General features: G+C 48.2%; 2 long non-coding RNA genes across 4 annotated transcripts; both read left to right on the top strand.

Annotated features, from left to right (window-relative positions):
• Window positions 1-217: 217 nt before the first annotated feature.
• LOC112423900 (uncharacterized) lies at window positions 218-22,529 on the top strand. 2 transcript variants are annotated; one of them, XR_011607814.1, is made up of 4 exons: window positions 698-725; window positions 3,219-3,321; window positions 21,573-21,702; window positions 22,494-22,529. It is a non-coding gene; the product is annotated as an uncharacterized lncRNA (long non-coding RNA). The 2 variants fall into 2 exon arrangements; XR_011607815.1 differs by lacking the exons at window positions 3,219-3,321; window positions 22,494-22,529 and adding an exon at window positions 218-411 and having other exon boundaries at window positions 549-725; window positions 21,593-21,696.
• An 18-nt stretch (window positions 22,530-22,547) lies between these two features.
• On the top strand, window positions 22,548-33,892 carry LOC105466086 (uncharacterized). Of its 2 annotated transcripts, none has more exons than XR_011607816.1 (4): window positions 22,548-22,648; window positions 24,047-24,168; window positions 27,381-27,735; window positions 33,078-33,892. It is a non-coding gene; the product is annotated as an uncharacterized lncRNA (long non-coding RNA). The 2 variants fall into 2 exon arrangements; XR_011607817.1 differs by lacking the exon at window positions 22,548-22,648 and adding an exon at window positions 22,986-23,366.
• The last annotated feature ends 37,800 nt before the right edge of the window (window positions 33,893-71,692 follow it).

Here is a 71,692-nt window from a genome sequence, read left to right on the forward strand (position 1 = left end):
CTCAATGGTGACCAAGTGGACTCACGACACTGAGGTCTCACTCAGTACCTTGTCACTCTGACAACCTCATGCCTACCCACAGAAACTCAGACAGCCTCCTGGGGAAAATGGCTTTAAGTTGAGTGGTCTGAGCTCAAGATTCGCCCACTACTGGCAGGGAATTCAAAATGAAAATAAGGCTGAGTCACAGAGAATGAAGACCGTCCTGTGTCTTGCACACTTGAATTTATGAACTGAGAGTTGTGCTGCTTACACATTCATGCAAAGGAGTTCGCACAGTGCTGGGCACCACCAGGTTCTGGCTGCTGTGTCCCATGTGGTTGGGATGCTGTGGTGGGCCCAGAGCTGGATGGGATGCTGAGCTGGGACTCTCTATCAGGTCCCGGTCACCTTCCCTGCTGAGGGCATCAGGTGGGTGGCTGTCCTTCCGAAAGGGTGTGTGAGCGGCCACTCGGCTTCTGGTGCTTCCCAAGCTGCCTGAGATCTGAATATGACCATCCTCTCCTTCTCCCAACCACCTCCACAAGCATCTCTCTCCTTCTCCCTAGACCCTGAGACCTGGAGCTTTCAGCCTGACATCTGGCACAGCCTCAGACGCAGTGATCATGGAGCATTCTCTGGGAAGATGGGCCTCAATTTTGTCCTGCCCTAGCCTGGAAAACACAGAGAACTCTGAAGATAGCCTAGCCTGAGTTCACCAGAGCCATGGGGAGGAGCCAGCCCAGGTGAGTGCCATTTCTGCTTCTGGAAGGGGCCTCAGCTCACCCTGCTCTCACTCTGGAGTCCTGGGAGGCCACGGCCACAGCCAGCAGGCATCCATCTTATCTGGGAAGGGGTAGCTCAATCGGGTCAACAGATAATCTCCCAGAACAGGACTCTGCCAAAGCCTCTAAAAAAAGCTGCTGGGGGGTTGAATATGGAGTTTTCTGTACCCACCTGGACCCCACCTGAGCGTCCTCACCTGAGAATCCAGGCTTCATTCTCATTCATGGGGCTGATCTGCCTGAAATGTCGTCATATTAGTCAGGGCTTTCCGGAGACACAGAGCCAACAGGATGTGTGCATATACAGAAGGAGGTTTCTTTTAAGGAAGTGGCACCTGTGATTACCTGTGATTATGGAGGCTGGCAAGTCCAAAACCTATGTGGGGAGTGGTCAGGAAAGGGTTGCTGCTGCTGCTGCTGCAGTTCACGTCCAAAGGCTGCCAGGGGAGAGTCGGCATTGCAGCTTCAGTTTGAAAGCCGACTGCTGCAGAATTCTCTCTTGCTCTGAGAGATCAGTCTTTGCCTGACGGAATGAGGCCACCCCCATTAGGGAGGGCAATTTGCTGTATTCAAAGTCTATCAATTTAAATATTCAAACACACCCATTCAAATACACTCTCAGAGAAACATCCAGAAGAATGTTTGACCATATATCTGGGCACTGTGGCCCAGCCAAGTCGACACATACAATAACCATCACTGTCATGCATTCATCCAGTTTGGTTGAGATGGCTTGGGTGAGCCACCCAAGCCATCTCAAATAAGGGAAATTTATTGTAAAGACATGCAGAAATTTCATGAGAACCCAAAGATGGGCACCAAAGTGTCACCAGACATCACGGAACCATGAAGAGCACAGACCTTTATTTAATGGGTATGGGAAGCAGTGATAGGTGGGGAAAGCATGGGGTGGAACGGGGGATCTTTGATTTTGTCCCACCATCTCCCCGAGGCGAGGAGGAGTGGGTCAGCCCTTTGGACATCTCTTCAGCACACTCCGGAGCCGTAGAGCAGCAGCAGCGTGGGGAAGGCCATAAGAGCAGCTGATTTGATACCCATGACTTGTGAGGGCATGGGGAGAGGAGAGGGCCCTTGCTGCGGGGTTGAGCATCAGAGACAGAGTGGAAAAAACCCAGCAGGAACTAGTCTGAGTCATCTCAGAGGAACGGTGAGGGAAAGGGATGGGAGAGTGAGAAGCACATGCTGTTCTCCACTTCCCCTACCAGGCTGTCTCCAGAGCTTCTAACAGACATTCACGTGTCCTTTCACATGACCTTGACAACTGCTCTACCATTTCACTAGGGAGGAAACTGAGGCTGGCGATGGGGGTGGGGGCAAGAGGGGAACTTGCCCAAAGGCGAACAGAAAGGTCAAAATAGGAATCTTTGCGCAAGCATTTGATTTCCAATTTCAGAGCTTTCCTGAGCCATACTCGGGGCTCTCTCTGCACAGTGGTGACCAGTGGTGAGTCAGGCTAATTTGGTTGGAATTATAGACAGCAGAGTTCACAACCAGCACCGGAGACACTTGCCAGCTGCATGTTCCAGGTCACCCCCAGCCTACCTGGTGTGCTCCATCTAGACGCTCTCTCACCAAGACTCATGCCAAACTCTCCTAACTTCCTTCACTCCTGGCCCCATAATCCACTCCCGGCAGAGCAGCCAGCATGGACTTTCTGCCCTTGCTTCATCTTTTTCCACTGGTTTCCAAAACTTTTTTTAGCATGGAGTTTACACACATCAGCCTGGCCCAAGTGACCTGGTCCTGGCTTCTGCTCTCATCTTTAACACTCCCCCTCACTCACCACATCACTCAGCATATTTGAGGCTGCAAGTGACAGAGAAGTGGATTCAACTAGCGTTATCACAAAGGAGACCATGTCATCTCCTGGAGCAAGACGTCTGGGGCAGGGCAGTGCCAGGGTTGCTTAGCTTAGACTCCACAGCATCAAAGATCCCGATATTGCGACTCTTTCCCCTGTCATCCTCAGCCCATCAAGATGGCCTCTTAGGCTGCCACAGTCCCAAGGCCACCTGTGGATGACAACATCCAGAGGCAGAAGAAAGCATTTCCTCCACGGTCTCTCTCCATCAGTCATGAAACCTCTTCCAGAAGCCTCCCTCAGAGTACTGCTCTGGCTCATTGGTCTGAATTGCAGCATGTGCCCAAGCCAGGAGGGAAGCTCTGTGATTAGCCTAGACCACTGAAGTTCATCCATGGGACTGCACAGGGGCTATGTGCCCACCATGGAAGAACATGGCTACCCAATAACTCAGTGAAACAGAGGCTGTGCTAGCAAGAAGTGTTTGTGTTGGAGTAAGGAAGGGGACGGGTATTGGATGGGCAAATAATGGCACCTGTCACTCTCACTGTGATTCTGCCTCACCAACCTTTTCCCTCCCATCTGGAACATTCTTCCCTAACTTGATGCCTTGCTGGCTCCCTCTCTTTTAGGTATCAAAGAGGCCCTCCAGAGTCCTCAATCTGTGATAGCCCTCCACCTAGCTATTCTCTCACAAAGCACCTGGCTCTTCTCCTTCTGAGCACTCATCCCAAGGTAAAGTTACATTTTTATTTGTCCCCTGCACCAGATAGGAGCTCCCTGAGGTAGGATCGGGTCTACTTTTGCTCCTTCGGAATCCCAGGTTCCACCAGGGCATATGGTGCAAAGTAGTGCCTACATCTATATTTTGAGTGAATGGTTGCATGAATGAATGTCAGATGCTGTTTAGGCTTTTCAGAGAGTTTCTTTTAAAATTTTATTGATAACCCTTTGCCCTAGTTATTTTTATCCTCATTTCACAGATGGGACCACTGAGGCAGAGTGTCTTAGTTCATTTGAGCTGCTATAAGAAAATGCCCTCAAAAATAATGCTACACGTCTACAACCATCTGATTGTTGACAAACCTGACCATCTCACACCAGTTAGAATGGTGATCATTAAAAAGTCAGGAAACAACAAATGCTGGAGAGGATGTGGAGAAATAGGAACACTTTTATACTATTGATGGGAGTGTGAAGTAGTTCAATCATTGTGGATGACAGTGTGGCAATTCCTCAAGGACCTAGAACCAGAAATATCATTTGATCCAGCAACACCATTACTGGCTATATACCCAAAGGATTATAAATCAATCTACTATAAAGACACATGCACACCTATGTTTATTGCAGCACTGTTCACAATAGCAAAGACTTGGAACCAACCCAAATGCCCATCAATGATAGACTGGATAAAGAAAATGTGGCACATATACACCACGGAATAGTATGCAGCCATAAAAAAGTGTCCTTTGCAGGGACATGGATGAAGCTGAAAACCATCATTCTCAGCAAACTAACTCAGGAACAGAAATCCAAACACTACACGTTCTCACTCATAAGTGGGAGTTGAGCAATGAGAACATATGGGCACAGGGAGGGGAACATCACACACTGCAGTCTGTCAGGGGGTGGGGGGCTAGGGGACGGATAGCGTTAGGAGAAATACCTAATGTAGATGATGGGTTGATGGGTGCAGTAAACCACCATGGCATGTGTATACCTATGTAACAAACCTGCACGTTCTGCACATGTATCCCAGAACTTAAAGAATAATAATAATAATAAAAAGAGAATGCCATAGACCAGGTGGATGATACACAACAGAAATTTACTTCTCACAGTGCTGGAGGGTGGGAATTCCAAGATAAGGCAGTGGTATATTCGGTGTTTGGTGAGGACCTGCTTCCTCACAGATGGCCGTCTTCTCGCTGCGCCTTCACAAGGTAGAAGGGGCAGGGCAGCTTTCTCGAGTCCCTTTTATGAAGGTACTAATTCCATTCCTGAGGGCTCCACCCTCATGACCTAATCACCAAAAACCCCATCTCCCAATACCATCACACTGGGTGCTAGGATTTCAATACGTGAATTTTCAGGGATACATAGCACCGAGAGACACCGAAAGACTTATCTCAGGTGGCATGGATGGTAAGGAGCAGAATTAAAATTCACATTACTTCTTCTGATTTCAATTTCTGTGCCCATTTAACCAAAAACACTTAGGTTAAATGACCGATGACTTGACCCAGAGTGTATTAAGCTGGTTTACTGCAAACCAACACATTTAAAATTGGTTTCCCTCAGTATAATATACAGAGAAATGGATGAAGAATAAATTCTTGAGACTCAGCCCTGCTAGTAGGATGACCCTCCTGTACTTCCATGTGCTTCAACCCATGGTGACAATGACACACCCTGGTATCACACTTGCCCAACCAACATGGCTGCAGATGTTGGTTTAGCATTGTCTGCATTGTTCTAGAGTGAAACGGGTATCAGGCTGTCACTATTCTCACACATTGTTAATAAGAAGCCTTTATCAAGGGGGCATCTTCGGACTCTGTTTTTAACACCTTCTGAACCATGACTTGGAGCCAGCAGAGGAGGCCGTGGCTGCAAACTTCGGCACAACCATGAATGCTGCTGTTCAAGAAATTACGATTTACGTCCATCCCAAGTTGTAAATGCTAGTCTTTTTTTCCATGAACCTCAAACAATTTTATCCATGAAGCTCCTTCCTCATAAAATCTGTGGAAGCCCAATGTATGCCTGGAGAAAGAGGGTGCCCTGGATCTGGAGGCTGGAGCAGTGGAGGGTAGGTGTGCTGAATAACTCCCCCTGGCCTCCCCTTTCTCTGTCCCCAGGGCTCTTCTAGGGTGATTCTAGGCTTCCTCAGAGCACGGTTGAAAACCCTTGCTCTCCTCCAACCCCTTCACTATAGAGACTGAAACAGAGCACCAAGAGAGTTAATGTCTTCCTTTGTCACATGGCTAGTACGTGGCAGAGAAGGCTTTGACTCTTGCTCCAGTGCTCCTTTGAAAGGAACCTGCAGACAACTCTTCAGGCAAAGGGCAGTCAAGACACATTTAAGAAGCAATGCTGGCCTGGCGCAATGGCTTACACCTGTAATTCTAGCACTTTGGGAGGCCGAGGCAGGCAGGTCACTTGAGCCAAGGAGTTCAAGACCAGCCTGGGCAACATGGCAAAACCGTGTCCCTACAAAATATACAAAAATTAGCTGGGCATGGTGGTGCACACCTGTAATCCCAGCTACTAGGGAGGCTTACATGGGAGGATTGCTTGAGCCCAGGAGGCAAAATTTGCAGTGAGCTGAGATCACACCACTGCATGTTAGCCTGGGTGACAGAGTGAGACCCTGTCTCAAACAAACAAAAACAAACAAACAAAAAACAAAACAAAAACAAAGAAGCAGCAGTGTTAACCCCACTTCCGTTACTTTCCTGCTTTCCACTCATGAGCTCTTTGTAGCTTACTTTCGTAGGACTCAAAGGTGTTGGGCTGAGCCTGACATAGCAGAATGACTAGCAGATGATCACATTTGTTATATGGGTTCAGAGAAATTGAAAAAGACACCCAGTTCTCATTAAATGTGATCAGGCATATGAAGAGCTTAGCACAGAGGATGAAATCAGCAGACGTCAGCCAGCATTGGTATTGTCATTGTCCTGCTCTAAGCTTGCCTCTGTCATCTGTTCACATTGTGACTCTGAACATTCTCATCTCAGTTTCCTTGCCTGTAAAAGGATGACAATGACACCATCTTCTTGGGGCTATTTCAAGGACCAAAATAATGGATATACAACCCTTTTGAAAAATATGAGTAAGCTAGCATTATTATTACTTGGCAAATAATTGTTTTCTTCCAATTACACATCAAGTCAAGCGCAATTCACCTATCAGGTTTATGACTGTGATCATTCTTGATGGGAACTTGCATGTGAATTTCACGGCTCACACTTCAACCCAAGGGAGAACACTTTATTGACTTGCAAGCTAACACCAGTGATCAGGGCAGAAAACTGAATTTCAAAAAAACCGAAGCTTGAATTTGGAAATTGGGGCATAAATAGGAGAATGTACCAAGCTGTGATTTCTTTAAAAGCTCACCAGAACCATAACTGAAATACAGGATTCTAGTTTTGTTTTGTTTTGTTTTTGAGACAGAGTCTTACTTTGTTGCCCAGGCTGGAGTGCAGTGGCACGATCTTGGCTCACTGCAACTTCTGCCTACCGTCTTCAAGTGATTCTCATGCCTCAACCTCCAGAGTAGCTGAGACTACAGGTGCACATCACCACACCCAGCTAATTTTTGAATTTTCAGTGGAGATGGGGTTTCACCATGTTGGCTAGGCTGGTCTGGAACTCCTGGCCTCAAGTGATCTGCCTGCCTTGGCCTCCCAAAGGATTCTAGTTTTTAATATCAATTTTGTCTTTGTGTTAAAGACAGGTTTGTGGCAAATCAATGAAAAAAATCAATATTGTCTTCTGATACCACACTATCCTCCTCATACTTTATTTTGTTTTCAATTTTAAGTTGCAGTTGAAGTCACTTGTTTACTTAAGAATCAGCCTCTCTGACTAAAAGTTAAAAGGCTTGAGTTCTAGTTTAATTACACCACCAACTAAGTGTCCTACCCTTTGTAAATTACATGTCTCCCTGGGCATCATATACTTCTCTCCTACACAATGGTGGTGTGTGGTGTAGTAGTGGTGGTAGTGGTCATGATAGTGGTTGGTTTGGTGCAGTGATGATGGTGTTGGTGTTGGCTTGTGTTGTGGTGGAGGTGTTGTTGCTGGTGGTGTAGGATGTAATGTAGGATGTAATGTAATAGGATGTAGTGGTGGTAAGCATGGTTCTGATGGCTGTGATGGTGGTGGACATGGTGATGATGGTTGTGGAATGAAATGGTGGTGGTGATGGTGGTCATGGTGGTGATGGTAGTGGTGGTAGAGGGGATGGAAATGGACAGAGAGCTAGTGGTCAAGGAGGGTTGGCCTAGGTGGTCTCTAGGTTCCTCTCAGGTCCACTATTCTATGTTCTTTGATTTCTGCTGCCATTTGTGTGGTCAGTGGGTTGTCCACTGGGGCGATCAGTGAAACAGAGGGGAAAGGAAAAGATTCAAAATTGGCATTGTTGAGAGTTTTCACCCACTTGAATTCTCTTTGTAAGATCTGTGTTTGGGGCACTAGGAGTCTTGTTCTCTAGTATTTGTGGAGTAGGAAAAAAGATTTGATCAGGGAGGTTATGTTTGGCCAAGAGTCCATCAGACTTTGATGGCTTCTACCAGCTCCCAGAATTGACATGAAAAGGATAGCGCTGTATTAGAATTTTGCTGTAAGAACATTTGAAATTGGGGAATATGTAAATCAGAGTCCCAAAAAGAAACAGATGGTGCACTAAATTAGGATAATTCAAGGAGGTTTAATTTGCAAAGGAATATTTATAGAGTGTGGCCAGGGTAGAGGGGAACCATAATGGAAGGTACAGAAGCCTGGGCTAAAAAACAAGGGTTACCATCCTAGGCTTGCTTACAAGAGGGAGAGTGTATTAGGGTTCTCTAGCGAAACAGAGCCAATAGGATGTATATATAGGAAGAGATTTATATGAGGAATTTACTTACTCAAGGCTGAGAAGTCGGAGTTGCTGTCTGTGAGCTGGAGACCCAGGAAAACCAATGGTGTAATTCAGTCCGGAGTGCAAAGGCCTAAGAACCAGGGTTGCTGATGGTACTAATCCCCGTCCAAGGGCAGGAACTGATGTCCCAGCTCCAGCAGGCAAGTAGGAAGAAAAAAAGGGGCCAATTAATTCCTTCTTCCTCTACCTTTTGTTCTATTCAAGCTATCTGCAGATTGGATGGTGCCCACTCATGCTGGGGAGGACAGTCTACTGAGTCCACATATTCAAATGCTAATCTCATCTGGAAACCCTCTCATGGACACACCCAGAAACAATGCTTAGTCTGGGCACTTCCTGGCCTACTCAGGTTGATACATAAAATTGACCATCACGGATCCGTTACAAGCACTCAGGAGAGACGATATTTGTGTAGCAGAGGCTGCCTCAGGAGGAGACTCCTGTGGAGGGTCCCGGCCAGCAGAGGCAATGCTGCAGGGAGGGAGCCAGGTACCTGGGTCTCACTCTCTTCCCTTCTTTCGGTCTCCTGCCTGGGCTCACAATTGGCCAAACCCAAGCACAGTCAGGGCAGGGGAGTCTACTGAGGTGGTTCACACCCATTTGTCTCCTGGGCAGAGAGCAAGGTGGAGTGGGAAGGAGAGTGGACCTGGAAGGAGAACAGAAGGCACAGGATCCCATTGCCATTAATTCATCCACACAGCACATGGTTTTGAGCATCGATGTCCTGCTAACTAATGTTCTTGCATGCCAGCCCTCATGCAGTGTACGTGTGATGCATTTCTGTTGAATGTGTTGGGATGGCCTTTGAGTTTGGAGTAAATACCCAGCCTAGCCTCCCTCTGTCCCCAGTGAACATTCTCATCACCAACGGGGCCAGTACAAAAGGCTGCCCCCAACCTCCATGCCCCCTTTTCCTGACCAGCCCATTGTGCATCCCACCCTCTGCATAGCCAAGCTTTGTTCGAGGCTGACTTATTGAGGTGACTGTGCTGTAGCTTCCTGTGCATGGGAGCCAGGACCATTGGAGCTCTGTGTCCCATGCCTTGAAGTCTGCCTGGCACTTAATAAGTGCCAGTAACAGGAGACACTCGGTAGGTATTTGAGGAACGGATAGCAAATGCTTTTATTCTCCCACAAAAACATCATGCTTTCTTGTCTTCCTGTTTTTGGCCATATCCCCCTTTATCCTTCTCCTGTCTTCTTGCTATGTCTTTTGTCCAAGTACTGCTTTCCCAGGAAGACCTCACGGACACCAGCCCACAGCAACCAGCCCTTCCGTGGTGACAACAGTGGGTTCCAGTCCAGTGCCAGATCGTTTCCTAATTGTCCCCCATGTGTGCCACTCACCTCCTCGGCCAGTCATGAGCTGGGCTTGAAACCCAGGGCCATGAATTTAGGGGCCTCATCTTTTATTTCATTTGTTCCCAACACCCCACTGCCTGCCCTCAGAGTAGATGATGTGAGAACAATGATAATAATAATAGTGATCGTAATAATGAACCATCTGAGCCCACACAGAACCCTTTCCATTCCATGACTTATTCCTTTCTTTCTCTTTGTTTGTTTTTTGAGATGGAGTCTTGCTCTGTCTCCCAGGCTGGAGTACAGTGGCACAATCTCAGTTCACTGCAACCTCTGCCATCTTCCTGCCTTATCCTGCTGAGCACCTGGGATTACAGGTGTGCCTCACCATGCCGGTCTACCGTTTGCATTTTTTGTAGAGATGGAGTTTCACCATGTTGGCCAGGCTGGTCTCAAACTCCTGGGTTCAAGCAGTCCACCCACTTTGACCTCCCAGAATGCTGGGATTACAGGTGTGAGCCACTGCACCCGGCCTACATGAATTATTTATTTTAATTCTCACAACAACCCCATGAGGAGGGCCATATGTTGGCATCCCCACTTCAGGGATGTGTAAATTGAGGTTCAAAGAGGTTTTCAGTTGCATCTCACAGCTGGTAGGCAGAGAAGTCTGGTTTAACCCTAAAACCCGCTCTTGTTACCATGACATCAACTATTTCCACACCTCTGCTCTTTAGTATTCTCTCACTCTTCATCCCTCCCCTCCCCAACTCAGCATCTAGAACAGGCCTGGGCACCTAGAAGGTGCTTAAATAATGCCTGTAGATTCATTGCTAGGTGAGGTATCCCGTGATTGATCAATGACCCTAGCCTTTCTGTTAACACCGAGAGGTACAGGAAAACCTTTGCAGCCAGGCCTCATCTCCAGAAGTCAAGCAAGTTACCCTCCAATAGCCTGGCAGCCCCTCTGTCTTCCCAGATTGGGGCTCTGGCTGGCTCTTTCCAGCCATCCCAGGACATTGCTCCGGACAATCGCCTTTTGCTTCCAGCGCAGGAATAGCCTGCAGAAAACCCTCCTTCGAGCCCTCCGAATCAGAGCGACAGGGGCCCATAAAGTCCAGGTTATGAAGTGTCACAGTGTCTGAAACAACTGCTTCTTTATTGCGTAAGCACACACCAGGAATCCGTTCATTTCTGGGCAGCGGCTGACGGAAAAAGAGAAAGATTTTCCATGTATTTATTATGTGAAACATAACATACAGGGGATATGAATGGCGATATGTAATTAGACATAAAATGAGCCAGACTTGAGGAATTGCCAAAAATCTGTGGCAGGATAATGAAAGTGCTTTGAGTGGTATCACTTATTTCACAATCTGTCATTGCAATCGACGGCCTCAGTAACCTGTTGAATGCCACAGAAACACAGAGCTGGGAGTTCGTTTTGGGGGAGTTGCCTCCCAGGCACCATCTTTGATTAGTTCCTGTGTCTTTTCTAAGGCAAAGACATATTCATCTTGGAGCCCTGGTGGCAAAGGAGCTGGATAAAGAGAGGTTGGGTGTGGAGGAGACGAGGCCCATCCCAGGCAGAGGGTAGGTGGAAGCCTGTCTGTTGATTCCCCCAGCTGGACTGGGCTGCACTGCTGTCTTTCATATCACACCAGCTAAGAGAGGTGAGAGCAGGGGCACCACTGCGGCTTCTAGTTCCAGCTCTATGGCAGTCTCCCTTTGCAACCTTCCCAGACCACTGGAATTCCTTGGGCCTCACTTACCAACTCTGCAGAACAGGAAGATCGACCCAAGAACCTCCACATGCAAGGATGCGTGCCAGGTGAGTGGGGGCCACAGTGAGAAGACGCTGATGTCCTGGCCTCTTTCCTAATAATCCTATCCAGCTTGTCAATCATCTCTGAGGGTGTATGTCAAGCCTTTCAAATTAAAAACATGGGCTGGGCGTGGTGGCTCATGCCTGTAATCCCAGCACTTTGGGAGGCTGAGGCGGTCGAACCACTTGAGGTCAGGAGTTTGAGACCAGCCTGGCCAACATGGTGAAACCCCATCTCTATTAAAAATACAAAAAAATAGCCGAGAGTGGTGGTGGGCACCTGTAAATCCCAGCTACTCAGGAGGCTGAGGCTGGAGAATCACTTGAACCCGGGAGGTGGAGGTTGCAGTGAGCCAAGATTGTGCCATTGCACTCCAGCCTGGGTGACAAGAGTGAAAACTCTGTCTCAAAACAAAACAAAACAAACAAACAAAAACATGCCAGAGCTGATCCTTGTGGTAGTTTACTTTTAAATTAAGTTTGAAGGTCTGCTACACATACACCTGGCACTTAGCAGGTACCCAAGTTCTTCCTTCTTGCGGATAACTGCTCACCAACTCTTGTCCATCTTGCTTCCTTAAGCTCCTCCACATTTGTCTCCAACACCACCTTTGCTTCTGCAACTGCCCTGGCTCAGTCTCTCACTGTCTCTTTCCCAAATATTATAACCACTTCTAGTGTGGTCTGGGCTGGTGAGTCTTCTCTGTTTGCCTCTCTCCCTCTCATTCTCTCTTCATTCTTCTCTGCCCTGTTCCGTGTCCCCAGACCGAACCCCTGCAGACTCCTTCACAGCCAGCAGTCAGTTCTGGCTACTGCCCATGGAAAGCCCCAAGAGAAGCTCTAGGGGCTGTTTTTTGCACCATTCCTGCCCCAGATCATGTTTCCCGTGGTGGTTGCATCCTCAAAGGCCTGCAGCTCTTGCCGATGGTGCCTCCAGCTCTCACCAGACACATTGGTGCGATTTCCTGCCCTCTTCCACTGCTTTGGGGCTCTGGGGGCCTTTTCATCCCTCACTGGTCCCACCCACGTCTCCATGAGCAATAGCTTTATTCATCCATGGACTGAGCCCCCAAAGTCAGACTATTTCCTGCCAGAATCCCCAGTGTACACGCTGTCCCCTGCTTCTGCTGACACCACGCACAATTCTCAAAGCACAGTCCTGACTGCCTGTCTCCCATGCCCAGATACCACTGCCTCTCCATTGCTGCAGTCAGTATGAAAGGCGCAGCATGTGCAGAGGCCGCTCATAACCCTCTGCAGCTTGGCTCAGATATTCTCTTCTCTGGTCTCCTTCCTCTGTTGCCTGTCACTTCCCAGCAGAACAGGCTGCTCTCCCTAAACACAATCCCCACTGCTCCCTCTCCCCAAATCTCCACAGCTCCAAATCCCACCTGTCCATCGAGGCTCAGCTAAAATGTCACCTCTTCCATAAAACTTCTCATCTCCTTCCAGCTGGAAGCAATTTTCTCCTCATCCACACTCCCCGGGGATATTATGTGTTTCTCTCTTGGTCACTTATCACTTCCCCAACCTGTATTAGGATAATTTATATACAAGCTGTATCTTCCCTTCTGGGCTGTAAATTCCAACGGTGCCTCTTTCATCTTGCTGAAGGCCGTGTGGAATGGTCGTTACACAGGTTTGCTCTGGTGACAGCCCGCCCAGCCTCAAAGCCTGGCTCTGCTGCTTTTTAGCCACGTGAACTTGGCACATTACGTTATCCTGCGGAGCCTCTCGTTGCTCATATGCAAAATGGGGGTGTGCGTTTTGGGGGTAATAATACCACCTGTCCTGTAAGATTGTTGGAGGATTACCTGAGTTAGTACATAAAAAACAGTTTGAAGGGGGTCAGCACATGATAAGCACCCCCATATCTTCTGTTCATTTTATTATCAGTAGCATGTGGCTAATTCATTCCATGTGCTGTCAAGATAACGGGAGAGTAGATCGGATGATAGGGCAATGCCTGGAAAACAAAAACGTCCTCATCACAGCGATTTTCCCAGATTGGTCATGTTAAAGAATGTGACCATTTCCAAAGCTGGAATCCCATTCAGAGACGAAGACCAACTTCTTATTAAAACACCAGACACACTGATGCCTAAAGCTAATGAGTGGCCAGAGCTGGGGCTTGAAGTTCTCTCACAGCAAGTGTTTTCCTTCTATGCTCTGCCAACCTTTGTATAATTACAGTTTCCAAACTTCTAAGCCTTAAGAGAAGATGACCTCAAGGAAACCAGCCTGGAGGATGGGACCCCCAGTGGACAAGGGGCAAGGACCCATGGCTCTGGGGATTCCCTGGGACTTGTCCCACCTCTTCATAAGTTGGGAGAGAAATCCAAGGGTCTGCAAATACTGCCTTGTGTTTGCCTCCTGGAACTTCACATCCTGCTTTCGGAGCAATTTACCCTCTGAGTAGCTCTCGAAATAATGTGAGATTCCTTCGCTTTGAGTTTGAGGCATGGGGGGGTGGCATCTTTGGGGAGGAGGTTGACACAGAGTCACTGGGAAGAGGTGGAAGAGAAAGAGTCCCCATTTGTGATAGCCAGTCAGGAAGCAGAAAATAGATTTGGTCTGATGACATTTGGGCAACTATTGACCTTGTCATGGAACCCAGAGGCGCTGGCCAGGTGGACAGGGATCAGGTGGCAGCATTTCAGGGAGAATGCTTCTGAACCTCTATCATCCCTGCCCTGCAGTTGGCCAGCTCTCTCTGGGGCCCATCTAGCCACCAGCACGGATGCCTTACAAACCAGGGGTGGCGGGAGAGGGTCGGTAGAGGGTGGGGGCAACCCCACAGGTCACCCACTGAGCTGCAGTAGCAAAGCCAGGCAGTGTGGGCGCGGAGGTGGGCTCAGCTAGGTGCGAAGGCAGATATGGGAAAGGTGTTCTCTTTTGGGCAGCATGGAAGTTGGAGCATGGAAGACCAGACCCCCCTGCCTGGCCTCTGTGAAACCTCTGGAAAGTCTCCTAAAGCCACCAAGGGTCAGTTTTTCTCATCTTTAAGATGGGACATGAAAGTTTCTCAGAGTTATTGGGGGCATGTGAAAAGACCTGGAGATGGGGCAGTGGAGTCGGGTTCGGGGGGTCTGAATTTACCTGAGAGAGGTGGATACAGATCCTGGTTCTACCACATAATGCTGTGTGTCCTTGAGAAATGGATAAACTCTGAGTCTTGTTGTCTTCACCTTTACAAAGGAGTCTTTGTGAGGCCAAATGGTGATGCATGTGAAGAGCCTGGCATAGAGCCTGTTCATGTGATTATTAGCAAGGCACAGGCCAGGCACATGAAGGCTTGGTAAACCTTAATAGAACGGACCATGGGCGGGAGGGACTTTGGCCATTACAAAGGGCCACATAGAAGCAAGGGCTCTTGTTATCATACCTAGGCAATGGGGACACTTTTGGGTAACCTATGGTGGTTTCTGCACCTGGGAGACCTTCTCCCAGCCTTCTTTGCATCTCATGTTGGTGTCCAGCCTGGACTTGGGAACCCATGCAACTGACTTTATCCAGGAGTGGGAAGGACTCTGCTGGAAAACGACTTACTAGAGAGGAATTAAACTGATCCAACCTTAGGTCTCTGTTCAGAATATTCAGTGGTCAAGACACTGGGGCCCCTTGGTACCCTTCCAGCAAGCTCTAGCCACAGGTTGGAACAGTGGACAGGTTTGGCGGGAGTGCAGGTGAAAGGGGCAAGAGGAGGATCCTTTTGGCTGCGTTGTGCTGGTTGTCTCTTAGTGTGCTCCCCAAGCCCTGGGGGCCAGGCAGAGCTGGCCGTGGGGGAGGCAATGATAGCGGTTTCTCCCATCCCTGCTCCTGCATCAATCTTTCAACTTTCAAACACCAGGGATCCACTGTCACTCGTGTCCACATGGAGACAGGAGAGAGTCATGGGGGAGGAGCTGAGAGACTGTAACGAGGCAAATATATTAAGGAAGGAGATATAAGAACTTCCCTCACCATGACTACCATGCCCTTGGCTTACAGACATGAGTTCATAAACACACATGCATGTACTTGTTGGTACAGTACATGTAACTCTACAGACTTTGAATGAACATTTATTATACACCTACAGGGCCCTGACACTACAAAAATGAATCCAGTTCTGTCCTCAGGGAGTTTGCAGTTTGGGGTGAGGTGGGGGAAACTGACTCAAACAATGAAGTGTTGGTGCTGTCTCTTCTATGTGCAAAGCCCAAGGAGTTTGAGAGAGAGAGAGAGAGAGAGAGAGAGAGAGAGATTTAATCTGCTTATGAGAATCTGGGAGTGCTTCAAGGAAAAGGTGCTGCTTGAGCTGGGTGTTGAAGGATGAGTAAGAGTCCTCCACATGGACTAGACAGAAATCTAGTTCGACGTTGCCTTCCACAGGAAGTCTTTCCTGATTCTTTCCCCTTCCCCACCCACCTGGCCTAGGTGTCCAGGGCCTCTGATTCCTTGACGCTTTGCATGTCTCTGTCACTGTGAATCACTGAGAGCAGAGACTGAGTGTTTGTGCCCCTAGCTTCTGAATCATGTCTAACATATAGAAGACTTTCAATAAATGCTGAATAAGTATGAAAAAGAAAAGGAAGACACGCGGGGCAGAGAGCAGAGTGAGCAAAGGCATGGAAGAGGGAAGATGAAGGAGAGTGGAGGCATTTGCCGAGGCAGGACGCAAATAGAACAATGTAGGGACATAAGTCAGATGCTGCTGAAAATGGCAGCCCACAGTGTCTCTTACCAACTCTCCCATTAAAGCCTTACCTTAGAGAGAGGAATAAACAGCTATTATTCTTACCTCAAACGTCCTCCCAAATGCCTGCCTTCTCTTCCTCCCTGGGGAAGACAAGCAGGACCAGTGCTGCCACAGGAGTTGCTCAAGGTCAGGAATAGGACCTGGTTTTTCCACTGTCATTGTCCTTAGCTTACAGCCTACAGCCTGGCAAATACCAGTGCCATGGACTGATGAATGCTTTGCAAATCTGGTTTCCATTAAGATGCCACTAAAGAAACCCAAGAGGTTCATGTGGCAAGGTCAGACTAGATGTGAACAGATTGACAAAAGTCCCAAAGAACTGAACTAGCCCCATGGCTGTGATACGGGTGGGTCTGAAAATATCCAGGGATGTCCAGGCGCAGTGGCTCACACCTGTAATCCCAGCACTTTGGGAGGCTGAGGCAGGTGGATCACAAGGTCAGGAGTTCAAGACCAGTCTGGCCAAGATGGTGAAACCCCGTCTCTACTAAACATAAAAATTAGCCGGGTGCAGTGGTGGGTGCCTGTAATCCTAGCTACTCGGGAGGCTGAGGCTGGAGGGAATCTCTTGAACCTGGGAGGCGGAGCTTGCGGTGAGCTGAGATTGTGCCACTTCACTCCAGCCTGGGCAACAGAGCAAGATTCCATCTCAAAAAAAGAAAAAAAGAAAAAAAGAAAAAAAAAGAAAAAATATATATCCAGGGCTCCCTTGGTGTTGTGGTAGGGTCAGGGGATAGCCCTTGCTTTCCTGTGTTCCTAAAAGAAGATAAAGTCACACTATCAAATAACAAATGCCTCATCAAAACACAACCCAGACAGCAGCCCACTTCTCCCAACAAGAAACAGGCCAGTCTTGACAGTATTATAATTATGATGACAAGGAAGGGAAGGCTGGTCCATCACCCCTCTCCCCGCCCCGACCTCTATCAGGGGTAAGCCCAGGGGACAGGAGTGCAGAGTGGCTGAGGGCAAAGCCTGTGCCCTGTTGGAATAGCCTGGGCCTTCCCCTTCCTAGCCTGTGAGCTGTGACGGGGATTCAGTGAGGGTCTCAGGCTGTGCATAGCCCAGGACAGTGCCTGGCTCGGAGTGAGTGCTCAACAAGCTTTAAGTGTCAATATTCTTGCTAAAAACCTGAAAACTAACCCTAAAGCTAAGCAGTGGAATTCTGCCCATGTTGGGGGTGAAGAGACCAAAGTTCAGAAAAATTCATTAAAGTGTTCAGGATCATACAGCTGGAACAGGGGAACAGGCAGGGCTGAGCTCCAAGTCCAGGCAGGCTGAGCCCAGAGCACTCGCTTTGAAGTTCTGTTTTATACGATTCCTTAGCAGGAAGCTACTCAAGGCGAACTGACTTAAGAGCATCATTTCCTAGAACTCCTGATGCCAAGTCCAAGAGCTGGGGGAATGCTGGAAACAAGGAGAAGGAAGGCAGAGAATGCTGGTGGAGGCAGCAAGGAAGAAATAGATGCAAGAATATTAGAAGGTGTCATAAGAGGGATAAGGACCAATCGCACCTCTGTCTTGCCCCATCCCCTCTCCAGGTGAGAAGGGCTGCATGAGACTTTAGTGTCAGACAGGAGCTCAGTGCTGATCATTCAGCCCTGTGCCTAGGGACAGCCCTTCAGCCTCCTTGATTTCCTGTGATTTAGTCTGGGTCTGAGGGCACCTCCTCATCTGGCCAATTCAGAGTAAAAGAATTTGGAAAGCTCAAACACTCAAGCAATGTAGTTTTTTGTTCTGAGAAAGGGTCTTGCTCTGTCACCCAGGCTGGAGTGCAGTGGTACAGTCACCATCACTGCTCACTGCAGCCTCAAACTCCTGAGCCCAAATGATCCTCCCACCTTAGCCTCCTGAGTAGCTGGGACCACAGGCATACATCACCACACAGGCTAATTTTGTATTTTTTGTAGAGACAGGGTCTCACTGTGTTGCTCAGGCTGGTCTCAAATTCCTGTGCTCACACAATTTTCCTGCCTCAGCCTCACAAAGTGGTGGGATGACATGCATGAGTCACTGTGTCTGGCCAAGAAGCTTAGTTTTTAAAATAACAATCAGTAAAATAGGTTACAAGTTTTCAGTCAAACCTGTCAGGTGGGATGAAAATTTGGGAAAACCAGGCCACATTATTTTCAGTTAATTTCTGTGAAAACTTCTGCAAAATCAATCAGAAACTCTGTCAGTTCATCTCAAAGTCCTGGGAGTCTAGACAGAAGTTCAGGCTTTGCATGTACTGGGGTGGTTGGTTGGAAATTTGGTGAGGTCGGTCCAAAATCCAGCCAGGTCAATCCAAACTCTGGATCAGTCCCAAGTTCAGTGCAGCAAGGTGAAGTCCAAGCGGCATAGTCAGATATTTAGTCAGATTCATCATGACTTCACTCTGACCATTTGGGGTTGGGTAAGCCATCGGGTGTGGGACTGGGTTTGTGATGGGCGGACAGAGAGGCAGAGGATTGGCAGTGTGCGCAGGCCTGGGAGCCAAAGTGGAGAGTGAATGGTACTTTCTGGGGGTTTCCAGAACCACCTCTAGCAGGAGCCCAGCTGGGGAAATGGTGAGGCTGACCAAGAGTGGTGCATGGTGCTCCCAGACATGTCCCTGGCACTTCCTTGAGGAGACCTGAAATGCTACTCTGTTGACCCCTACAACCCCAGCACATTGCTGAGCTGCCAGCCTTCTAACGCCTACCCCCTGTCCAGCCATTGGGCAGCCAGCCAGCATGTTTTGGCCTAAAGGACAGCAGCTTTGTGTACACACGTAGCACATGCTTGTCCCCACACAGCCTGCCTGTCTGTTCTCCCACGCTCCTTTCCCTCTCTGGCCAGAGCTGAGCAGGCAAAGCCAACAGCTGGCCTGGCGCCCCGGTGCGTGGAGGTGTAGCTGGGCTCTGACCCAGCTCCTCAAACAGGTTCCATATGGCCCTCCCGGCCGCCCCCCACTCCCGTTCCCCACCTTGACTGTTTCTGAGATTAAAACCCTTTCCTGGCTTCCCAGCAGTGGCAGGGAGGGGCTGCCACGCTGCCATTGGGGCTGAGCTGGTGTGGAATACTCATCAAAAAGTTAGCTGGAGGGGGACAGATTTCTTGGGCAGTTGGATGAGGGGGCATGGAGGGGAGCACATGGCTTGAGCATAGGAGAGACCTCGGTCTGCCCCTGCAGCCCAGCTGCAGCCTCTGGAGAAGCTCCTGAGTGTCTGACTTTGGCAACAGGACCTCAAGGCTCCGGTGGGAACAGGCAGCCTTCTGGGTCTCTCTACTTCTCTCCTGGCACTCAGAATTCCTCCTGCAGCTAAGAGGGGTGTGATGAAAGCAAAGAAAGGGACAGTTGAGATGGGAGAAGCCCTGGGGAGAGAAGGGAGGCTCCCCCATACTGTACCCACCAGTAACACTCAGGCCCTGGACAGTCAGCAGAGATTCAGACATGGCATTGGAGTGGGGTCCTGGAGCAGTCATCCCTGCTGAGCCCGATGCCTGCCCTTTGGTGGCAGGGCTGTGGGAAAGCCTTGGGATGCTGGGACCAGAGTAATAGGGTGTGGTGAGAGTGGGGGATGCTCCAGGAGCTTGGGACTGCAGCTATCTACCCCTGGTACTGAAGTATTTTAATATTTTAACAGCCAGCTTTGTGGTCCTGGTGGCCCTCGCTGAACCTTAGCCTTGGGTTAGAGCCCATCTCTGCTCTAGCTCTGCCTTCTTCCCTGGAAAGGCTTTTGTTGACTGTGAATCCTGAAGACATATACATAGACACAAGCATGTGAGTGTGTGTGTGCCTGCCTATCTGCATGAACTCTCTGGGCTCCCAATCCTTCTAAGCGCCCAGAAAACCCAGAAGCACATGCCCACCCTTGCACTTTGCCTGCCCTTGTCCTCCTGCCCCAGCCCCACCAAGTCCAGCACAGAGACTAGTCCAGAGGCACAGCTGATCCACTTCTGAGTCCCTGGCTGAACCATGTCCTGGGGCTTCTTAACTCTTATCCCTCCTCCATCCTGTCCCAGAATTGTGCCCAGGAGCTGGCTGGCATGACTGGGGCTCTGAACATTTGGAAGGCTCCCATTTAAACAGTCTCCCCACCAGACTATCCTCCTGCCTAGCCAGTCACACCATTGGCCCAGCTCTGGGAGCCCATCCCACCCGCCTTGGAAGATCAAAGCAGATTCCGCATCCATTTTCAGTGATGACATCTGGCTTCAGCAGGTGGTGATTTAGGATCTCAGCACTGGAAGGCCCTCAGGGATCTCCATTCTGGCAGTCTCATTTTCCTCATGGAGACCCAGAGAGAAGGAGGGTGTCAAGCTTGTTGCTGGGCTGGGACTGGAACCCCAGTGTCCACAGCTCCTGGAATTTCACCGGGAGAAAGGAAAAAAGTAGACAAGGAGACTCAGCTAAGCCAGAGTTTTCCTTCTCCTCCTAGAACAAACTATGGGTGGAGGAAGGAAAAGACTTTGGAGATTGTTGTCTAATGACTTCATGGTCCTGCCTACACCCACATCTTGGCCACTTCTCCGCATCGACATGGGTGCCAGGACATCATCGTGTCTCAGGCAGACCTGCAAGAAGTTGCAGGGCAGTTTCAAGGGCATGAAGGAAGCCTGATCTGTGAAACATTTTGCAACATTGGTGCAGATGAGGGACCCGATAAAGGAGCTCAAAGAGCCTCAGCCCCACTTCCTTGCCTGTCTACTCCTGCTACGGTTTGAACGTTTGTCCCTTCTGAAACTCGTGTTGAAACTAGATCCCCAATGTAACAGTATTGAGAGGTGAGGCCTTTAAGAGGTGATTGTGTCATGAAGGCTCTGCCCTCATGAATCCATTCATGGATTAAGGTACTAATGGGGCAATGGATTATTGGGTTATCATGGGACTGAGTTAATTATCAGGAGAGTGGGTCCATTATAAAAGCCATTTTGACACACTCTTGCCCTCTCACCACGTGATTCCTTCCATCATGTTATGACGCAGCAAGAAGGCCCTCACAAGATGCAGCCCCTCAGCCTTGGACTTCCCAGCCTTCAGAACTGTAAGAAATAACTTCCTTTTATTTATAAATTACCCAGTCTCAGACATTCATTTAAGCAACAGAAAATGGACCAAGACAACTTCCTTCCTCTCACCCTCTCTTTAGCTGTTAAAGCTATTGCTATGCACAGGGAGAGAGTGGAAGCTGATTTTGTTTCTCCTCTGGGGGTGCTGTTTGGAAGTCTGGGGCTGAGGAAGGAGCAGTCATGGTCCCAGCCAACTCCCTGCATATGTTGGGGGGTGGGGGATGATAGGGGAGGCTGTGAACCTAGCCTAGCTTTGCACTGCCTTGTCCATCGAGCCCAGTATCCTTTACAGAGCATCTGGAAGCCCTTCCAATAGTCTATATCCAGATGTTCCAGGTGTAGTCACAGTGGGCAACTCTGAATTCTCCTTCCACCCTCTCATATCTGAGCTCTGATCATTGGTTTCTCTCCCTGACATGTCTTTCCAGGGACATCCCTGTTCTTCCAGCTCTGCTCAAACTCTGCTGAAGGACTTTGGTTCTCTGCCCTTCACATCGTTTCCCTGAGATGTTGCATTCCTCTGCTATCACTCTGATCCTAATAGTCACAGTGAACAAGGTGGGATACACTTGATTGAGATGTTAACAGGTATTTTTCTCCTGGGGGTTTGCTCTGCACTCCCCATTCCAGCCACCGAGCCTGGATTAGGAAGAGGGGCAGGATAGATAGTGAGTGGAAACAATGGAGTCTGCCTGGCTTTGTACCCTGCAAACCCCAGACCTTAGTAGATATGAGAGGTTGTAAGGGCTTATTGGAAACATGGGAGCAAGGTCTGGAATGGCAGCAGGCGGTGAACATTGAGGAGGGGCTTCCCTGGAGAGTTCCGGGAGGCACCAAGATTGTAAGAGGGAAGGGCTGGGTAGCAAGTTCAGGCAGACAGCCTGCCTGGCTTCCCACACCCAGGTGAGGCCCAGATCTGAGAAGTAGCTCCTGGGCCTTGGCACTTTGCAGGGAAGAGGCAGGGGAAGGCAGGTATAAGGGTCAGTTTGGTGATGAGTTTCAGGATGTGTCCACTGAGGCATGACTCTGTGGGGCAAATGCTTCAGGGAGACATCAATGCCTCTCAGCACCTGAGGTTATACAAGCCCCCATAACTCAGACTCCCCTTGGGGAAAACTGGGAGGTTGCCCCAAATTCAGTGAGGTTGTGTCTACCACCACAACTGAGTGGGGAGCTCAAGCCAGCCATTAAATTGCTGTAGAAAGATAAATTATTTTGCCTTGGATGGCTGAGTTACAGCCCAAGCATGGAACCCACTGCACTAACACTGACAGGTCCTGGGCAGCGTGTTCTTTGATCCTCACCATTAGCTTCAGGGGGCACATGCTGTGATTCTTCCCATTTTACAGACAAGAAACTGAGCCACAGAGGCATCGAGCAACTTGCCCAGGGTTGCAGAGTTGGTACGAGGAAGTGGTCCAGATGCAAGCCTGTGTCTGTTTGACTCCCGAGTCCGTGCTCCTCTCTGTCCCTCCCTGCACCACTCCACTTAGAAGGACACGAGGTGAATTTAAACATCTTAGTCACAGTGTTGGTGGTTAGCCAGTGGGTCTATGCATGCCTTTGTCAAAAACATGTGCTCTAGCCTGTGTTTTCTCTGTACCATCAATGTTTGGATTCTCCAGAAACCCAACCCCAGGGTATCCCTCGTCATCTGTCTTTTTGCCCTCATCACAGGTTTGGGAGCAGATCCACACCACTACAGCTGTGACTTGGAAGGAACACAGCCATCATTGATGTCACCGCAGTCCCTGCAATTCTGTAGCACAGTGTTGATTTCATTGTACCACAATGTAGCTCTAGGAGGCAGGACAGGATTCGTGCCCATTTTATAGACAAAAATGCTGGGGTTCAGGGCTTGACCTAGGCCCTATCGAGGATAGTAATATGGTTTGGATGTCTGTCCACTCCAAATCTCATGTTGAAATGTGATTCCCAGTGTTGGAGGTGGGACCTGGTGGGAGGTGATTGGATCATGGGGATGGATCCTCATGAATGGCTTAGCACCATCCCCTTGGTGATGAGTGATTTCTCACTCTGAGTTCACATGAGATCTGGTTGTTTAAAAGTGTGTGGCACCTCCTCTACCCTCTTGCTCCTGCTCGCATCAGGTAAGACATGTCTGCTCTCACTTCACCTTCCACAGTGAGTGAAAGCTCCCCGAGGCCTCCCAGAAGTCGAGAAAATGCTGATATTATACTTCCTTTATAGCCTGCAGAACCGTAAGCCAATTAAACATCTTTTCTTTATAAATTACCCAGTCTCTGGTAGTTCTTTACAGCAATGCAAACATGGCCTAACACCAATAGAGAGGAGCTGGAACTCAAAGCAAGTTCTTTTTTTCCCCCAAACTTGGCTGAAGGTGCGAATCTCCTGGTGTGTTTCCTTGGGTCCCAATTCAGACCTTAAAATCAGGATTTGAGAGAAGAGGGTGCACAGTCCCTGCCTCTTCAGATAAAGCTCTCTTGCCAGAGATTTGCAAATTTATTTGAAGCCTTGGAACATTTTATTTCAAAAATCTTTATGCTGGAGAAAAAACCCAGTGGATCCAAGGGGTGGGTGACACCACCCTCCATCCTACTCAGAGCCCCAAGGGTGCCTCTGGGCCTAGGTCAAGCACCATGAACCATACTGTCATTCAGATTCCAAGTCTGCCACTCATCAACAGTGGTCCCAACAATTTTTGCCAACTTCCCTGTGCCTCAATTTCCTCATACGTACAATGGGAAAATAATGTTATCTGCCTTGCAGAATTGTGAGGATCAAATGGGCAAATGTCTGTTAAATACTGAGAATAGTGCCTAGTGCCTGGCATATAAGAAGTGCTAAATAAATAAATGTCATTCACTGGGCCACTGTGTCTTGGCTGACTTTTTTTTTTTTTTTTTTTTTTTTTTTTAAGACAGTGTCTCCCTCTGCTGCCCAGGCTGGAGTGCAGTGGCCTGGTCTCAGCTCACTTCAGCCTCCACCTCCTGTGTTCAAATGATTCTCATGCCTCAGCCTCCTGAGTAGCTGCGATGACAGGTGTGCACCACCATGCCTAGCTAATTTTTTTGTATTTTTAGTACAGAGAGGGTTTCCCTGAATTAGCCATGCTGGTCTGGAACTCTTGGCCTCAAATGATCCACCTACCTCCGCCTCCCAAAGTGCTGGAATTACAGGCATAAGCCACTGTGCCTGGCCTTGGCTGATTATTTTTTGAGGACTGAATCCATGTGTTGGCTGATTTAAATGGTTGCCTTGGTTAAAGGAATAATTAAATGGCATCATCCTAATGAATTAGAAAGAAAAATAGTCAAAGCAATTGTAAGATTTAATTGGTCTGTTTGGGGTGTTTTAAAATAATACTGATCAGTTTGCGGTGGGTGTGGTTGCTTTGCACGGGGTGACCAGCCACCTCTGCAGGCTTAAGCAGGCTGGGAGGTGAGCAGATCTGCTTCCAGCCCCCACCAGGCTTCCGGGAGAAGTTCCCGTGGAGGCAGACAGACATCAGACGGAGGCCCCGTCGCTGGTGTTTCCTTGGTTGCTCAGGCCCTCTCAGAGCTGCTGTCAGGTCAGATCCTGGAAACCCTGAGTGGTTTTCCAGCTGAGGCCTTTGAGTGCTGCTAGTTTGTTCTGCCCTGTTTCCTCTGGGGGAGCTGAGCAAAGGGATGGATTATTCACTTCCCTCCTCTCTTCCCCAATGGGGTTCTTTTTAGAAGGGGTGACTTGGTCAGTTCTGGGCAGGAAGGGTGATGAAGGAGGACAAGGCCAATTATTTTCCACCTCCCACTCTCTTTTCTGAGCGCCCTAAGAAGTGGCTGGAGAGGGGACATCCAGGACCTGGGGTGGTTCCAGGACAGAGGCCTATGGCTGCTGTAGTTGCCCTGGGGTTGGCTGGAGCCAGGACTTCTCTGGAGAGGCACAGAGGGAACTTCACGGGAAACCACATTTACATCCAGGTAAAATCGGTTAGGCTGATCATCAAAGCGGTAGGAAGGATCCCAGAGAGGAAATGAGAGATCTGTCATGTTGCTTAACTCCCTGGTCAGTGGCTTCTATTGCCTTGAGGATAAGGTCTCCAATCCTACAGGCCTGCCCTGCCTGACTAGGCTGCACACCCACCTTGTCATGTGAGGGCCCCTGTGCCGCCAGCTCAGCTCCAGGCCCCTCCTGGATGCTCCTTCTGCCTCAGGGCCTTTGCACATTGTTGCTCTTCCGACCCTTTACCTTCTACAACTCCTCCTCAAGCTTCAGGCCTCAGGTGAAAGTCACTCTTTGTGAGAAGCCCTCCCTGACATTCCTCCCCCAGCCCTCATCCAGACCAGATGAGGATATTTGCTCTTCCCCTTATCGTGTATACTCCTTCAATTTCTCCTTCAGGGCCTAAGCACAGTTGTAACTCTTTATTTAGTGTCCATCATTCCTTTTTTAAGAGGACAGTAGCCATGTCTGCCTGATTCGCCATGACATTACCAGTCCAATGACAAGGACATAGTAGGTATTTCTAAATATGTGGTAAATGATGGATGGGCATTTGGCCCACCCATTCTAACGGGTGCCTTGAAGATGGCAGAAGTTACAGGGAACCAGCATATGGCTTCGCATTTGGAAGATCTTTCTAGTAGAGTTGGCCAAGAACCAAATGAATGCATTGCTTTAGGGACTAGTGAGCTCCCTGTCGCCGGAGGAGTGCAAGCTGAGACTGAATGACTGTATGTGGAGACACTTAAGAAGGAATCTGAGTTTCTGGTGTGGAGTGAGTATAGACCCTGGAACAGTCTTTCCGACCTTGTGAAGGTGAGATTCTAAGGTGGCAATGGGGTGATGGGGATGGACTGGCATCTTCTGAAGTTCCCTCTGTGCCTCTCCAGAGAGGTCCTGGCTCCAGCCAACCCCAGGGCAACTATAGCAGCCAGAAGCCTCTATCCTGGAACACCCAGGTCCTGGATGTCCCCTCCCCAGCCACTTCTTAGGGCCTTCGAAGAAGACAGTGGGAGGTGGAAAATGGTTGGCCTTGTCCTCCCTCATCAACCTTCCCGCCCAGAGCTGATCAAGCCACCAGACTGGCATGGACTGGTTGCCATAGAAGTCCATGGTTTTCTTTAGTCCAGAGAGGGAGAACTACCTCCTTGTCTCAGGCTTGTTCCTGAGTCACTGCCCAATCAGTAAGCGGGAACTTCTAAAGTCAGAGTGGCCAACGCAGTACCCATAGGGGCCAGGCTTGGAACATACATAAGTGGGGATACCCAGGTGCCTAAAAATGAGGGTAAAGCACTGTGGCAAGGATACATGGTTATCAGAGAGGCTACAGGGAGTGGTGGGGACTATGGCAAATTGGAGGGCACAGACCCAATTGAAAGGGGTCACCTCAGGCCCTGGAGAGATGTAAACCTGATAATGTCTAGATGTTTAGCTTTTTAAAGAGAAGCAGGACATATGATTTTTTATATAAAATCTAATTTACTTACTTTCTTTTTTTTTGGTTGAGACAGAGTCTCGCTTTGTTGCCCAGGCTGGAGTTCAATAGCACTATCTTGGCTCACTGCAACCTCTGCCTCCCAGGTTCAAGCGATCCTTCTGCCTCAGCCTCCCTAGTAGCTGGGACTACAGGCATGTGCCACCACGCCTAGCTAATTTTTGTATTTTTAGTAGAGATGGGTTGCACCATGTTGGCCATGCTGGTCTTGAACTCCTGACCTCAGGTGATTCACTTGCCTTGGCCTCCCAAAGTGCTGGGATTACAGGTGTGAGCCATCACACCCAGCTCCAAATCTCCTAATTTTCTTTTCTTTTCTTTTTTCTTTTTTTTTTTTTAAAGATGGAGTCTCGCTTTGTCAACCAGGCTGGAGTGCAGTGGCACGATCTCTGTTCATTACAGCCTCCACCTCTCAGGATCAAGAGATTCTCCTGCCTCAGCCACCCGAGTAGCTGGGATTACAGCCATGCATCACCACACTTGGCTAATTTTTGTATTTTTAGTAGAGATGGGGTTTCACCATGTTGGCCAGGCTGGTCTCAAACTCCTGATCTCAGGTGATCTGCCCTCCTTGGCCTCCCAAAGTGCTGAGATTACAGGTGTGAGCCTCCACACCCGGCCAAAATTTCCTAATTTTCAAGTGTTGGCAACTTGTGAGTCAGACAAAATGCATCTAGAGGCTACATTTGACCCTCTGTTCTGATTCTAAGATTCTAAGATCTGGGGATGACTTCTCCTTGTCCCCAAAAGAACTGAACAACTTCTCCTTTCCTACCAGATTCCCTTTGGCCCCTGCAGTCCTGAGTGAGAGGCGCCAGCTCACAGCTCTGTCTTGAGAGCATCTCCTCTCCTTTCTGAAGATGGCCCTGAACTGAATAGTGAAGGGCTCTCGCCAGGTCTGCTCTGCAAGGCTGATCACCCATCCTCCAGCTGCTGGGACTCTTAGCTGCGGATGGCTCACAGCTGCATTCTGGAGACTGCCTCCCTCTGGGTCACATCTGCTGCCATGGGTGACTACAACCAATGACAATCTGATATTAGGATATGAAGGCCCACCCCGTGCCTCAATTTGGGACAATGCTGGAGGACCATCTCAGCTGCAGAGACTCCCCATAGGATGGCTGAGGCCTCAGGTGCAACCTCATCATGGTTCACCTCCTCCCTTTCCCAGTCCTGCCTCGCTTGGCTCCTTCTGCAGGGAGCACCTACAGAAGGCCTAAGGAACCAAGTGAGGCAGGACTTGTTCTTTCTGCACAAATCTCTGCATCAGTATTTCCAAAGAGTCCCATCTAAAACACCCAGCCTACCCACTCTTCTCGGAGACCTAATTTTTTTCTTATCAAAGCTTCTCTCAGGAAAGGCTGTTATATGCTTGTTCACATGGAGGTATCCATGGTTGATAATAGCTCAATGGATTTCTTTTTCCAGAGTCATCAGCTATTTTGAGAATCCTATGTTCAAAGGGTGGATGAACTTTCAGGGTAATGAGGGAAGATTGGGGCATTTCTGATTTATCAGTGAACCGGTGCTGCACCACGCCAACAGCCTAAAGTAAGACAGGGTGATTCTAAGCCTCATAGATGTTGATTGGTGAGGCTGGCTCTTGAGATCTGCCATCCTGGGGCTTTTAAAGGGAGAATCAGCAAGGTGTGACAAATAGGGACCTGGCTATCTGTGTGACTCCTCCTTTCTGGAGCTCAGTTTCTTCAACTGATTGATGGTAATACTCATTATAAAATTGTATCCATACATGAGCTTAATTAAGAAGAAGATATTAATATAGTCATTTTTGGACACACCGAAAAGTTCGATGTAAATGCCTTGGAATGGAGACTCCCAAACTTCCCTTTTCATAGCACCCTTAGTGTCACAGTAATTTGTTTTATTACGTATGTGCCCCCAAGACCAAAAGAAACACCAAAAAGATCCATTATTAAGTAGTTAGGTCTGAATAAATCAATGTGTATGTCTGTCCTAACAACTTTGTAGCCATCTAAAAAATACACATAAAGGAAAATATATTTTTATTCCATTCTTAACCACAGTTATTTTCTAATGGGATGTATAATATGTTGGGTACTGCACAGCTTCCCAAACCTTGGAATCATGTCGGACGCCATCACCTCATTTCCTGGTCCACAATGATTTGCACATGGTATTTGCTTTTTATCACAGCAACCACCAAAACACTTGGCAAAGATATGATGTCACTGAAAGGAATGTAGCAGGCCCTAATGCTGAAACTGGTAGTGTGCGGAGCATCCAGCAGGTGTCACTGTGTTTCCCACAAAATTTAAAATATCCCCGCAGCCACTCCGTGAACTGGCGATGGTGCCCCCGGGGGCCTCAGTGCAAGGTTTGGGAGTGGTGGCCTCAGGTATTCACCATGGCTGTATTCAGAGAGTAAACTTTTGGATAATCTTTACTTCTTTCTTTCTACTTTTTCCTCATCCCTTACATAACAAGCATCTAACAATACGTAAATAAGAGCCAAATCAGAGAGATGGTTGTGCAACATTGTGAGTGTATTTTAATGTTGCTAATGATAAATTTTTTGTCATGTATCTTCTCCAACAACAAAAAAAACTATTTTAAAAAATCAGAGCGGCCAGGCTTGGTGGCTCACACCTGTAATCCCAGCACTTTGGGAGGCCAAGGCGGGCAGATCACGAGGTCAGGAGATCCAGATCATCCTGGCCAACATGGTGAAACCCCGTCTCTACTAAAAATACAAAAATTAGCTGGGCATGGTGGTGCGCGCCTGTAGTCCCAGCTATTTGGGAGGCTGAGGCAGGAGAATTGCTTCAATCCAGGAGGCGGAGGTTGCAGTGAGCCGAGCACGCCACTGCACTCCAGCCTGGACGACAGAGCGAGTCTCCTTCTCAAAAAAAAAAAAAAAAAAAAAAAAAAAAAAAAAAAATCAGAGAAAAGGTAAGATTTACATATTTTTTTAAACTTCGAACCCCCTCAGGGAAGTTGGATGGGATGAGGCAAGGGCAGAATCTATGAGCTGGGATGCTGTAGGGCATCCCAGCAGCCAAGGCTTTCAGCCTTGCATCCACCCAGCCCTGCACTCACCTACCCAGCTATCCACGCTAACTGGCTGCCTGCTTCCCAGGGAAACACTGGGTCTTCTGTCTCCTGCTTTGGGGCTATTTCCATTACTAAAGGAAATGAGATTCATGATGCTCCTGAAGTCCAGTCTCCTTAGGAGTTCCTTTTATGAAGGTTAGTGGAAACCCCAAAGTTTTTATTTACCTGAAATATGTATTTTTGAAATGATAATTTTGGAAGATAATTTTGCTGCATATAAAACTCTGGGCTGATGATCAATCTTTTCCTCAGCATTTGGAAGGTATTTTCCCTTATGTTTTGGCCCCTCCCATGGCTGATAACTGGCAATCTAATTGTAATTTTTTGGTAGATGAGTGGTCTTTTCTGTCTGACTGCTGTTAAGATTTTCTCTTTATCTTTGGTGGTCTAAAATCTCCCTTCAGTAGACATGGTGTGGATTTCTTTTTATCCATTCTATTGGATGTATGATATATGTATGTTAGAAACGTATCTTCCTTTCAGTATGGCAATTCCTCAAGGATCTAGAACTAGAAATGCCATTTGACCTAGCGATCCCATTATTGGGTATATATTCAAAGGATTATAAATCATGCTACTATAAAGACACATGCACACATATGTTTATTGCGGCACTATTCACAATAGCAAAGACTTGGAACCAACCCAATGTCCATCAATGATAGACTGGATTAAGAAAATGTGGCATATACACACCATGGAATTCTATGCAGCCATAAAAAAGGATGAGTTCATGTTCTTTGCAGGGACATGGATGCAGTTGGAAACCATCATCCTCAGTAAACTATTGCAAGGACAGAAAACCAAACACCGCATGTTCTCACTCATAGGTGGGAATTGAATAAAGAGAACACTTGGACATAGGGAGGGGAACATCACACATCGGGGCCTGTCGGCAGGGTGGGGGGGGGACTGGGGGAGGGATAGCATTAGGAGAAATCCCTAATGTAAATGACGAGTTAATGGGTGCAGCAAACCATGTATACATATGCAACAAACCTGCATGTTTTGCACATGTACCCTAGAACTTCAAGTAAGAAAAAAAAAAAAGAAATGTTCTTCTTTTATCTGTAGATCTGTGTATCTAATTCTCAAGCATTCTTTCAAAATGTTCCCTCTCTTCTATGCTTTCTATTGTCTCCTTTCAGGACTCTGATTACACCTGTGTCACATACTTTTTTATTCTATTGTCTACATCTCTGAACCTTTCAAGTATGCGCTTTCTCTCTCTGTGTTGTTTTCAGGGCTCTTTCTTTCTTTCCTTTTTTTTTTTTCTTTCTTTCTTTTTTTTTTTTTTTTTTTTTTTTGAGACAGAGTCTCGCTCTGTTGCCCAGGCTGGAGTGTAGTGGCGTGATCTCGGCTCACTGCAACCTCCACCTCCTGGGTTCAAGCAATTCTCCTGTCTCAGCCTCCCAAGTAGCTGGGACCATAGGTGGGTGCCACCACACCTGGCCAATTTTTATATTTTCAGTAGAGACAGGGTTTTGCTATGTGGGCCAGGCTGCTCTCGAACTCCTGACCTCAAGTGATCCACCTGCCTCGGCCTCCCAAAGTGCTGGGATTACAGGTGTGAGATACTGAGCCTGGTAGCTTCTAGTAATATTAATATCTTACATAGTGTATTGTCAAAACTAAGACATGGAGGTTAGTAAAATATCATTAACTAAACTACAGAGTTTATTTGGATTTTCTGTTTTCAGAACTTTGTCTAATCTGCTGCTTAGCCATTTACTGTTTTGTTTGTTTGCTTTCAATACTGAGGGTGCAATTGTCATTTTGAGTGAGAAATGCTTCTTTTTGAAGGGCTGTCTTATAAATTATGAGACTTTTAGCATCCTTTGGTTTCCCCAACTAAAAGTCCAAGTTCAATTAATGCCCCAGACCTTTCCAAATAACATGAGGCGGGGGAAGGCAAGAAGTACCTACCACACTTGGTTGAAAACAATTTGAGGGAAAATAAACACTAAATTCAACCCAAAATGTGTTAGCTCAGACTGCCGTAGCAAATACCATGCAGTGGGTGGCTTCACAACAAATTCATTTCTCGCAGGTCTGGACACTGGAAAGTCCAAGATCAAGGTGCAGCAGTTTGGTTCCTGGTGAGGGCTCTCCTGGTGAGAAAGTGAGGACCAGCTTCTCACTGTGTCTTCCCATGGCAAAGAGATCTCTCTCTCTTCCTCTTCCTAGAAAGCTGCCAGTCCCGTTAGATAGTGCCCCACCCACATGACCTCAATTAACCTTAATGAGTTCCTAAAAGCTCATCTCCAAATATAGGGGGAGACACAATTCAGTTCACGGCATAATGCAAATCAGAAGGCAAATTTTGGTATATGATACACGCAAGATTATATACCACCTAGGAAGGTGTAGACCTAGAGCTCCATTCTTAAATAAATAGATAAGTAAATAGGAGAAGGCACTGAATTTAAAACATAATCTCCAGGCCGGGCGCAGTGGCTCACGCCTGTAAATCCAGCACTTTGGGAGGCGGAAGTGGGTGGATCACGAGGTCAGGAGTTTGAGACCAGCCTGGCCAATGTGGTGAAACCCCATCTCTACTAAAAATACAAAAATTAGCAGAGCGTGGTGGTGCGCGCCTGTAATCCCAGCTACTCAGGAGGCAGAGGCGGGAGAATTGCTTGAACTCGGGAGGTGGAGGTTGCAGTGAGCCAAGATCGCACCAGTGCACTCCAGCCTGGGCAATAGAGTGAGACTCTGGTTCGGAAATAAATAAATAAATACATAAATAAAACAAAACATAATCTCCAGTCATCAGGGAGTTTAAAGTCTATTTGGGAAAATAATATAAAAATCTGAAAGTTCAAAAAAACAAAGCATTAAACAAAAGTTTGAGATCCTTGTAGAATAAATGCCACAGGGTACTCTAGCTTAGGGTGAAGAAACAGCAGCTTTCTTAATGTAATTAAAATATGAGCTATGGCATCTCTCTCCATCTATTCACTCTCTCCCCTGTTACACTGGGAGCTGATAGAGAATGCTGGAATACATGTGATACAGCATCCACCTTTGCCTGAATATGAGCTACCTGGCACATAATTTCATACTGATGCCTCCTCTATATATGTATTTAAGAGCTATACCTTATGTCTAAAAGCTTTTCATTTTGAAATAATTTCTAGATTTATAGAAGAGTTGGAAAGACAGTATGGAGAATTCTCTGTACCATTCTTCCAGCTTCTGGTAATATTAATATCTTACATAGCTATATTGTCAAAACTAAGACCTTAAGGTCAGTAAAATACCATTAACTAAACTACAGAGTTTATCTGGATTTTCTGTTTTCCGCTAATGTCTTTCTGTTTTTCTGTTTCAGGATCCAATCAATGACATTACATTGCATTTAATTGTCATGTCTCTTTAGGTCCCCAGTTTGTGATGGTTTTGCAGCCTTTCTTTGTCTTTCATGGTCCGGATGCTTTTGAGGAATGCTGGCCTGATGTTTTGTAAAATAGCCCCCAAGTTGGATTTTTCTGATGTTTTCTTATGGTTTGACTGAGTTATGGACATCTGGAGGAAGAATACCACAGAGGTAATGTACCCTTCTTATGGCATCCCACTAGAGAGTACATGATATCAATGTCTTATCACTAATGATGTTAACCTTGATCACTTGGTTAAGTGGCATCTGCCAGGTTTCTCCTTGATCAGTGTTACTATTTTTCCTTTTCCCTAGCTATTACTTAGAAGAGAGACATAAATCCAGCCTGTCTCAAGGAGAGGAGAGCTAAGCTAAACTCCCATACAGAGGCGCATCAAAGAATTTGTGGACATATGTTAAAGCCCCCACAGTAATTAATAAGTATTTGAAGGGTGATAATTTGAAGCTATGCAAATATCCTCTTTCTGTAGTTTGCCCACTAATTTTAGCATTAGTCAATGGATCTTGACTGCAGAGGTCATTACTATCATCTTCTAATTGTACTTCTCTATTGCCCTCATTCACTCTTCATTTATTAATTAGAATTCTTCTTTAAGAAAAGGGTTCTCCCAGCCAGGTGCGGTGGCTCACACCTGTTATCCCAGCACTTTGGGAAGCTGAGGCGGACAGATCACTTGAGACCAGGAGTTCAAGACCAACCTGGGCAACATGGCAAAACCCCATCTCTACTCGAAATACAAAAATTAGTCAGGCATTGTGGCTCACACCTGTAGTCCTAGCTACTGTGGAGGCTGAGGAACGAGACCCAATTGAACCTGGGAGGCAGAGGTTGCAGTGAGCCGAGATCGCACCACTGTACTCCAGCCTGGACAACAGAGCGAGAACCTGTCTCAAAAAACAAAAAACAAAACAAAACAAAACAACAACAACAACAAAAAAACAAAAACACGGTTCTTCCTTCTCCAGCATTTATTATTAAATCATTTATTTATATCAGATTTTTTGTTGCTCAAATTGTTACAGCTTTGGCTATAGGAAGCTCATTCAGTGTGGCTCTTGTGCCTTTTGATTTTTTTTTTTTTTTTATGTGAAGTACTTCCTTACTTTCTGGCACAAGATGCTTTAGGTTCATCTTATACTTTTTCTGCCCTTGACGTAGCATCACACATTTTATTGAGGTTCCTTTTATTGGACATTGGTAATTAGAAACTAATACCTGGGCACGGAGTGTCCTTATTGCCCCTGGGTGTCATTGCTTCTAGTTCCTCTCAGTGGACAGAGCTAGAAAATACATGCATGTATACTAATCCATGTAAACACATACCTCCATCTACCAGGTATCTTTCTATCTATCTACTAGGATTCGAATGTTTGACCTCTTCAAAACTTATGTTGAAACTTAATCCCCAATGAGGCAGTATTGAGAGGTGAACCCTCTAAGAGGTGATTGGCTCATGAGGGCTGCCCTCATGATGGATTAATTCACTCATGGATTACTAGATTAATGGGTTATCATGGGAGCAGTTCTGGTGGCTTTACAAGGAGAGGAAGAGACCTGAGCTAGCATGCTGTGCACTGCCTCAGGACTCTGCAGAGGGCCCACCAGAAAGGAGGCTCTCACCAAATGTGGCCCCTAGACCTTGGACCTCCCAACCTCCAGAACTGTAAGAAATAAATTTCTTTGTAAATTCTGCAGCCTCAGGCATTCAGAACAGATAGCAACAGAAAACAGACTGAGACACTATTTCTCTCTCTCTCTTTTGCTATCAAAATAAGTATGAGTTCACACTGATATCTCAGACTCCAACCCAACATACATTGAGTTCTTAATTTGGACAATCATACATTCTTTCACCAACAGTTCAATTTGGTTCATTTGTAGTCTGTCACCCATTTTAAGTGTACCATCTGTTGAGTTTTGACAAATGTATATACACCATGTAACTGCCACCACCACAATCAAGAGAGAGAGCATTTCTATCACCCTCAAAGGATCTGTTATGCCATTTGCCAATAAATCCTCACCCCAACCCCAGACAATCATTGTCTTCCATCACTATAGATTAGATTTGTCTTTTCTAGAATTAAAACCAGAATGGTACCTATGTATTCTTTTGTGCCTGGCTTCATTTGTTCACTGTATTAATTTCCTAGGGCTGCTTTAACAAAGTACTACAGACTGGGTGCCTTAAAACAACAGAAATGTATTCTCTCACAGTTCAGGAGGCCAGAAGTCTGAAATTATGTTGTCGATAGAGTTGGTTCCTTCTGGGGGCTCTGAGGGAGAGTCCATCCCATGCCTGTCTTCTGGTTTCTAGGTTGCTGGCAATTCGTGGAACGGTTTGATCTGTGGCTGTGTAACCCTAATCCCTGTGTCCATCTTCACATGCTGTTCTTCTCTATTCCCATGTGCCTTTCAGGACATTTAGCATAACTTCATCTTAACCTGATTACATCTGCAAAGGCTATTTCTAAATAAGGTCACATGTCAAGTACCAGGGGTTAGGATTGCAACATATCTTAAAGGGGGACACAATTCAAAACACTCAGCGTAACATATGAGATTCATACACGCCACTGTGTGTACATGTAGTTTGTTACTTTTTATGGATCAGTAGTGTTGCACAGCATGTATATACCACAATTTGCTTATCCATTCCCTTGTTGTGAACACATGAGCAGTTTCCTATTATGGCTTATTATGTTTTGGCCTGTTATGAACGAAGCTGTCCTGAACATTGAGGCGCAAGTCTTCATGTGGACACATGTTTACATTTCTCTTGAGTAAATTCCCAGGAATGGAATGACTGGGTTTTGGAGTATGTACACTTAACTCTTTAAGAAATTGTCAAACTTACCCCCAAGGTGGTTGTAGTACTTTACATTCCTACCAGCAACTTATGAGAGAGTTCCAGTTGCTTCACATCCTCAACAATGCTTGGTATTGTCAATCTTTCCATTTTAACCATCTGGGTAAGGCTGTGGTGGGAACTTAACTTGTTGTGGTTTTAATTCACGTTTCTCCCATGACTAATCAAGTTGAGCAACTTTTCATGTGTTTGTTGTCCATTTGCCTATTTTCTTCTGTAGGATACAGTAAATTCCTCTTCAAAGTTTAGCCTGGTAACTTCCTTTAAAATTCAAGAGGGAGAAAAAGTGCAATGAGTTCTGAGTTCCTCTTCAAAGAACCAATACATCAGTATGTTCAGCTTCCCCGTTGTTTGTTCTCTATTTTAAAGTTTGACTTCCTCGTTCTTTACCCTCGTTGCCCCTAGTTTTAGTAAACAACGGCTTCCTAACCTCTATCACCTGTTCTGTCCTTAGGCATCCTTAGTCACCTGCTCTGTAACTGTCCTTCCCGCTGAAACTACTCACCCCACCCATACCCCTGCTCTCTTTAAAACAGCCAGTCGGAATTAGCTTAGACCGTGCAGTCCAACCCTAACCAATAGGAGAAAGACACAGCAACAGGGACTAGCTGCGTTAGGATGAGAACCCCTTCCCCTCTCTTGTCTGGTGTGCTCTCGCCATTGCCCCGATTTACCCAATAGAAGTAAATTGCCTTGCTAAGAAAACTTTTGCCTGAGTGCTATTTTCACTTTCTGGCACTGAGCATTTACTTCCAACACTTCCGTGAAGTGTCTATTCAACATTTTTACCCATGTTTTATTGGGCTGCTTTTCTTATTATGAGTTTTGAAAGTTCTTGATATATTCTGAACATAAGCCTTTTGTTGGATATACATATTGTATTTTTTCCCTGTGGGTGGCTTGCCTTTTCGTTTTCTTTCTTTCTCTTTCTCTCCCTTTCTTTCTTCTTTCTTTCTTTCTTTCTTTCTTTCTTTCTTTCTTTCTTTCTTTCTTTCTTTCTTTCTTTCTTTCTTTCTTTCTTTCTTTCTTTCTTTCTTTCTTTCTTTCTTTTCTTCCTTTCCTTCTTTCTCTTTCCTTCTTTCCTTCTTTCCTTCCTTCCTTCCTTCCTTCCTCTTCTTTTCTTTTTTTTTTTTCAGGATCTAGCTCTATTGCCTAGGCTGGAGTGCAGTGGCACAATCATGATTCATTGAAGCCTAGCCCTCCCAGGCCCAAGCAATCCTTTCACCTCAACCTCCCAAGTCGCTGGAACCACAGGCACATGCCACCACACCTGGCTAATTTTTTAAGTGTTTTGTAGAGATGGGGTCTCCTTATGTTGCCCAGGTTGGATCTTTATATTTTCTTAAGATATCTTTCCAAGAGCAGAAAAAATCCATTTTAATTAAGTCCAATTTATGAATTTTTTAATTTTATGGTTTATGCTTTTTTGTGTCCTACCTCAAGGGCACAAAAACTCTCTCCTATATATTCTTCTAGAAGTTCTAGGTTTTGTGCTTTGGTCTGTGCCCATATTGAGTATTTTTATGCATGGTGTTAAGCAGTGAGGCAGAAGTTGGAATTCTTTTTTCTTCTATGGCTATCCAATTGTTCCAGCACCATTTGTTGAAAAGGAAATTCTTTCCACATTAAAGTATCTTAGAATCTTTGTCAAATCAATTTATTACCAGATGCACATGAATTTATTTCTGGATTTTCTATTCTGTTTCTATTGATCTATAAAATATGTCTATTCTTATGCTAATATTACATGATCTTGGTTACCTTAGCTTAATAAGTCTTGAATCAGTTTAAATTTCTAACTTTGCTCTTCTTTTCAATACTCTTTTGGCTATTACAGATTCTTTGTATTTCTATATAAATTTTAGAATCAGCTTGTTAATTTCTACCCCAAAAAAGCCTTCTGGGATTTTATTAGGTTTACATATTTGAAAGGAAAAAATAAATCTTGGGGCCCTCAAATCACTAAGCTAAAAGGAAAAGTCAAGCTGGGAACTGCTTAAGGCCAACCTGCCTCCCCTTCTATTCAAAGTCATCCTTTTGCCCACTGAGATAAATGCATATCTGATTGCCTCCTTTGGAAAACCTAATCAGAAACTCAAAAGACGCAACCATCTGTCTCTTATCTACCTGTGACCTGGAAGCTCCCTCCCCACTTCAAGTGTCCTGCCTTTCTGGACGGAACAAACGTACACCTTACACATATTGATTGATGTCTCATGTCTCCCTAAAATGTATAAAACCAAGCTGTTCCCCAACCACCTGGGGCACTTGTTTTCAGGACTTCCTAAGGCTATCTCACAGGTGTGTGTCCTTAACTTTGGCAAAATAGACTTCCTAAATTGACTGAGATCTGTCTCAGATATTTGAGGTTCACACATTAAATCTGTAGAATAGGGAATAATTGACATGTTTACAGTATTGAATCTTCTGATCTATGAGCACAAAATAATTTCCATTTGTTTGGTAGTTTTCAGTGTATAGGTCTTACACATATTTCATTCCATTTATTTCTAAGTATGTTTGGATACTATTGTAAGTGGCATTTTTCCACTTCAACTTCCAGTTGTTCATTGCTAGTATATAGAAATGTAATTGATTTTTATATAGTAACCTTATATCCTGCAACCTTGCTCACCTCACCTATCATTTTAGTAACTTATTTGTATGTTTCTTCAGATTTCCAATGTATGCAATTGCAATGCTTGAAATAAAGACAGTTGTACTTCTTTTCCAATCTGGATGCTTTTATTCTTAACTTATTGCAGAGGCTAAGACTTCCTGCAAAATATTGAACAGAAATAATGATGGGAGACATCTTTTTCAATAAAAGATGCCAAAATAATAGGATAGCTGTATGAAAACAAATAGGTAAAGAAACAAACAAACACACAAAAAAACCCCAAAAGACTCAATGATTCCTAGCCTTGTGTGAGCACTGGGAATTCAGACCACTGAACTCTGAATTCTCCCACCCTGTTCTGCATTCCAGAAAATGCCTCCGTGTGGAAAATTGGGGTAAGGTTGATCTGATCTGTTTGTATTCTTTCAAGTCCTGGGTTTTCTATTAAACTACATCTTAAAACAGTTGTTCTATACATTTCCACCCCAGTTTTCTAGTTGTTTACTAAGGGAGAAAAAGTCTAGACCTTGCTATCTTTTCATGGCATAGTCATTTTTGTTAGTCTCCTATTCTTTGCTTATTTTTTTGGTTCTGTGAACCCAGAAAATCTGAGACAGGTCTCAGTTAATTTAGAAAGTTTATTTTGCCAGAGTTGAGGATGTGGCCACAACACAGCCTCAGGAGGTCCTGATGACATGCGCCCAAGGTGGTCGGGGCACAGCTTGATTTTATACATTTTAGGGAGACATGAGACATCAATCAATATATGTAAGAAGTACATTGGTTTGGTCTGGAAAGGTGGGACCATTGAAGCAAAGGCAGGAAGGCTCAAAGTGGGGGAAGGAGCTTCCAGGTCACAGATAGGTGATAGACAAACACATTCTTTTGAGTTTCTGATTAGCCTTTCCAAAGGAGGCAAATCAGACATGCATCTATCTCAGTGAGCAGATGAGTGACTTTTAATAGGATGGGAGGCAGTTTTGCCCTAAGCAGTTTCCAGCGTGAGTTTTCCTTAGTGATTTTGGGGGCCCAAGATGTTTTCCTTTCACAGTTCCATCTTGTATTTCTTTAAATATTTCAAACACAGTTATTTAATTGTGTATATCTGAGAATTCCAACATTTGTAGTCTTTGAGGGTTTAAATCTGTGGTGCCTTGTATCCTTATGTGTTTGGTAATTTGTGACTGTGACTTAGTCTTTGGGCGTCACAAGCCTCTCAGGTGGGAACACTTTCCTCTAGAGGTGATTTTTGCTTGTTTGGCTGAGAGTCAGAGAAGTACTTATGACCTGGAACCTCTGTCCCAGACTTTATTTAGGAGTGTCCGTTTCAGCTCCTCCAACTTGCAGGTGGCTCTCTGCTGTTGCCAATAGGTGTATTTACCCTCAGATCAACATCACTGATATGGACAGGAGGCAGGGAAATAGTGGGTAGAAGAGGGTGAGGTCCCTGGTGAGGGCTCCATCCTCAAGCCTGGACCTGAGATGAGATGATGCATTCCTGTTTTCCCACCTGAATGTTGCCTTTTCCAAAACCACCCTGACCTGCCATGCCCCCAACTCTGTACCCATAAAAACACCAAACTCCACTGAAAAAGGAGCAGAGTGGCATGGCAGAGGAGAGAAGAGAAGTATCTGAATGTTGAAAGAAGAGGCAGCTGGACATTGGAGACTGTGGTTGGAGAGGAGTTCTTCTGGGGATGGTCAGAGAAGGAAGATTGTCTTCCCACTCCATCCCCTTTCTAGCTCCCTATCCCATTGAGAGCCACTTCCATCACTCAATAAAATCCTCTGCATTCTGTTCCTGTGACTCGATTCTTCCCGAATGCCAGACAAGAATTTGGGACGCACTGGGTGTGGAACCCAAAAAGGCTGTCACACTGACTCTTCACTGAGCTGTTTAACATTTAAGCAGTTCATGGATGGCAAAGCTAAAAGAGCATTGTTTGTAACACATGCCCTCTGGGGCTCCAGAGGTTGCGGGCAACCCCTAGACGCTGCCGGGAGCTGGGACAGGGTTTGTTCCTGCCAGCGCCCAAAGGCACTTGCCCTGGCTCCTGCACCCACTCACCTGTGTGCTTTCCTTAACTACAAGGGGTTTGAGGGTGATGTCCAAGTAAATAAGCCCACCCTCTCACAAATCCCACAGGGGGGTCAAAGGAACTCTCCCATCTCATCACCTTTGGGTTTCAGCTCCTTGGGAGTTTTTTCCTTTTTTGAATATTTCCCTAACATTCTGCAAGCTCAGAAATGTGTTTTAAAATGTGTGTTATCACATATCCAGGCTCCAGTTCTTTAGCAAGAGGACCTTTCTAAATATCTAGTTTGCCATAATGTTGGAGTCAGAAGTCCTAGTCTTCCACTCTCCATCCATCCTTTCATCCATCCGTCACTGATTTTTCTCTGTATTCCTTACTCATTCTCCTTTAGGCACCTCTGTTGTCCCCAGTTCTTTAATGCTTCAGAGAAAACAGAAGATCATTCCCTTTCAGGAGTGACATAGTTGAGAAAACATCTCTAACACATTAAAAATGTCCTCCCTAAAAATGCCCTTCCTCACCTGCCAGCCCTCACCTCCTGCATGGCCATGCTTTATCCTGGCGTCTCAGGACCAGTGTTGGAGGAGCTTTCAGCAAGGAGAAAATGCCCTGCCGGCTTCACCCTATGATTGTGACCCTATGACCTGGAGTTCATGGGCCCAGGGTCACTCTAATGGGGTTGTGGGGAAGGGCACAGAACCAGGGGTGGGTAGCACCAGGGTGGGGACATGCTGGGATGTTTGGGTCTTGAGAACAGAATCAGCAGGTGCAGCCTGGGCCAGAACAGTCCTGACAACATATGCTCCCGGTCTCTGGAACAAGCCTCGCTTGTTAAAAGAGGAAAACAAAACAGCCCATCCTTCTCTGCGTATGGTTCACACATGTTTGAAGCTGTGTGACTTCTCGAGGGTCCTGGTGGTGGCCACTGTGTAGTGTTTGGTCAGGCTGGCTGCCAGCCCATGCCCTGTCCCTGGCACCCCTGCCCCTCCATCCCAGTTTCTGTGGCAGTAAATCACTCACATGCTGTCTCTGAAGGGAGAGGTCTGGGACCTCCTGGGCTGGGCAGACAGAGGGCTCCTGGTACAAACATGCCCTGCTTCTTCCCACCAGCAGACAAGTGGCCTCTGCAGTTGAAAAGGATTTGCGGGACGGTGGGGGAGATTGTTGGGGTGCTAAAGGAAGAGAGATAATATGAAGCTTGCTCTGTCCAGAGGCCTGCAGGATAAGGTGGGAACAAAGGTCAGTATTTCCTTGGAAAGTCAGTACTTTTCAAACTTAAACGTGCACGGGAATCACCTGGAGGTCTTGCTCAGGTGCAGACTCTAATTTGGAAGGTCTAGGGTGGGGCCTGAGATTCTGCTGTTCTAAGAGGCTCCCAGGTGTTGCCCATGCTGCTAGGCCAGAGGCTGTAAGTAGCGGGGCTAAAGGGGCATTTGCCAACCTAAAGGGAAATTTGAGAGAGGCTGGGTGGAGCTGCACCATAGAATCACTGGGGACGCTTTAAGATAATGTCTGGCCCCACCCCAACCAACTGAAGCGGACTCTGCTTGTACTGGGACACCTGTGTGTTTTCTTTTTTGTTTTGTTTTGTTTTTTTGAGACAGAGTTTCGCTCTGTTGCCCGGGCTGGAGTGCAGTGGCGCGTTCTCGGCTCACTGCAAGCTCCGCCTCCCAGGTTCGTGCCATTCTCCTGCTTCAGCCTCCCAAGTAGCTGGGACTACAGGTGCCCGCCACCACACCCAGCTAATTTTTTGTATTTTTAGTAAAGACGGGGTTTCACCGTGTTTGCCAGGATGGTCGCCATCTCCTGACCTCGTGATCCGCCCGCCTTGGCCTCCTGAAGTGCTGGGATTACAGGCGTGAGCCACCGCGCCTGGTCGTGTTTTCTTTTTTAATATTCCACTCCCCACCCACCCCAGGTGGTTTGAATATGCAGCCAGGATTGAGAACCACTAGGCTAGATTATGGAAGATCATTCCCCACTTTAAAATTAGAGATCTGTGACCAACTAATTTGCTGTCACGGTGGGATGGCTGGAAATGACTTAACATTATGCTCTTCCCAGGAGCAGCTTCATATTCACCAAGGGTTGGGAGGGGAGTTTGGCTTGGAAGGAATGACAATGGCGGACCTCCAGGGGGAGAACAAAGGACTGGCCGCGTCTTGCCAAAATGGCCTTGCTATGTGATCTTGTCTCAGCAATTTCATGCCTTGAGCCTCCGTGTCTTGGCCCTGACCAGCACAACTCCTGTTTTGTTCTGTCTGTTCAGCCCGGAATTCCCAAAGGGCTTGGAGTTTTCTACTGCTCTGGAAGGTTCTCTTCCCCTCTCATCTCTTCTGAGTGAAAAAGGCAGCTGGGAGGCCCCCTGCCCTTCTCCCCTCCAGTGATTCCAAGCCATGGCTGAGAATAGTGGGAATGAGGTGCTAATGCCCCCGTCTTGAGTAGATTTTCGCCCCCCGGCACACACATCTGGTTTCCATTTTCTTCTGCAGCAGGCCCCATTGAGCAGAGCCTTCCTCTTTGAATCTCTTGAAAAATCATGCCCAGAGGCCAGGTTCAGCCCCCACGCTGACCCCAGCCCTCAATGCAGCAAGAGTCCTTTCTCAGGGACCCTTGGCCCAGTCTTCCGCATGGTCTTTGGGAGGCAGTTGGGGCCCTCACCAGAGGGGAGAGCTAAAGGCCGGGGTGGGGTGGGGGACATTAGAGGAGTGCTGGCTCCCTGGAGAACTGGGGAAGCAGGAAGGTTTGGGAACACCTGAAAAGAACAGGAGGAGTACATGAGCCACCAGGAAAAACGAGTGCCTGCTGCCTCCAGCTGGGAGGATTGGAAGCTCTTCTTGCTTTCACCCAGACCCCTGGGCACAGAGACAGTAAGGGCCAAGTGGGGATGGAATGGGGACTCTTGGGGTCAGATTCTACCTTAAGAGATGTCAGGGTCATAAAGACAACACACTGGTCGTGCTCACTGACTGGGGAATGTCCCCAGTGTCCCTCCTGTCTTGCATAGCACACTGTGGTGGTCAGGGGCACTGGCTCTGGATAGCACAAGACTGGGCTGAATTTTGGCCCTGAATTCACCCTAGGTGGGTCATGGAACTTATGAGTCAGTTTAATCTTCTGTGAATTAGGAGTATTAGAGTAGAAATTGAATTATAGTAGATACACAAGCAAAGCATTCAGCCTAACACATAGGAAACAGTTAATAAATGGTAGCAAACATCTATTATCCATTTATTCATTTAACCACACGTTGACAATTTGTCTATCTGCCCGTCTATCTCTCTGCCTGTCCATCTCTCTGTCCACTCATCTCTTTATCCATCCATCCATCCATCCATCCATCCATCCATCCATCCATCCATCCAATCCATATGATGGCAGGGATATTAGGGTTCATCCGTTCCAGGAGGTCTCCCACTTGGAAAGCTTGTTAGCTGGGCTGGTCCTAGACCGTCCCTCAGAAGTTCTAATTTAATAAATCTGTGAGGACCCAGGAATTCACATGTTAAACAAGCTTCCCAGGTCATGCTGATGCAGGTGGTCCTCAAGCCACTCTCAAGAAACACTGACCTAGCACCTCACCTCATTTTACCAAGGAGGAAACTGAGGCAGAGAGGGTGACTTCCTGGCTGGGCTTTCTCCCCTCCCCTATGGCCCCCATGAGTGTGGTGTGTGGGGGCGAGTGTGACCAAGAGCCCTGGGAGGGCAGCAGAGGGTGGCTGGCAGCCCACCACACGGCCCCCCCCACCCTCTTGCCTGCCCCTGCCCACAGACACTGCCCTGACTCCCACACTGAGCCTGTCAGGGACCAGGGATTTATTCCTGCAGGCCAGCTTTTCACTCTTTCTTTCCTGGGTTATTTATGTCCCTTGCCTTTTATCTCCCGCCCGGCTGGCCCGTAAGGCCCATTATGTCGCTTTGGCTGTGGCCGCATCAATCTCCGGCCGCGGGAGCCAGGCCCCCAGCCCATCTCATCATTTATTTCCCAGGTCTCCCTGATGCTCAGCTGGCAGCTGTCCTGGTGTGTGGATGACCCTGGCTGGCGTCCTCCTCAGAGAGGACCTTTGTCGGTGGGTCTTGGGATTGTCGGGTCAAATGGGCCACGGGCAGCTTGTCTGGGGCCCAGGAGTGCTGTGACCTTTCAGGAATTAGCATGGCGGTAGGGGCAGTGTTCTGGTTGTCAGGACTTCAGAGTCCCAGCCTGAACTCTGCCAGTGACTCCCTGGGTGATGTTAGACAAGGAGCAGTAACTAGATAGGACAATCCAGGTCGTAGCTTCCAATGCTTCCAGATGTGTGACAAGTGCTTCCCAAACTGTGTCTTATAAATTTTCTTCTTTTCTTTTTTTTTGAGATGGAGTCTCATTCTGTCGCCCAGGCTCTGGAGTGCAGTGGTGTGATCTCGGCTCACTGCAACCTCTGTCGCCTGGGTTCAAGCGATTCTCCTGCCTCAGCCTCCCGAGTAGCTGGGATTACAGGCGCCTGCCATCATGCCTGGCTAATTTTTTTTTGTATTTTTAGTAGAGACGGGGTTTCACCATGTTGGCCAGGATGGTCTCAATCTCCTGACCTTGTGATCTGCCCGCCTCAGCCTCCCAAAGTGCTAGCATTACAGGTGTGAGCCACTGTGCCTGGCCGTGTCTTATAAATTAATAAACATTTATTAAAAAGGCAGAGACAATTCCATAACCAAACTCTGGAAAACTCTAGCTTGAACAGAGGTGTCGTGAGTTGAATGGTGCTCCCCAAAAGATATGTCCATGTCTTTACCCCAGGAACTTGTGAAAGTGACCTTATTTGGAAAGAGTGTACTCACAGATGTAATCGAGGATCTCACGATGAGATTCCCCTGGATTTAGGGTGGGCTCCAATCCAGTGATGAGTAAAAGGTGAGGGAGACACGCAGGGTAAAGGGCATATTAGGAGTGAGGCAGAGACTGGAGTCATGCAGCCCCAAACCAAAAGATGCCTGGAGCCATCAGGAGCTGGAAGAGAGAGGAGAGGATTCTCTCCTAGGGCCTTTTGAGGAAGGACAGTCCTACTTATTCCTTGATTTCAGACCTCTGGCCTCCAGAATGGTGAGAGATAAATTTCTGTTGTTTTTAGGACACCACTTTTGTGGTAATATGTTATGGTAGCCCTAGGACGCTGATACAAGAGAGAAACAGTTTTGTATGCTGCAGGACTTGCCAGGGCCTTTAGTAGCAAATGTGCATTAGGAAGCACTAGGGCTGCAGCGTCAAACTGTGACATGAAGCACCTGACTGGGGAGCTCCCCTCAGGACTTGTGTCTTGAAGAGCACATTTTGGGGGATGCTGACCTATGACTTGGTGGGAGAGGTTGGGGAAGAAGGGAAAGTGTGGGGGGACCTGCTTGGTCTAATCTTTTTGGAAACGAGGTGGGGGTCATAGGGTCTGGGGCTCTGTCCCAGATGCAATGAAGTGAGGGATTTAGGATTACAGGCAAAGGAAGTCACCTTGCAGCTCAATCCACTCCCAGAGGAAGTTTGGGTTAGAGGGGTGCAGAGAGGAAGCCGCTGGAGGAATCCTCCCAGCCCACCTTTCCAGCCTGCAGGCCAAGTCACCGCCTGTCCTGAAATCCTTTCCCGCCTGCCAAGGATAGGGTGGTGGGGGCTCCTGCACCTTAGATGTCTCTATTCTGAAGAACCAGGCTTGTTTGCAAGCCCAGGGAGCTAAGGGTTAATAATAGTCGCCATAATGATAATTCCAGGTATGATTTATTGAGAGATTACCACTGCCAGACCCTGTGCTGAGTGCTTTATGCATATTACTTAATTAATTCCTCACAACTCTATTAGTCCATTTTATAGACGCAGAGATGGAGGCACAGAGAGGTTGAGTAGCTTGCTCCAAGTCACACAGCTAGTAAATAGGAGATCCAGGATTTAAATCCAGGTTGTCTGACAGTTCTCAACCATGAAGTCACACTGCCTTACCCCAGATGCGGGAACTGTGGGAGAGAATGCTCTTGCATTCATTCACTCAACATTATTGCTTGCCTGCACCCTGCCAATTGCTGGGCCAAGCCTTCAGGCCACAGCGCTGAGCCTGGGAATTCCAGGACCCAGTGAGTCCTTACACAGCATGGTGGGGAGGCAGCCAGGACACCAAAGATGTCAGTGATGGCAGTGCTGGGGACAATGGCCACGGGGTGTTGGTAGGGGCTTCCAATCCAGCCTCAGCGCTCAGGGACTGTGCCCTGGACTCAGTTTCTCTTTTGTTCACTGAACTAGGTATTCATGGGCAAATGGGAGTCAGCCCAAAGGAAGGAGGTTCAAGCTGAAAGACGTGAGAAGGCTTCATCCTGAAGCAGCATGCTGTCTTCCAGGGGCTGCGTCTACTCGGCCATAGCTAAGAGGATGGGATGGGGTTTGGGAATGGAGCCCTTTCCCACCGCCTGCCAGGGAATCGGGCGGTCCAGAAGTCTGAAGTGGGCACAGTTGAGACACTCAGCCTCCAGTCTCCAGCATCACTCCCTCACACAAGGCTCTGCCGAGTGACAATAGCTCCATTTATTCACTCATTTTGTGCCAGACATTTTGCTAAGCGTGTTACATAAATGGCCTTCTTTAATCTTCACTGAAACTCCGTGGGGTGCAGTTACTGTTAACTCCATTTAACACGGGAGAAATCAAGGCTCCTTGTGGTTGTGCTACTCGACTGTGCTGGGGGTTGCACGTGGTCTGTTGGACAGAGGCCTAGATTTAACCAGGGATGACATTCAACATGTTTCACACTAGGGGCTTTGGAGACTCTGACCCCTCAGTTAAGATGCCACCCAGAAGCTTGCTGGGGTGCACCAGCTGAACATCAACTCTACTCGTAACCAAAACAAGCACTTGGAATCATGCTGGGAATATAGTAAGCACCAGAAAAACGTAGCTATTCCTTTTCTTGTTTTCTTTATTAATCACCCTGTCTGGGATTATGGGGAAAGCAGACCATTCTGTTCCATCTCTCCTCCCATTTTTTTCCTGGTACATTTTTCAAAGCTCTTGTTTACAGGCTATTTTGCTGCTCAAGAATCTTCAATGGCTCCCCTTTGCCTACAGAAAAACTCTTAACTCCTCTGCCCAACAGTCACGGCTCCTCTTGGTTGGCTCCAAGCTCCCTGTCCAGGTGGACTTCGGCCTGCCCTCTAAGGAGGTCCTTCTCCCCCAGGCTGCCTCTTTGCTAGGCCCCGACACGCCATGTGCTTTCCTTCCCGGGGCCCTCACTGAGCCATGAACCCTCCTGAAATACCTCCTCACCCTCTTCATTGACCTAACTTCAAGGCTGCTGAAATTCTGCCTCCACCAAGAAGCCTTCTGAATACTCCACCACTCAGAGGGCTCCCATTTTTAAATGTCCTACAGCTCTCTCTGTTCTGCTAACACTTGTTCGCATGCCACGTGGCAACTATTTTTGGTCTGCTTCCCGCAGCCCAATCACAAAATCAACCTCGGTGTCAGGAGTCAGCACTTCCCAGACTTTTATGTGCCATGAATCACCTGGGGATCTTGTGAAGCTGCAGCTCCCAGGTCAGGAGGCCTGAGGTGGGGCCCAAGACCCTGCATTTCTAAAAAGCTCCCAGGTGACGCTGTGTCCTGGGGCCACACTTGAAGCACAAGCCTGAGGCATCTGGCAGGGCCTCTGTCCCTTGGTTCTCAGCCCTGGGACCTGAGAAAAATACTTTTCCTGGGCCCTACCCCCAGAGTCTCTGCTTATTGGTGGGGAGCCAGCCAGGTACTGGTGTGTTTACAGAGCTTTTCAGGTGACTGTGAGGGGCAGATAGGACAGAGCCACTGAGCTGGCACCATCCCTCACCCCAACAGGTGTGTGTTTTTACGTGGTCCGGGATTCTCAGATTAGACCCTGTTGGACGGTAGGAAGCTAGTTCCTTAGGCATGGGGCAGGCTGCGGCAATCAGAGCCCTACAGTGTTTTCGTGGGTGGGTGCCCACTAACCACTGGGGAACTTTGAGGGGATGGAGGGAGAGCATCCGCCCTGCACGGTCCCAGCCAAAGGCATATCTGAACCCACTGACACCATCCACCCCAAGGCACAGACAGGTGACCACTCAGGAAGGACCAGGAGGGGAGTCCCAGGAGCAGTTTGGCCAGAAACTCCCTCCTTCTGCCGGTCAGCCTGGCTGGTTACCCGGGAGCCGAGGACTCCGGTCCTGGCGCCCAGGAAACCGCCACTGTGCCGAGTTAGAAGGCACAGGACGCCCTCTACTGGGAGGTTTGAGCATTTCCCCCCGGGACTCAGGTAGAATGGAGGAAAATCAGGGGAGGGAAGGGAGGGCTGTTCTGTGTCTCTTCTTTGTCTTCCTATTTCAGAGTCTGCAGAACCAAAATCCAGTTTAGACGAAGGATCACAGGTTGAGACTCTGAAGCGTGGGAAGGATTTGCTCACCCAGCCAAATCGCACTGAGGCTCTTTCTGCCCCTTTCACCCTTTCCTTCTCGTTATCATCACCGTCAACACCGATCCTCCTGCGCTGGCTCAGGCTTCGCGGCAACAGGATTGAAAACACAGCTTTTGTTCTGTGTCTCCGAGAAGGCTCAGCTGCTCTGAGCACCCACAGTTCCTGGTCTGGACTCCCTTGTGGTTTATAACGCACTTGAGTCAATGCGGGGTCAGTGTTAGGATCAGTGGTGATGAGAGTTAGAATTCAGTCTGGGGCTAGGGCCATCGGGCGTTCTTACAAAGTCAGGGATCAGACTGCATTCAGAGTCCGGTCACCAGGTAAGCACCAGAAGGTAGGTCCGGCTCACTAAAGGCTATGGCCAAACCTCTGCCCACAGTGAAGGAGGCCCGTGTCTGGGAGACCAAGGCAGAAGAGGAAGACCGAGAAAGCAGAACATGTCTCTGTTTCCTCCAGCTCCCCCAGGATGGCTGCTCTGAGCTTTCACGATGCTATGGGCCCGTAGTTCAGGGGTCAGCACGTAGTGCACCAACAGCCAGCCCTCTGGGCTTGACTCCATGGTGGGCCCACCCTGCGGCTCTCTCTCAGGGTGCAGTGTCTTACTGTAATATCTATCAACTTTGTCATAAATGCATGTTCTTAGCCCAGGGGAGGGTGAGCTATACTGAGGGGAAGGGGCCCAGCATTGTTTTAGGGTGGAGAGTCAACATATGAACACGTGTGGTCATTGATGATACCCTAGACCAGGGGCGTGAAACCTGGGGCTTGAGGGTGGGCACTGCAGGCCACTGAGGGTCCACAAATCCACCTGGAATTGTGTGGGATTTGTGTGTGTCCAATTTTATGTGGTTTTCCATCAGATTCTCAAAGGACCATAACCAAAAAATTAGTTTAGAATCCTTGCCTAGGCCTATTCTTCCTTTTATTTTATTTACTTGGAGACAGGGTCTTGTTTGTCGCCCAGGATGGAGTACAGTGGCACAATCACGGCTCACTGCAGCCTCGACCTTCCAGGCTCAATCAATCCTCCCACCTCAGCCACCTGAATAGCTGGGACCACAGATACACACTTCCACACCTGCTGATTTTTGTACTTTTTCATAGAAATGGGGCTTCACCATGTTGCCCAGGCTGATCTCGAACTCCTGGACTCAAGCAATCTTCCCACCTGGGTCTCTCAAATTGCCGGGCTTACAGGCATGAACCACTGCACCTCGCCCTTATCTTTTTTTAAAAAACACTTTAAAAATAGCTTTATCGAGATATAACTGATAGAGCATAAATTGCATACATTTAAAGTGTTCAACTTAATAAAAAATGTTGACATATGTATACATTGTGAAATGATCACCACAATCAAGATAGTGAACATCCTTATCACCCTCAAAAGTTGATCTGCTTTCTGTCACTATAGATGAATTCAAATTTTTCTAGAATGTTCTATTAATGGCTGCATACAGTGTATACTTTCTTGGGTCCAATTTCTTTTATTCTGCCTAATTATTTTGGTGGCCATCCACATTATCATGTGTGTCAGCACATGGCTTTTTATCACTGAGTGGTATTCCATTGTGTGGAAGGGCCACAATTTGTATTTCCATTCATCTGCTGATGGACGTTTGAGTTGTTCCCAGTTTTTGGTTATTACAAAGAAAGCTGCTATGAGCATTCATGCACACATGGGCAAATGCTTTCATTTCTCTTGGGTGGAAAGAAGTTGTTACAAACTGTTTTCTGTAATGGAATGTCATCTTACATTCTCCGCAGCAGCATGTGTGAGTTCCAGTTGCTCCATATGCTGGCCAACACTCACTAGAGTTAGTCTCTTTAAGCTGTTTTTAGACACTCTAGTGGGTATTTAATTTGCGTTTTCCTAATGACTAATGGTATTGAGCATCTTTTCACGTGCTTATTTGTTATCCACATACCTTCTTTGGTGAAATGTCAGTTCAAATATTTTGCCCACTGAAAAAATTGGGTTTGGCTGGGCGCAGTGGCTCACAACTGTAATCCCAGCACTTTTGAGAGGCCGAGGCAGGCAGATCACCTGAGGTCAGGAGTTCAAAACCAGCCTGGCCATCATGGTGAAACCCTGTCTCTACAAAAATACAAAAATTAGCTGGGCATGATGGCGGGTGCCTGTAATCCCAGCTACCCGGGAGGCAGAGGCAGGAGAACAACTTGAACCTGGGAGGCGGAGGTTGTGGTGAACCGAGATCACAACATTGCACTCCAGCTTGGGTGACAGAGCGAGACTTCATCTCAAAAAAAAACAAAAATTAAAATTAATAAATAAATAATTTAAAATGGGGTTGTTTGCTGTTTGATTGAGTTGTAATAGTTATTTATATAGTCTAGACATAAGGCCTTTGCTGGATAAATTTATTGCAAATATTTTTCCCAGTGTGTGGTTTGCCATTTCATTTTCATAAGCATATCTTTTTGAAGAGCAAACTTTTAAAATTGTGAAGCCCAATGTATTTATTTATTTTAATAGTTTGTGCTTTTTGCATTATATTTATAAAACCTTTTCCAAATCCAAGTCACTAGGGTTCATCCTATGTTTTCTTCTAAAAGTTTTGTAAATTTAGCTCTTACGTTTAGGTCTACATTCTTTTTAGCTAACTTTTATATATGGCGCAAGTTATGAATCCAAGTTCTTGATGAATTCAAGTTCTTATTTATTTATTTATTTTTTGCATGTGGGTATTTAATTGTCTAATTGCTCCAGCACCATTTGTTGAAAAGATTATCTTTCACGCATTGCCTGGCACCTCTGTCAAAAATCAGTTGACCACATATAAGTTAATCTACTTTTAGACTATTACTTTCTCCCAGATACAGGTCTCCTTCTCTGTGGGCGGATGTTTGGCCATAGCCTTTACTGAGATGGACCTGTCCACTGGTGCTTACCTGGCGATTGGACTGTGTACCTGGGCTGCCTTCTGATTCTGTAAGAATGACCGCTATCTCTAGTTCCAGACTAAATGTCCACTGTTGATGTATTGTCTGTCTTCATACCAATACCCTATTGTCTTGATTACTATAGCTTTTAATAAGTCATACAATCACCTAGAGTCTTTCAATATTGTTCTTTTTCAAAGTTGTTTTGGCTGTTCTAGATCCTTTGTATTTCCATATAACTTTGGAATCAGTTGGTCAATTTCTACCAAAAATCCTACTGGGATTTTAATGGGGATTTTATTGATTCTATATATCAATTTGGTGGAAATATTGTCTTATAATATTGTCTTCCAATCCAAGAACACAGTATATCTCTCAATTTATTTAGCTTTTTAATTTCACTCAGCAATGCTTTGTAGTTCTCAGTGTAAGGTCTTACACATCTTTTGCAGATTTATCCCTAAGTATTTCATACTTTTTCATTCTATTGTAAATGGTAGTATTTTATTTTATTTTGTTTTATTTTACTTTGTTTTGTTTTATTTTATTTTATTTTATTTTATTTTATTTTATTTTATTTGAGACAGAGTTTTGCTCTTGTTGCCCAGGCTGTAGTGCAGTGGTGCCATCTCGGCTCACTAGAACCTCCACCTCCCGGGTTCGAGAAATTCTCCTCCCTCAGCCTCCCAAGTAGCTGGGATTACAGGTGCCCATCACCATGCCTGGCTAACTTTTTGTATTTTTAATAGAGATGGGGTTTCACCAAGTTGGCCAGGTTAGTCTTGAACTCCTGACCTCAGGTGATCCACCCACATCGGCCTCCCAAAGTTCTGGGACTACAGGCCTGGCCTATGGTAGTATTTTAAATTTCAATTTCTAATTCTTGGTTGCTAGTATATTCAAAATACAATTGATTTTTGTATATTGATCTTAAATTCTATAACCTTCCTACTCACTTATTAATTCTAGTACCTTTTTTGTAAATTTTATATGATTTTCTTTTTTTTTTTTTTCTTTGAGACAAAGTGTCATTCTTGTCGCCCAGGCTGGAGTGCAGTGGTGCAGTCTCAGCTCACTGCAACCTCCACCTCCTGCCTCAGTCTCCCAAGTAGCTGGGATTACAGGTGCCTACAGGATTTTCTATGTAGACACTCATGTTGTCTGTAAATAAAGAGTTTACTTCTTCCCTTCCAATCTGGGTGTTTTAAATTTCTTTTTCTTGCCTTATTACACTGGCTACAACCCCAGTGCAATGTTAAGTAGGAATGGCAAAAGTGGATATCCTTGCCTTGTTTCCAGTCATGGGTAGCAGGAAAGTTTTCAAGCATTTACTCCTCCTTGGCTTTTATTGGCCCTGGCAGGGGTGACCTTTTATAACTGGTTGGAGGACCCCGATGTTTGCCCTGGGCATTGTGCCCTTCTTTCCAGTGTTTTGGTGCAAGCCCTGTTGAGCATGAAAGTGCCCTGGGGACAGGGATGGTATATTTGACTCCAGCTCTCCACACCGTGCCTGGCATGGTGCTCAGCTTGACAAATTCTCATTGCCAACCAGGGCCTGTTTGTACTACTGTCCACCCCATCCCCTTTGCTTTCCTCCTGGACAAAGGCAGCCGTCCTTCCCTACTTTCCTTCTCTTCCCCTTCAGAAACCTGAATGGAAGGAGACATGAAAGGAAAGCACTCAAGTTTCACCAGCATCAGGTTCCTTCTATGCAGCGTCCTCATTCGAAAATAAACCTGAGGGGGTAAGGGAAGGGGAGCGGTGACAGAGACAGGAGAGAGCTGTTATCATAGCTCTGCTTCCAGGCTGTATTTTTAGGGCTGGCATTTAGGTTTGGCCTGGGGACAAGGGGCTGGAAAATGCAAGGCATTTCCTCTTCCTGTCAGCTGAGACACAGTGTGTGTGTGAGTGTGTGGACAGGGCCCTGCCATCTTCCCACTTAGCGCCTTCAGAATAGCAAACAAAGTACACTTCCTCCGCAGGCCTGCTGCGCTCCCGGTGTTGGCCCTTCCAGACCCATCTCATCTTGAGACTGTATCAAGGCTCCTCCCCAAACTATGAGCTAGGCTGATTCCTGCAGGGAGAGGAGGAGGAACGCTTGTTCCCTCGGAGGGATGTGCTGCTGTCACAGTGCTAGGCAGCTTTCAGCCATGGGAGGGACGAGACTCTGAGGTCCTGGTGGGGATATTTTGGAAGGTCTCAATGACAACATAACAGGTTCATTTGTTGACTTGTTTATTCATTACTGCATACGTGAGCTACTTAACCACTCTGTTGCTTCAGTTTCCCCACAGGGATGTCACTAAAACCTGCTTCATAAGGGCGCTGAGAGGATTCAGTGAGTTAATACTGGATGTAAAGTGGTGACGTGCTTAAAACATCGCTTGTCAGGTAGGAAGGGCTGAGGAAAGGTTGGCTGTCATTATCTGAGTACTTACTGCACGCCACCCTTGAGCTTGGGCAGGGGCAGAGGCTTCAGTGGTGAATGAGACAGGTACTGTCTCTCACCTTTTGAAGTTTGCTCAGTTGGAGACCTGGCTGCTGCCTTTGAGAACTGTAAGTTTTCCACCACAACTTTGGACCAGGGTCCTGGAAACACATGGAGTGAAAAGTCTTCTTTAACACTGCAAGGTGACAAACTAGTCAGAGACACGACGATGTTGATGTTATTTGCACTTTGTGGAGCTCTGGCTGGCTTTGTTTCTTTTTTGCTCTGTGAAGTCGTTTCACGTCTTGGGGTCTCATTTTCCTCACCTGTAAAATGGGAGGGAGAATACATACAGTGGGATATTACTCGGCCTTGACAAGGAATGAAATTCTGACACATGCTACAACACGGAGGAACCTGGAGGACATGATGCCAAATGAAGTAAACCAGTCCCAGAGAGACAAATACTATATGATTTCACTTGTGGGTAACTAGAATAGTCAAATTCAGAGAGACCGAAGGTAGAATGGTGGTAACTGGGGGAGTTTTTGTTTAGTGGGTACAGAGTTTCAGTTTTGCAAGATGCAAAGAATTGTGGAGATAGTGATGATGGATGCACAACATTATGAATGTATTCAATACCACTGAACTGTACATCTAAAATAGTTAAATTGGTAAATTTGATTATATGCATTTTACTTTTTTTTTTTTTTTGAGACGGAGTCTTGATCTGTCGTCCGGGCTGGAGTATAGCGGCACGATCTCAACTCACTGCAACCTCCGCCTCCCGGGTTCAAGCAATTCTCCTGGCTCAGCCTCCCAAGTAGCTGGAACTACAGGCACATGCCACCACACCCAGCTAATTTTTGTATTTTTAGTAGAGACAGGGTTTCACCATGTTGGCCAGGATGGTCTCGATCTCTTGACCTTGTGATCCATCCACCTTGGCCTCCCAAAGTGCTGGGATTACAGGCGTGAGCCCACACCCGGCCTACTGTAATTTTTTAATTTGGAAAAAAATGAGGAGCAGTTAAAGTAGATGATTACTTAGGTCTGTTCTAATCCTTCCTCCTATAAACCAAAATGTCTCTTTCTTTCCCTTCCTATTGTCTTTCTCTTTCACACACAGTTACCAGGGCTGCCCACTCCAGAGCACGGGTTGTGCACTGCACACCTCCAGGGAGTGCCCTTCCTCAAGACTGCAGCATGGGTGGCACAGCCTGTTCAACTGCACGATCCAGTCTGTTTCTGATCTACCTGGTCAGAAGCGGGTCTCTCGTGTCCATTTCCTGAGTTTATGCAAAGTAGAAAAAAAACTCACCTTCAACTAGAAACAGCAAACAAAACACACTTATCTGATCTTCCCCCTTTGTATCATTTATTACATTTAGAGGATTGTTTTATGGTTGGTTTCTTCTGCCTGAGATTTAGCAAGTGCTTGTTGACATTCCCAGTCATTCATTTCACAAATATTTCCCAAGCGCTCATAGTGTGCTGGGCACTGTGGAGGTGCTGGACACAGCTGAGCCTGGAGTCCCTTGTCTCATGGCACATGCGTTATAGTTCCAGGAGGCAGACCAGAAACAGGCAAACAAATAGGAAGCCAGCGTACAAGAGCATTAAGTGCCACGTAGACAATGACTGATGGTCCTGGGCAGGATGGCGTGAGGGGTTGCTTTAGACTGTGATAAAGGAAGGCTTCCTGGGAGAGGTGACATTTGAATTGTCACCTGAATGACAGGAAGGAGCCAGCCAAGTGTATGTGGGGGCAAAGTCCTCTCGGGTCTCCTCACATCAGGCCTGACAGGGAAGGGGTGAAGCCACCTGTTGCTCTTGGCCTCTCTTCCTCACTCCTTGCCCCATCTTCTCCACTTCCCTCCACCTGAGGAAAAGTCCCCAGAGGCCTTCCATTCAGAGAACAGAGAAGCCTTTGCAGGAGGGGCTCAGAAATCTCCATCCAGACTGGAGCCTCTCCTCCATCCTTCCCCTTCCTATAGAGCCAAGCAGAGAGAAAGGAATCGTTCAGGTCTCTCTCCTGAGTAGATGATTGGGGTGGATCTCCTCTGTCAAGCCAAATGTTACAGGGATTTGGGAAGGCCACCTAGGAGGGGGAAGCCCGGCTGACTCAAAGGCTGCCCTGGCTGGGATGGTTGGATAACCAGGATCACTAGATCAGGCTGACAAAGAACAAAATTGCCTCCACCATCTACAAGAATGGTGGTGGGAGCACCCTGTTGGAGCAGATGGCCATGAGTTCAAATCGTGTCTCAGCCTCTTACTGGCTGGGTGACTTTGAGGAGGCAACTTCACCTCTGTCTCAGTCTCCTCATTTGTAATAGGGGTGCTGTGAGGACTAGGAGAGTTTACCCACACTGTGCTTAGGGCAGCATTTGGTGCACAAAGCACGTGCGTTCGGTTTGACGTCATTTTTCAGGAGGGTTTCTATCCCCTGCAGAGTTGTCTTCCATTCGTCAGCAATCTCTTTTCCACCTCTACGAACACAGTCTTGGTACATTCACAGGAGGCTTGATCTGGAAGAGACAGAGCTACACACAGGTCAGGGGAGTGCCTGATGGGAGTTTCTGGTATGTGAGAGAGTGGAACAGCCTATGTGGGACAGTGTTTTCCTGACTGTGTGGACCAGTGTTTTGAGCTTGAATATGTGGGTATCTACATTTGCTTCTCTAATCAAGAGAGAGTTCCTTACTGTATTCTACTAGCAAAGCCCATCCCTCCATCCATCCATCCACCCATCCCTCTATCCATCCGTCCATCCATCCATCCATCCATCCATCCATCCATCCATCCATCCAACAAATATTCCCTAGCACTTATTTGTGCTGGCTTTGCAAAGGTAAGTACCTTATCCCAGGTTCCCCTGGAAACACGGCCTGTGGTCAAATTTATGTGCTAATGTTTTATTGTGGGGTGCAACCCCCAGCAGCAAGAGTGAGAAGGGAGAAAAATAAGGCAGAGGGGAAGGAAAGCAAAACCCAGCTGTTCCCTTGGCATGATTTGAGGGCTTCAGGGCAGCCATGGCTTCTGAAAGGAAAGTTTTGAGTTGCGCATGTCTTCTGTGGGGCTTTCTTTGCTTCTTTTTAAAACATTTATTAAATAATGATAAAATATACATAGACTAAAACTTAACATTTTAATCATTTTTAGGTATACAGTTTAGTGGCATTAAGCACATTTACATTGTTGTATAGCCATCGCTACCATCTATCTCCAGAACTTTTCCAACTTGCGAAACTGAAACCCTGAACCCATTAAACATTAATGCCCCCATTCCTCCTTCCCCTCCAGCCCCTGGCAACCACCATTCTGCTTTCTCTCTCTGTGAATTTGGCTACTCTAGTTACCTCATATAAAAGGAATCATACAGTATTTTTCTATTTGTGGCTGGCTTATTCCACTTAGCATAATGTCCTCCAGGTTCATCCATGTTTTAGCATGTGTCAGAATTTCCTACCTTTTTAAGGCTGGATAGAATTCCATTGTATGGATAGACCACGTTTTGTTTATCTGTTTATGTTTGTTGGGTGGTTGGGTTCCTTCCACCTTTTGGCTGCTGTGAGTAATGCTGCTATGAACATGGGTGTACACAGATCTGTTTGAGTCCCCGCTTCCAATTCTTTTACTTCTACAGATTCAGAAGTAGCATGGCTGGACCATATGGTAATTCGATGTTTAATTTTTTTAAGGAACCTCCATCCTGTTTTCCAAAGTGGCTGTGCCATTTTATATTCCACAGGGCTTTCTTTTTTTTTAGACACAAGGTCTTGCTCTGCCACCTAGGCTGAAGTGCAGTGGTGTAATACTAGCTCACTGCAGCCTTGAACTCCTGGGCTCAAGCAATCTTCCTGCCTTGGCCTCCCAATACTACAGTTATGTACCATCACCCTCAGCTCTGTAGGGCTTTCTCTTAAGGAGCAGCTGTGTTGTGAATGTCAGATGTCCTTGCTACCCATTGTCACACTGACTTTGAGGTAGTGTCATTATCCCCCCTTTACAGAAAAGGACACTGAGCCCCAGAGTCTAAGGCGAGCAGCTGCTGGTCTGTCTGTTCAGCCTCCATTCTCCCTACCCCTGGTTACAGCTTCTCAATTTTCCATTGGGAGCCACTCTTCTACTCACAATGTACACCGAGTCACTGGGGGCTGCCCCCACTCCTTGGCTCCAGGGGCAAACCAGACATTCCATTTTCCTTGGACATGGTGCTTGGTTCAGTAGGAGTTTCATGACTCAAACCGGGCCAACAGAGCCTATGATCACCTTCTGGAAATTTGCCAAGAGTTTGGGGAAGTGGTGTTAGCTTTCAACTGGGATTGCTAAGCAGATGGAATGTGAACCTTCAGCTGCTGGTAGCCACTTCTTCCACCCCTTAGGATAACTGAAACCGAGCAAGAAGCCAACCTAGAGACATGGAACCAAGAGCTGAAGAGATAGACTCCAAACAATGTCACCTGAGCACCTGGATTTACCGGTGAAGGTACTAGATATGCTCCTGGACTTTTCAATTACACGAGCCAGTAGCTTTCCTTCTTAGCTTAAGCAACTGAGTTGAAGTTCTCTCTCTTGCAGGATTTTTTTTTTTTTTTTGACAGAGTCTCACTTTATCACCCAAGCTGGAGTGCCATGGCGCAATCTCAGCTTACTGCAACCTTAGCTGACTGAAACCCCCATCTCCCAGGCTCAAGCAATTCTCCTTCCTCAGCCTCCCAAATAGCTGGGATTACATTAACCACACATGGCTAATTTTTGTAATTTTAGTAGAGGTGGGGTTTCGCCATGTTGGCCAGGCTGGTCTCCAACTCCTGACCTCAGGTGGTCACCCACCTTGGCCTCCCAAAGTGCTGGGATTGCAGGTGTGAGCCACTGTGCCCAGCCTCTTGCAGGATTCTTGAAGGGAATCCTGACTAGTTCAGGGAGTTTAAGAAACTTGCTCAAGATCAGCCAGGAAATGGTGGTGCCAAGAACTCAAACCCCTAACGGAGTTTCCGACTTAGATCCGGATCCCGGCTCAGGATCAAGACTAACCGTTGTTGGACTCTTCTCCAGAACTCTAGGATTGGCATCCCGAGACGGGAGCTAGACCTTGGCTGAAGCACTGTAGGAACCAGTGCACTCACAAAGCACAGAACTCATGAGCTGAACCTATTCAGGAATTGGCAGGTTACTACCCAAGGGCCAAATCCAGCCCACCTGTTGTTTTTTTACAGTCCACAAGCTAAGAATTCTTTTTACATTTTTAAACGGTTGGAAAAAATCAAAAGAAGAATATTCTGTGGCATATGCAAATTATATGAAATTCAAGTTTCAGTGTCCATAAATACTGTTTCATTGGAACGCAGTCATATTCATTCATTTGCATGTTGTCTATTGCTGCTTTGTGCTTCAAGAGCAGAGTTGCGTAGTCATCGCAGAGACTGCCTAACATTTTAGTATCTGGCCTATATAGAAAAAGTTTTCCCGTTGCTGCCAAGCCCTGAGCTTCCCTCTTTCTGTGGCTCTTTTCCCAAGCTACTCATTTGGTCCTTTCCTGCTTCCCCTTCCTCTAGTCCTGGTTCTTAAAGAGGCAGGACCTCTGTGAAATCAGCGAATGCACGGCAAACTCCCAGCACAGAGCCTGGTGCACTGTTAGTGCTCAGTCATTGAAAGGTGTTGGGAAGGAACCTGAGTCAGCTGTGCAGCACATATGTGCAACCTCTGATCCTGTCTCTGCTGCTCACTCCCTGTGTGACCTTGGGCTAGTTGCTTCCTGTGAAATAGGAACAAGAATAGTCCCTACCTCATAGGGCCCTGGTGAAGATCAAATTAGTCATTGCATGTAAAGTGCTTCCAAGAGTGCTGGGCACACAGTAAACATTTGATAAGATCCTAATTGTAATTGTTTTTCTCATTGGCTTAATCTCCATGGAGGATCTTGGGATCTGCCTACCATTGAACTGGGCCCATGTTTGGCCCAGGGCCCCCGAGAAAGGCCAAGGCTATGCAGGGAGCAGAGAGCTGGCCTCCTGATTCAGAGCCTTGGCAGGCTGGGGCTTCCTGACACCCCTAGCAGGAGGCAGCCAGGGGCTGAGATGGGGGCTTAAAAAGCAGGAGATCCTGGGCTTGGCCCTCCCAGCAAAGGGATGTGTGTGTCTATCTGTAGCTGGATGAGACACTCATTTTAGGGAAAAAAAGGGAAATAGGCCCACCCAAAATGGCTAAAGGCAGCCCCATCTGTGGTGGGCAGTTTCCATGGCTGAGAAGACCACAGAGCCACTGGGGCTGCCTTGGCCTCCGCCTTGGGGACAGGAACCAGCTGAGCCCTCATCGCACTTTGCTCTGCCCACTCCTGTCCCGGAAGCTCCTCTTCTGGTGAACCAGGGCCTGGGACAAGCAGTCCAGAGAAGCCGGAGCTCTGAGCCAGTACGGCAGGCTCTAGTGGGGGAAGTGGGCAGAAGCGTGATGGAGTTGGGTGATCAGGGAAGAGCTTCCAGTTCTCAGCTCCAGGCTGTCCCCTCTTGTCCCCATTCACTGGGTCTTTTAGGCTCCAAGCCTGGGCTGAGTGGAAATAGGCAGAATTGAAGGGTTCTGGGGCTTCTGCCCAGGCTCAAGGCCGCCCAGACGTTCTGGAAGTCCTGTGGGAGGGGCACCTCCGTGGACCGGCTGCCTCCTGCCAGGCCTCAGCTTTGTCAAGGCCTCAGTGAGGGGTGAGCTGAGTGGCTGGGCTTGGCTGTCCCCCTCTCCCTCACTTGGCCCAGCCCTGGCACAGCCCCGGCCCCCTTCCCAGCCACTCACTGCAGTATGTTCCCAGCCGGAGCCCGGTTCTGCAGCTCCCGGAGGGGTATGAGCATCCACTCCTTCACCAGGAGGGCAGGACAGGCAAGAGGTACTTCCCAGGCCATGTCAGCACCTGTCCATTTTTAGGAGACACACTTCTAGACAGAGGCACTCACACTCCCCACCCATGCAGAGAAGCACACGCCCTTTAGCTGCCACACACGCAGGGCCACTCGGACACATGTGCCTCCCCTCACATGCACACGTCCTGCTGACACCACCTGACCTAACTGTGTCTGAAGCTCTCAGCTCACTCCTGGGCTTGTCTGAAGGCCAGAGGAGGCTGACGTCAGCCTTCCGGAGTGACTGTGAGAAGCAGGGCCAGGGGACATCACACAGAGGCCACGAGAAGGTCAACAGATTCTTACACATCATTTGGGCCAGTGTCTCCTGCCTCTTGAAGCACACCTTAGGGGCCTCTGTGAAAAATTCTCAGGTTCAGTTCCCACCCCAGACTTGGTAAATCAGAATCTCTGTGATGATGGCAACTGAGGTGGGGGACTGGGAAATAACAGACTCTCTAGGGGTTCTGACGCTGGATACACTTTGTAACCTGATCTAGTCCAACCCCCTTACTGTTCCAATTCAGGGACTGAGGCTGAGAGAGGGAGAGTGGCCCGTCCAAAGTCACACAGCAGTTGCCTAGGCCAGCCAGGACTAGAACCCAGGACTCCCCACTGCCCAACCCCAGGCTTCAGGTCTGCAGAGATCCCCACGTCCTTCCCTGCTCCCACCAGCCCTGAGTGTCCCCCTGGCCTTCCTCCCAGTAAGGTCAGCTGGCTTTCATGTTCTGCAGTGCCCAGCAGGGCCAGGGCCAGGGCTAGCCTGCAGCCAGCAATCCTCTGGAACAGAGGCTGGGTGACTGTCTTCAGCCCCCTTCCTACGCAGAGGGCCCCTGCTCGGGAGGCCTGCTTTAGAGAAGGGGAAGGCTGGGCTCCCTGCAATCACAGATGTTTGCCCCAATATGCTGAGCCCCCCACCCTACTCCTGGGGGAGGCCGGAAAGGCAAGTCCTCACGCTGCCCAAACATCTGGACTGTGCAGAGAGAGCCAAGATGCGCCATGCAGATGTCTTCAAAGCTGATGCCTGGTGTCAGCAGAGAACAGACATCTGGGTGGAGGGCCGGGGCTTGTGCTGGAGGGCAGGGTAGATTGCGTCCAGTGATGCAGAGCGGTGTTGGCACAAAGCTGGGGGTGGGAGTGTGGCCCGGTGACTTCACTCCCCCACCTGGTTAGCCTTTTTAAGCGGGAGTCAGATCCCCAGGGCGGCAGCCAGGTGATGTTAACATAATAGCTACCACTTGTTGAGTACTCACCACATGCCAGTACTGTTCTGCATTTTGCATGTATTACCTCATTTAACCCTGGAAACATCCCTGTGGGGCAGGTACCATTGCTGTCCCCCTTCTCCAGGCCACTGAAGCACAGGGAGGTCATATCACTGGCCCAGGCTCACCCAGCAAGCCAGTGGCAGTGCCAGGCTCACACAGAAGCCCATGCAGGTCACCTCTGAACAGCCCTGCTCCATCCCATGAGTGACCCCCCAGTGGTTTCTGGGACCAATCCCAGCGTGCCCTGCTTTCAAATGATATTACATTTGCATATGGGGGCATTTTGCGTAGAGAAAATGGGTTTCTGGGGAGTGTCCCTTTTCCTGTGTTTGGAACTTGGGGAAAGGATCCCCTAGGAAGCCAAGCCAGGCCCTCCTCCCGGGCCGGTGGGCAGCTGCTGCCAAGTCTCCCAGGGCTTCTGAGACCAGAGGCTGCTTCTTGAAGGAAAAGTGAGCTCCCTGTGGCTGAGGCCAGCTGTGGCCAGCAGGGCTATTTATTTTTCTGTTCCTAAGCCTTTAAGTCATCTGTTTACATAGGCAGTAGAAGGAGTTGGGCTTAGTGTCCCTGCCTGGTGCCCTCCCTCCCTCCCTCTATCCTGGGCCTTGCAGGCTGAGCCAGGGACCCCCAGAGCCAGTGGTGGTAGTGGTGGGGGTTGTGGTGGGGAAGCTCCGGGACCTGGAACTACAGGGCCATTGGGAGACTCTGCACTCAGGGCTCTGGCTGAGATGATGACCAGGCCTAGCCACTGCCTCCCCGGCTTCCCACCCTTTCTCCCCAGATCCCGTGGAAGTCCTCAGAGCCTGGCGCCTTACTTGCTGTGCCTCCTCACCCACGGCAGGCATCCAGGCTCTGAGCTCTCCACTTCCCTCAGCTCAGCTGGCTCTCCAGAGCAGCCAGACATCAGCCATCCAGCCCATGAGAACACCCACCAGCCAGCCCCCACCTTGCCAAGAATGGGAGTGGGGAACCTTCCCTGGCTCTGAGTCCCCGGAGGAGCAGGCCCTGGCCCGCCCGCTCCACAGGCATGTTTTGAGGTCTAGAGCAGCCATGTTCTGGGGCAGGGCCACAGACACAGGGGAAGAAGACGAGGTTTCCATCCTGAGAGGAGCAGGGGAGAGGGATGCACGTGTGTAACCCCAGGACCCCTCACACAGGTGTCCGTAGAACCTTGATAGAAATGCCTGGAGGCCCTGAGGGAGGTGGTTTCTCTGAGCGGGTGACATTGAGTGACTCTACATGGGTGGGCGACTTCTCCATTGGAGAAAGGGAGCTTCAGTGCATGCAGGAGGAAGGAGGCCCCCAAACCCACAGTGCAGCTGAAGGAGAGCCGGCAGAACATGCAGGAGGCCACCGGGGTGTGTGGCCAGAGAGGTGGGCAGGGCCAGCGCACCTGGGGCCTGAATGTCCCCAGACAGAGGCCACTGGGAGCAACGGAGTGCTTGGGACAACGGAGTGACAGCATTGCAATGCTGGTTAAGAAGGAAATCCACAGCAGCAAGGGGAGGGGCAGAAAGACCCCCCAGGAGGACTGAGAGTGAGACAAGGTGAGATAGGCCAAGGCAGACAGGAGAGCAGACTGCAGAGATGTTCATGATGAGACTTCTCTCCCTCCAGAGGGGACTTAGGGAAGGGATGTGGACAGAGAGAGAACCAGGGCCCTCCTCTCTCTGTACCCCACCTGTGCCCATCTGCTCATTCAGGCCATGGGCACGGTTCTGACGCTTGAGGAATCAGAGCCCACGCCCGGGTCAGTTGGGCAGCATGAGCTTCTCATTCTGGTTAGCAACTATGAACTAAACACCTGCTCTGTGCCAGGCCTGGGGTTGGCAGGGAGAGGGCAGCGGAGGGGAGGGATAGAGGGCCTGTTGGGGTGGGGGGGAATGAGGAGCTGAATGAAATTGTGTCCCCACCCACAGAAAGGCAGGACTAGGGCAGCCAGCCTTGGCCTGAGGCAGCCGCGCCAGGGTGACTGGGGACAGAGGAACTCAGGGTTTGGCCCTCAGCTATGTGCTGGATTTACAAGTAGAGACAAGGTGGGCAGCATTCCAGGGAGGAACAGGCTGAACAAAGGCCCAGAGGTAGAGTTCAGAGTGTGACAGGCACAGACAGATGCCACAGCCCTGCTCCTTCCCAAGGCTGGCCCTGGACCTCAAGGTCATCTTCTGGCCTGGGGCGGTGGTCATGGAGGATCCAGGATATCTAGATTCAAGTGCTCTCTCTGCCGTCTGGGCTGCCTCCTTCCCATGGACCTGGGACCTGCCCTCCCAGACTCTCTTCCTTCTTGTTTTCTTTTGTCCCATCCTCCTCATCCCTCCCACATTGGGGCTGGGAGCTCATTCCAGGCCTTGCCTTTCCACGATACCTGTTCCCTCAGGGACACCCCTGGGATGAGCAGAACTTAGCGAGGAGAAGAAGAACAGAGCATTTTGGCAGGAGAAACAGCATGATCAAAGCCCCCGGGTGGGCAAGAGCTTGGCGAGTTGGAGGAATTGAAAGGCAGTGTGGCTGGGCTGTAGTTGGAGACAGAGACAGATGTCCAGGCTCTGCCATGATTCATTTCCAGAACATTCAGCCTCTCCACCAGCAAAATGTCAAGAAAAAGCAGCTCTGTTTCCAGAGAGGTAAACTGAGGCACTGAATGTGGTTGAGGGAAGGTGTCTCCCCTCATGCCTGGGGCTCATCTCTTCTGGGCACTGTGTTTTTCAGAGGAGTGGACTCTCAACTGAGGCTCAGAGAGAATCTAATGCCTGATGATCTGAGGTAGAAGAGTTTTATCCCAAAACCATCACCATCCAACCCTCCACCCCATCTATGGAAAAATTGTCTTCCATGAAACTGATCCCTGGTGCCAAAAGGTTGGGGACCACGGCTCTAGAGCACAGTGGGTAGCGGGGGTGTGACCTTTTCTGGAAGGAAGGGTCCAGGATCCCCTGGGTGCCCTGCCCTGGGGACTGAGATCTGGCTTCCAGGGATATCAGCTGTCCTTTCAAGGGACCGGGTCACTGGTCAGGCCTATTGGCTGTCTCAGGAAGCCTGAGGGCTATGGAACATTCCCACTCTGTGAGGTCCTGCAGGGCAGCTCTCTGCAGAGGAAACGGAGCAGCCCCCAGCTTGCTGGCCAATCCCCCTCTTCCTAGGACCCCCTGAGAAGCAGAGAGGGAGGACAGCCTCTGGGATGCCCAGGAGCAGGAGAGGGAGCTGCAGGGAGGGGCTAATGGCAACCTTTGAACCCTACCCTCTGTTGGAAACTGCCCAGTAGGGACTCCAGACATTTGGCTTCCAGGGCTAGATTTAGTTCTGACTCACTGGGTGACTTTAGACAGCTCACGTAATCTCTCTGTGCCTGAGTTTCTTCTCAAGAAAATTGCAAGAAAAAGTCTTGTTTTTCTCTTCCTTCATCTTCCCAGTCAAAGGGAAGGTGAAATAACTGATGGGTGTTCCTATTATCCTTTGTTATTATGCAAACGATTGGGTGCTACAAAGGGTGCAGGACAGCCAGATAAATCCAAAACCCTTGAATCTGCCTTTGAGACCAAATACAAACACGACTGCATGAGTGCATGCAGCACGCACACTCACACACACACGCAGGCATGCACCAACACATGCACACACACGCAAACAGAGAGGCATGCACCAACACACACACACATGCACACACAGAGGCATGCATGAACATGCACACACACACAGAGGCATGTACCAACACACACACAAGCACACACAAAGGCATATACCAACACATGCAGACACACACAGGCCTGCATGAACATGCACACACACAGAGGCAGGCACCAACACATGCACACACACATAGAGGCATGCACCAACACACGCACACACACATGCACACACAGAGGCATGCATGAACATGCACACAAACACAAAGGCATGCTCCAACACACACATAAGCGCACACAGAGGCATATGCCAACACATGCACACACATACACACAGAGGCATCCACCAACACACACACACGCATGCACGCAGAGGCATGCATGAACATGCACACACACAGAGGCATGTACCAACACACACACAAGCACACACAGAGACATATACCAATACATGCACACAAACACAGGCATGCGTGAACATGCACACACACAGAGGCATGCACCAACACACACAAGCACACACAGAGGCATACACCAACACATGCACACACACACACAGAGACATGCACCAACACACACATGCATGCACACACAGAGGCATGCATGAACATGCACATGTACACAGAGGCATGCACCAACACACAAGCACACACAGAGGCATGCACCAACACACACCCACACACAAGCATGCATGAACATGCACACACACACACAGAGGCATGCATCAGCACACACACATGCAAGCTCACACAGAGGCGTGCATGAACACATGCACTCACCCAGAAGGATGCATGAACATGTGCACACACAGAGGCATGCACAAACACACACAGGCATGCACGAATATGCACACACACACACAGACATGCAACAACACACGCACACACACAGACGCATGCATGAACATGTACACACACACAGAGGCATGCACAAGCACACACACACAGAGGCATGCATGAACATGTACACACACACAGAGGCATGAGGCGTGCACAAACACACACACAGGAATGCATGAACATGCACACACACAGAGGCATGCACAAACACCCACACAGGAATGCATGAACATGCACAAACACAGAGGCATGTGCCAACACACGCACATTATGCACACACAGAGGCATGCATGAACACACGTACACACACAGTCTGCTTTTCCTTCCACTCCAATTTTGCCAATTCAGTTAGATTTTGATACTGAGACCCAAGAAGAGGCTCCAGGTTAGGAGTTCCTGGTGCTAAGTCACAGCACTGGGTACATGTGTGCAGAGGCAGTATATGACTGTTGCATCAGCCATGGAGGTGGCTGAATTTGTGGTAGTAATGGAGATAAAATTGTGGCTTTGTGGTTCCAGTAATCATCTCAACTTCACTTTTTTTGGACACGACTAATATCTTCTTCCAACCCACTCCTCCTAACCAAAGAAGCCCATCCATAAGTTTAGAGCCAAGGTCAAGGAGGCCTGGAGAGGTGAATTCACTAGTCCAGGGTTCCACAGTTGGTTTTAGGGAGGGGACAATGCGTCCAGGGCCCTTCCCCCACTTGGCTGCCCTGTGACACATACACACCTCTGTTGAGAAGCCCTGGAGGTGGCTCATTATGGCCCAGGGTGTGTCTGAGACCAAGCTGGGAGCAGAAAAGAGGCTGAGACCAGGAGCAGGAAATGGCTGGAAGCAGAGTGGGACTTGAGAGTGAGCAACTGGCCCCTAACTGGGTGACTATGCACTTGACAGTTCCTGGCAGGGCGGGGGCGAGCCAGCAGAGCAGCTGTGGCCTGAGAGCTGGCCTTAGACCCGACCTGGCCCTGGGAGGCAGACTGGCATGCCCCGGGCTTCCTCTCCAGCAGCCAGCCCTTTCCACAAAGGGCACTCTTAGCCCGACAGCTGATGACCAGGCCTTTGCAGGGTGAGAGAGCCCAGTGATGAGGCCAACCAAGTACCCTCTCATCTCCCTCTGCAGACAATCCACAGTGGCCTGTGGCCCCACACCTGTTCCCTGGAATGCCTGCAGGGGCCTGGGCAGGGCCTTCTCTCTTCCTTAGCCTCTCCTAGGTAGGAAGAGTCCCCTCCACTAAGCACCATCATTCTCTTTCTGTCTCCCCGCCACATTGCCCCTTGATTTGAAGTAGATATTGGGAATGGAGACACTGTTCCTGATGCAGAGAAGGGCCTGAGGAAATACTCTCTGCCTGAAATACCTAAATTCATTCTTGCACTTCTGTTGCTTTCAAGGATCTGCAGTGGCAGGACTCGATAACAGCAAAGCTGCCCATGGCTGTCCCTGGGACTCCCCTTTAAAACAAAGACCGGTTACTCTGGAGACAAGCACAGGTAAGTGGCTGGGTAATGAGAAGTGGTTGGCCAGTCTGTCTCCATAATATTAACAAGGTCATCACAACAATAACTCATTCATACACCACTTACCCTTTGCAAAACACTCTTCTTAGCACCTCTCACATATTAATACATTTAATCCTCGTAACCCAATAAGGTAGGTATTATCATATTATTCCCATTTGATGGATGAGGAAAACAAGGCACAGAGATGTTAAGAGCTTTGCCTGAAGTCACACAGCCAGGGGTTTGGATACCAGTAGGCTGGCTCCACAGCCCTTGCTCTTAAGCACTTACGCAGCCTCTGGACTCAGGAGGTTCAACAGCCGCATTGTGAACCTGTTGAATCCTTATTTGGCTCCAAAAACTCTTCCTGGATGGTACAAAAGCCCATGCCAGGCTGGGCACTGTGGGTCACACCTGTAATCCCAGCACTTTGGGAGGCCAAGGAGGGAGGATCACTTGAGCCCAGTCTAGGAGTTCAAGACCAGCCTAGCTAACAGAGACCCCGTGTCCCACAAAAAAATATAAAAACTTAGCTGGACATGGTGGTGTGTGCCCATAAGCCTAGCTACTAGGGAGGCAGAGGCAGGAAGATTGCTTGAGGCAGGAAGATTGCTCAAGACAGGAAGATCGCACCCAGGAGTTCCAGGCTGCAGTGAACTATGACAGTGCCACTGCTCTCCAGCCTGGGTGACAGAGAAGGCCCTGTCTTAAAAATAAAACTAAATAAAAAAAATTTTAAAAGCCCATGCCAGCATCGATTCACATCAGAACTCTTTTGTAAAAGTTCTATATAGTGGCTCCTTTTAGGCTTTTACTGGCCTCCCCTGCTGTGCCCCTGCTCCCCAGCCCTCCCTCTCCCAGGCCCCAGCCCTACGTCCCCCACTGGAGCCATGGCACCCGCAGCAGCCTGGCTCTGTGGGGCTCACAATTACGCCCTCCCTGTGGAAAGCCACCCGCTGATTCCTCTCCCTACTCTGGGTCCTCCCCCTGCTCCGCATCGTCCCCAAACAGCTGAGCCTGTGCAATGTGAGAGGGGAGAGGACTTGCCAGAGGTTTCCGGAAAGTCTCCAGAGGTCACTCTGGCCTGGCTCAAGTAGGTTGGGTCCTGACCACCGCTCTGAATAGCTACTGTCCTGCCCTGGGTCCACTCTCTCAGCACAGAGCAGACTAATTGGTGGGTGGGGAGCAATGGAGGCATAGAGGCTGGTCTGCCCCTGAAGGAGGCAACGGAGGAGCCAAGCATTTGACTCAGCAACTGCTGGGTATCCAATGCCAAAGAGATGGAGTGGAGCATGGAGACTCTCTGGCCCAACCCTCCCACTCAACAGCTGGTCACCAGCCACACCCCCAACCTGCCAGCCTCCTATCCCTCCCATCCCACCACCAACTCACCCAGCCAATACCCAGCCCACCCAGCACTCAGCGTGCTCCCTAACCCCCAGCCTGACCCAGTACACTTACCCCACTCCCCTACAACCTCCTGGCCTACCCCACATCAACACCCTTCCTGGTGATCTCTGGTCTGCACCGACACCCCTGTCAGCAGTCCTACTCCTGTCTAGTCCCCAGCCTACCCACCCACTCGCTGGCCAGCCCACTCAGCACCCAGGGACCTCCCCACCATGAGTTCAGCCCCTAACTGCCCCGGGTCCCTGACTACTCACCTGCGACATCAGCCAAGTTCCAGCCCGCCCACCCTATGCCCAGCCTGCCCACATCCCCACTTCATAAACGAGAGGCGCTCTTTCCACATCCGACTCCATCCAAGCTCCAAGAAAGGCAGGTTTGCCAGTTCTTCCAGGACTGTCCAAGAATTATTCTAGAAGCTTCAGACTTGAATGGAGATATTTTCTCCTCAGGTCAGGGAAGAGCACAGCAGACGGGGTGGGGGCACCTGAGAGAGCGTGCCTCTGTGCCCCTGGTGGCTCCAGAGCTGCCCCTCTGGGACAACACGAGGTAGCCTCCTGCACCTGCTAACCCCTTCTACCGCAAAACTCTTGGAAAAACAGGAAGTTTCCAAAACTAGGAGCCAGGCTGAAGGGGTCCCCAGCAGATGAAGTTCAAGAGGCCCCAGCAAGATAGGCAGCACTTCCAGCTCTGAACATGCCAGAAAAAAGAAGGCAGAGGGGAGCGATGGAAAGGTGCTGGGCAAGATCAAGAGGCCTGGAGGCCTCTCCTGGGCCCCGCTCTTGGGTGAGCCTGGGCCCTGGGCTGTGAAAGTCCAGGTTTCTGGGTTTAGATACTCACTGTGTGGTTTTGGGCAAGTCACCAGGCCTCTCTGAGGCTCTTAATACAAGAGTGTTGACTGAGAGGATCTCTAACCTTCCCAGGCACAGCCCTGCTGCTGGCCCTGGACTGGGGAGTCCTTGCCAGGAGCTCGGCCAGGCTCCTGATCCTCTCTGCCTTGGGCGTTCTGGTTCCAACCACAGAGTTCCTGCTTCACCCACTGACCAAGCCCCACCTGTACCTGGTTCCTGCATGATCCTCCGTGGCTGAGCAGGCAGGGAGGCCTCCCCGTGAACTTCCAGAGCTGAGGATGCAATTAGCAACATCACCACAGCCAGATTCTCTAGCCCAGGGAGGGCAAATAGGCTTTATTTCATGTGTCTGCACCCACTGACTGCCAGTAGCTGCCTGGGGCATAGTTCTGAGATCCTAGGCTCAGTGAGCAAGTGCCAAGGTCAACTAGTGATGTCTGCATAGGCACCTGAATAGCGAAAGGGGTGTGAACGCCAGGAACTTGGGAGTCCTGAGGAAGGGCCAGGCTGGCCTCTGGGTTTCTTTCCTAGTGTTAGCCCCAAGCCTACAATTCAGCCTTATTTGAACGCGTCTTCTCTGAGTTGTACACAGGAAATTAAAGGAGAGCAGTGAGTCTACTAGATCAGATGCCAGTTAGGAGATAGCGCGATCTTCCCCACAAGATGCAAAGATGCTGTGGAATGTGGCCTTTTGTGGACCCTTTTTGTGCTTTTACACTTTAAAAAATTTATGTTTGTGTGTGTGTGTGTGTGTGTGAAAATGAAAGCTCCATGAGGGCAGTCTTGTTGTTTCCAACTGAATGAATTGCTTGCCAGGGAGAACCTCAGTGTGTTACTCATCCTTCATTCACTCCTCCCTTCCTGCCTCATTCACTCACTCCAAAATCATTCACCCATTCATTCATTCATTCATTCATCCATTCATTCATTC

This window comes from Macaca nemestrina, chromosome 9 (genome assembly GCF_043159975.1).
Source record: "Macaca nemestrina isolate mMacNem1 chromosome 9, mMacNem.hap1, whole genome shotgun sequence".
NCBI lineage: Eukaryota > Metazoa > Chordata > Mammalia > Primates > Cercopithecidae > Macaca > Macaca nemestrina.